Source organism: Manihot esculenta, chromosome 1 (genome assembly GCF_001659605.2).
Source record: "Manihot esculenta cultivar AM560-2 chromosome 1, M.esculenta_v8, whole genome shotgun sequence".
Classification (NCBI taxonomy): domain Eukaryota; kingdom Viridiplantae; phylum Streptophyta; class Magnoliopsida; order Malpighiales; family Euphorbiaceae; genus Manihot; species Manihot esculenta.
The window spans coordinates 38683588-38752497 of NC_035161.2; the positions used below are offsets into that span (position 1 = coordinate 38683588).

The 68910-nt window shown below is 34.7% G+C and overlaps 9 protein-coding genes across 25 annotated transcripts; 3 read left to right on the forward strand and 6 right to left on the reverse strand.

Annotated features, from left to right (window-relative positions):
• Positions 1 to 2550: 2550 nt before the first annotated feature.
• LOC110621274 (ABC transporter C family member 4) lies at positions 2551 to 10151 on the forward strand. Of its 4 annotated transcripts, none has more exons than XM_021765494.2 (12): positions 2551 to 2842; positions 3862 to 6017; positions 6147 to 6467; positions 6560 to 6646; positions 6721 to 7353; positions 7498 to 7662; positions 8068 to 8362; positions 8540 to 8754; positions 8882 to 9187; positions 9268 to 9331; positions 9441 to 9680; positions 9825 to 10151. In XM_021765494.2, the coding sequence occupies exons 2-12, from the start codon at positions 3924 to 3926 to the stop codon at positions 9923 to 9925; spliced, it is 4521 nt and encodes a 1506-aa protein (XP_021621186.1). In that variant the 5' UTR covers positions 2551 to 2842; positions 3862 to 3923; the 3' UTR covers positions 9926 to 10151. The 4 variants fall into 4 exon arrangements, with proteins under 4 accessions (XP_021621186.1, XP_021621203.1, XP_021621195.1 ...); XM_021765511.2 differs by lacking the exon at positions 2551 to 2842 and adding an exon at positions 2871 to 3013; XM_021765503.2 differs by lacking the exon at positions 2551 to 2842 and adding an exon at positions 3140 to 3522.
• A 785-nt stretch (positions 10152 to 10936) lies between these two features.
• LOC110618994 (probable E3 ubiquitin-protein ligase BAH1-like 1) lies at positions 10937 to 14084 on the reverse strand. Of its 4 annotated transcripts, none has more exons than XM_021762262.2 (6): positions 13587 to 14082; positions 12764 to 13008; positions 12410 to 12670; positions 11661 to 11798; positions 11349 to 11407; positions 10937 to 11247 (listed from the first exon to the last, which is right to left on the reverse strand). In XM_021762262.2, the coding sequence occupies exons 1-6, from the start codon at positions 13759 to 13761 to the stop codon at positions 11142 to 11144; spliced, it is 984 nt and encodes a 327-aa protein (XP_021617954.1). In that variant the 5' UTR covers positions 13762 to 14082; the 3' UTR covers positions 10937 to 11141. The 4 variants fall into 4 exon arrangements, 3 of the variants coding, with proteins under 3 accessions (XP_021617954.1, XP_021617958.1, XP_043817619.1); XR_002488590.2 differs by having other exon boundaries at positions 11166 to 11247; positions 11550 to 11798; positions 13587 to 14083; XM_021762266.2 differs by lacking the exon at positions 11661 to 11798 and having other exon boundaries at positions 13587 to 14084.
• Positions 14085 to 15544: 1460 nt separating this feature from the next.
• On the forward strand, positions 15545 to 17989 carry LOC110617696 (universal stress protein PHOS34). The gene is made up of 4 exons (XM_021760657.2): positions 15545 to 15821; positions 15913 to 16007; positions 17192 to 17313; positions 17615 to 17989. Exons 1-4 carry the CDS (start codon positions 15641 to 15643, stop codon positions 17700 to 17702), a joined length of 486 nt encoding a protein of 161 aa, XP_021616349.1. The 5' UTR covers positions 15545 to 15640; the 3' UTR covers positions 17703 to 17989.
• Positions 17990 to 19872: 1883 nt separating this feature from the next.
• On the reverse strand, positions 19873 to 23777 carry LOC110612554 (beta-glucosidase 11-like). Its single transcript, XM_043961691.1, has 13 exons — positions 23399 to 23777; positions 23183 to 23246; positions 23051 to 23088; positions 22891 to 22966; positions 22735 to 22806; positions 22566 to 22653; positions 22186 to 22444; positions 21981 to 22096; positions 21646 to 21866; positions 21357 to 21400; positions 20766 to 20853; positions 20529 to 20619; positions 19873 to 20327 (listed from the first exon to the last, which is right to left on the reverse strand). Exons 1-13 carry the CDS (start codon positions 23525 to 23527, stop codon positions 20075 to 20077), a joined length of 1539 nt encoding a protein of 512 aa, XP_043817626.1. The 5' UTR covers positions 23528 to 23777; the 3' UTR covers positions 19873 to 20074.
• Positions 23778 to 25903: 2126 nt separating this feature from the next.
• LOC110612582 (cyanidin 3-O-glucoside 5-O-glucosyltransferase (acyl-glucose)-like) lies at positions 25904 to 26714 on the reverse strand. The gene is made up of 3 exons (XM_021753363.2): positions 26531 to 26714; positions 26335 to 26425; positions 25904 to 26250 (listed from the first exon to the last, which is right to left on the reverse strand). Exons 1-3 carry the CDS (start codon positions 26561 to 26563, stop codon positions 26060 to 26062), a joined length of 315 nt encoding a protein of 104 aa, XP_021609055.1. The 5' UTR covers positions 26564 to 26714; the 3' UTR covers positions 25904 to 26059.
• A 1935-nt stretch (positions 26715 to 28649) lies between these two features.
• LOC110612559 (beta-glucosidase 11-like) lies at positions 28650 to 30864 on the reverse strand. Its single transcript, XM_043961700.1, is given in 9 exon segments — positions 28650 to 28797; positions 28889 to 29177; positions 29274 to 29389; positions 29494 to 29749; positions 29827 to 29914; positions 30006 to 30153; positions 30252 to 30307; positions 30419 to 30482; positions 30567 to 30864. Coding segments are annotated over 8 exon segments (1101 nt in total). The 5' UTR covers positions 30696 to 30864; the 3' UTR covers positions 28650 to 28797; positions 28889 to 28933.
• A 3168-nt stretch (positions 30865 to 34032) lies between these two features.
• LOC110612563 (serine/arginine-rich-splicing factor SR34) lies at positions 34033 to 40442 on the reverse strand. 11 transcript variants are annotated; one of them, XR_006352509.1, is made up of 15 exons: positions 39903 to 40028; positions 38839 to 38904; positions 38680 to 38754; positions 38480 to 38582; positions 38318 to 38364; positions 38067 to 38124; positions 37615 to 37664; positions 37474 to 37530; positions 37240 to 37361; positions 37053 to 37160; positions 35298 to 35632; positions 35128 to 35190; positions 34960 to 34993; positions 34485 to 34561; positions 34033 to 34321 (listed from the first exon to the last, which is right to left on the reverse strand). XR_006352509.1 is itself a non-coding variant. In XM_021753344.2 (15 exons), exons 3-15 carry the CDS (start codon positions 39987 to 39989, stop codon positions 34318 to 34320), a joined length of 888 nt encoding a protein of 295 aa, XP_021609036.1. In that variant the 5' UTR covers positions 39990 to 39994; positions 40138 to 40145; positions 40287 to 40403; the 3' UTR covers positions 34033 to 34317. The 11 variants fall into 11 exon arrangements, 5 of the variants coding, with proteins under 5 accessions (XP_021609036.1, XP_021609032.1, XP_021609040.1 ...); XM_021753344.2 differs by lacking the exons at positions 35128 to 35190; positions 35298 to 35632 and adding exons at positions 40138 to 40145; positions 40287 to 40403 and having other exon boundaries at positions 39903 to 39994; XR_002487494.2 differs by having other exon boundaries at positions 34960 to 35469; positions 35560 to 35632.
• A 7765-nt stretch (positions 40443 to 48207) lies between these two features.
• Positions 48208 to 51117, reverse strand: LOC110612588 (NADH dehydrogenase [ubiquinone] iron-sulfur protein 5-B). Its single transcript, XM_021753370.1, has 2 exons — positions 50846 to 51117; positions 48208 to 48507 (listed from the first exon to the last, which is right to left on the reverse strand). Exons 1-2 carry the CDS (start codon positions 50993 to 50995, stop codon positions 48403 to 48405), a joined length of 255 nt encoding a protein of 84 aa, XP_021609062.1. The 5' UTR covers positions 50996 to 51117; the 3' UTR covers positions 48208 to 48402.
• A 2104-nt stretch (positions 51118 to 53221) lies between these two features.
• On the forward strand, positions 53222 to 61469 carry LOC110612598 (DExH-box ATP-dependent RNA helicase DExH8). The gene is made up of 14 exons (XM_021753379.2): positions 53222 to 53581; positions 54447 to 54624; positions 54903 to 55076; positions 55319 to 55466; positions 55686 to 56000; positions 56357 to 56503; positions 56578 to 56758; positions 57698 to 57981; positions 58066 to 58188; positions 58278 to 58422; positions 58614 to 58882; positions 58966 to 59160; positions 60082 to 60606; positions 60796 to 61469. Exons 1-14 carry the CDS (start codon positions 53419 to 53421, stop codon positions 61042 to 61044), a joined length of 3096 nt encoding a protein of 1031 aa, XP_021609071.1. The 5' UTR covers positions 53222 to 53418; the 3' UTR covers positions 61045 to 61469.
• The last annotated feature ends 7441 nt before the right edge of the window (positions 61470 to 68910 follow it).

Here is a 68910-nt window from a genome sequence, read left to right on the forward strand (position 1 = left end):
CTGAAGGAAGTTGATATGGATATTGCATCACCCACGAAACTTTAGTGTGATAATCGGGCTGCTCTTCACAACGGACTAAGCATATTAAATTTGACTGTCATTTTATCCGTGAGAAGATTCAAGAAAATTTAATTTTCACCAGTATGTCATTGACTTGGGTCAGCTTAAGTATTTCTTAGGAGTCGAAGTCTTGAGAAATAAAAAGGGAATTTTTTTTGTCTCAAATGAAGTATGTCATTGACTTACAGAAATTGGGAAGATGGGAGCTAAACCATGTAGCACACCAATGATTCTTAATATATATCTTACAAAAGATGACAAAGACCTTTATGATGATTCATAGAGGTACAGGAGGTTGGTTGGAAAGCTAAACTACCTTATGGTGATGACTCAGGCAGATATTGCTTTTGCAGGAAGTGTTGTCAGCCGTTCATGTCTGCACCTACGGTGAAACATTGGGCCGTTCTAGAATAAATTCTATATTATCTAAAAGGGACTTCTGGACGCGGTATACTCTACAAAGATCATGAGTATGCTGCACTTAAATGTTTTTCTGATACTGACTGGGTGGGATCCAAAAGTGATAGAAGATAGACTATAGGCTACTATGTATTTGTAGGAGGAAACCTAGTGTCTTGGAAAAGTAAAAAGCAAAATGTGGTATCCAGATCCAGTGCCGAGTCAGAATATAGGGCCATGGTTCAATCGACTTATGAGATTCTGTGGATAAATTATCTACTGAAGGAAGTTGATATGGATATTGCATCACCCGCGAAACTTTAGTGTGATAATCGGGCTGCTCTTCACAACGGACTAAGTATATTAAATTTGACTGTCATTTTATCCGTGAGAAGATTTAAGAAAATTTAATTTTCACCAGTTATGTGAAAACATGAGAGTAATTGGATGATCTATTTATCAAATCTTTAAATGAGTCTTGAATAGAATATTTTTTTAACAAGTTGGGTATAATAAATATTTATGATTCAACTTGAGGGGAGTGTTATAGGATATAGAAAGTAAATATATTAATATAAGAAATAAATATCGATAGATAAGGTCTCTCATATATAAATAGGTTATAATCTCTATTGTGAAATATAACAAAATATTATTTTTCTATATTTTGATATTTAATTGTTGTTCCTCTGCAGTGGAAGAAGAAATCTTTTGAATCCTTCATGGTATTTTTACATAATTTACAGGTAGAGTTTCAACTTACTTTAGGGAATCTTTTTTTGTTTTTTTGGCGTTAGGTGGTTCAGTGGTTCATTAAACTTTGATTCAAGAAGTGTTTAGTCGCTAAAGATCGCACCATCACCGCCTTCATCAATCCTTTTTGAGTGGTTGGTTCTCTAGATTCGGTGAGTGATATTCTTGCAGGATGGACCTTTTAAATCTTTACGGTGGCGGCGTCTTCTCATCGATCCTTAGTTGCATGTGATTTGTCTCCTTCATATCGGGACTCTCCTTTGGCAGTGGTGGTTATTTCAATTTTTTTCAACTTTTTTCTTCATTCAATGTGCTTTTTTATATTTGTTCATGGCTGCTTCAGCTACAATAAGAAAGAGATCATTTTCATTGTCAACGTTGTTGATACTTTTTAGGCGGCTAAATCTTGTCGGAGGAGTTGCGACACTAAATATTAAAGCTATCAGATTAGATCCTTCTGTAATATGGATCTTGAAATTATGTCTTTAAATTTTTTTTGTGTTTTTTAAATTCTAAAAGTTATGTTTAATTTCTATATTGGCAGATTTAAACAGTCAATTTTTAATGAAAATATCTTTTAATAAAAAAAGAATTTATAGTGAACCAAGCATAAGTAAGAATTAGCTACAAAATACATATTTCATGAGCGACCTATTAATAGAGATTGCAAGACATAATAAGAATTATAGGATACCTCCAATAGGTTCCTTCAAATATTAAAAAAAGTAAATTATTATTTAATATTTATAATATAAAAAATATATTAATTAATTATTCAATATGAAAAAAATTGAAATTTTAAAATATTTTTCAATTTATAAATTAATCTTTCTATTGTTTTAACAATAGAATGTTATAAATATGAAAAATTGAAATTTTAAAATATTTATCAATTCATAAATTAATTTTTCTATTGTTTTAACAATAAAATATTATAAATATGAAAAGACTAACTGATAGTTATGAAATTGAACAATCAATTAATATTTTTATTATAATAAAAATATTTAAATGATTAAAATTATTGGATGATTAATTAATATAATTTTTAAAATTTTAAAAATATTTTAATATATTTTTAAAAATTAAAGATATAACTAACGGATTTTTTTATATTATAAGAATTAAATGATAAAATTTTATAAAAGGAACATCCGCATATAGAAGACGAAGAACAGTCGAGGGTGCACAGTGATGGAGAGTGGCTGCCACGCGACACGGCGGGGAAGTTGAATAACCATCAGCGATTACTGATCAATAATAAGCTGCCAAATGCGTCAGTACTGGAATCGAAGAAAATGGCGCAAGTCGTAGACAGGACAAATCAAAATTTTATTTCTTTTTATACCTATACTGTCTCTCCCTCTCTTGTCTATCAATATTTCTATCTGCAGCCTATGTATGTCTTTCTGGCGATTACCAATTTTCTTATCGCCATATCTGCACCAGCGACACCAGAGACTCTATCTTTCTTTCCGAAAGACTCATCTTAATATCTCTCTCTATGTACGTACAATATAAAACACCAGCGAGCATGTGAAACACCGCCAAACTCTTGCACTAAACGACGCTACAGGCCACCTCCGCCGGCTCCCCACCATCTTCATCTCCTTCACCAACCGACCCACGTGTATATTCTCTTCCTTTTTTTGTTTATTGGCCCAGAATAACAGAATTCATTTATTCAGTGTTACTGCTGCAGCTTTAGCATGGTTCTTATCTGACAGGCGTCTCCCTTTCTCGGAAAATATTCTTTTGGTGGAGATGCGTAATCGTTCTTGATTTTGCATGCCTTGATCTGGTTGCTTTCCTTTTTTTTTTTTCTTGTATTATCATTTGTGTATATATATTTATATTTTTACAAAGGGTTATCATCTTTCTGTTTTTTTTTTTTGTTTTTTTTCATGCATCATATCTTTCTGTTTGATTTTTATAGTATATGCTCTTTTTGTCGGGTGCTAATTAATGAACTTGATTTCCATTCCCCAGACAGTTGGCTTCCCTTTCAAGAAGAAAGCTACTTGTTTATTTTTCTCGGTACAAATTTAGAGATTTTTTACATGTTTTGATTTACTTCATGAAGTAAAACTATATAATTCATGCCGTTTTATTCATAAAAAAAAGAAGTAACTAGAGTATATTTTAAGCATTTTACTTGCAGACTGCTGCATATATTGTACGTTCTGCTCTTGAAACTTGAAAAGTGAGAACTACTTTGAGTTTTGTGAGGACTCCATAGCTTTGATATTTTTTTCCCTTTCTTCTTGCTTCATTTTGGGTTCTATAAAGAAATACTAGATGCTTGAAAAGGTAACGCTTCGCTGTTTTTGCTCCCACAGATGCATATGATTGCCTTTTTATTAATAGTTTTTATTTTATCGCATAAAGAATACTAGATGTTTGACGATATTCCCCCAACTATTTTTCTTTTTTTTTTTTTGGATGGTTTGATTCACCATGCAATCTCAAGTTTTTGGAATGTTGCTCTATACGAATGGTGATAATGGCGTCGCGTTTTTTTTTATTACAATCACGAAATTAAACAGTATTTTTTTTTGTGGGCCAATACATTTTATTCATAATCTGGAATTGTGAAGTCAGTGGTTACATTTTCCTTACAAATGTTACTTTTCTGTTAAATTTTCCCAGACAGCAAGAGGGAGGAGATTGATCAGAACCCCAAAGTGCTGCATCTCTCGTCAACCTAAAACATGTCTTCTTCACCATGGATTACCTCCCTCTCTTGCTCAAGCTCTGTCATTCAATCCTCTGGGGAAGCATCCCTTCCATTGATATTTCAATGGTTAAGGTTCATATTTCTCTCTCCTTGTCCTCAGAGAGCTCTGCTATCTTCTGTTGATATTTTGTTCCTTCTTGTTCTCCTTGTGTTCCTGTGTCAGAAGCTCTTTTCTAGATTCACCTTTAGTGGTCACTCCAGCTCTGACATCGACAAGCCCCTTATTGGAAACAACAGAGTTCATATTATGACTACTATCTGGTTTAAGCTCTCTTTGATTGCAACTGCTCTGTTGGCTTTTGGTTATACAGTTATCTGCATTCTAGCATTAAGTGGAAGCACGCAATTTCCATGGAAGCTAGTTGCTGGGTTGTTTTGGTTAGTCCAAGCGATAACTCATGCAGCGATTGCAATCTTGATCATCCATGAGAAGAGATTCCAAGCTGTTACCCACCCATTCTCTCTTCGAATTTATTGGGTCGCAAATTTCATCATCATTACTTTGTTTACGGCATCTGGGATCATTCGTTTGGTTGCTCAAGAGACCAACCTCTTAGTGGATGATATAGTTTCTGTAATTTCTTTTCCTTTATCGATTCTTCTTCTTTCTGTGGCCATCGAAGGATCAACCGGGATTACAGTAAAAAGAGAAACCGAACAAGTGATAGACGATGCAGAAACCAAATTATGTGAGACTCTTTCTGGTAAATCCAACGTGAGTGCCTTCGCTACAGCTTCTCATATATCTAAGGCCTTTTGGCTTTGGATGAATCCCCTGCTGAGCAAAGGCTACAAGTCTCCTCTCAAGTTAGCTGATGTTCCAACTCTTTCACCGGATCATAGAGCAGAAAAAATGTCTCTGCTTTTTGCTTCCAATTGGCCTAAACCTCATGAACAATCTAAGCACCCTGTTAGGACAACATTGTTGAGGTGCTTTCGGAAGGAAATTGCCTTCACTGCTTCCCTTGCAATTGTGCGGCTCTGTGTGATGTATGTTGGACCTATTCTCATCCAAAGTTTCGTGGATTTTACTGCTGGGAAAAGAACCTCTCCGTATGAAGGATACTACCTTGTCCTGACACTCCTTGCTGCCAAATTTGTTGAGGTCTTAAGTCTCCACCAATTTAACTTCAACTCTCAGAAACTCGGAATGCTTATCAGGTCTACGCTCATTACTTCTTTGTACAAGAAGGGCCTGAGATTATCCTGTTCTGCCCGTCAAGCTCATGGTGTTGGACAAATTGTGAATTACATGGCTGTTGATGCCCAACAACTATCTGATATGATGCTACAGCTACATTCTATATGGCTGATGCCACTGCAAGTTGCTGTTGCATTAGTGCTCTTGTACAATGCACTTGGGGTTTCTGTGATCGCTGCATTAATAGGAATTATTGGCGTTATTGTCTTCGTGGTGTTTGGAACTCGAAGAAACAATAGATTCCAATTCAATGTGATGATAAATCGTGACTCTAGAATGAAAGCAACAAACGAGATGCTTAATTATATGCGTGTGATAAAGTTCCAGGCATGGGAAGAACACTTTAACAAAAGGATCCTAAATTTTAGAGAATCAGAATTTGGATGGCTTTCCAAGTTTATGTACTCAGTCTCTGGAAACATTATTGTGATGTGGTGTACTCCATTACTGATATCATCAGTCACATTTGGTGTTGCTCTCCTGTTGGGTGTGCCACTTGATGCAGGGACAGTATTCACAACAACATCTATATTTAAAATCTTGCAAGAGCCCATCAGGAATTTTCCACAGTCTATGATTTCACTTTCACAGGCAATGGTATCTCTTGACAGGTTGGATCGTTACATGTTGAGTAAGGAATTGGAGGAGAAATCGGTGGAAAGAGTAGAGGGTTGTGATGGGAGAATTGCTGTGGAGATCAAAGATGCCTGTTTTAATTGGGATGACGAAAATGACGATCTAGTTTTGAAAAAGATAAATTTGGAAATCAAGAAAGGGGAACTTACTTCTATTGTTGGGACTGTGGGATCCGGGAAGTCCTCTCTTCTTGCCTCGATTCTCGGTGAGATGCACAAAATTTCAGGAAAGGTATGGATCCTGAAACATAATTTTTGAAATTCTTGGTTGATCATATTTAGAAAAGTCGAAAATCAAAACTTGAAAGTTGTTTGGTTTTCTCTTGCACTTTTATAAAGTTGCTTTCTCTTCCATGAGCAGGTCACGGTATGTGGAACAACGGCCTATGTTGCTCAAACCTCATGGATTCAAAATGGAACCATTCAAGAGAATATCTTATTTGGTTTGCCAATGGACAAGGAAAAATACAATGAAGTCATAAGGGTTTGTTGCTTGGAGAAAGACTTGGAAATGATGGATTATGGAGATCGAACTGAGATTGGAGAGCGTGGCATTAACCTCAGTGGTGGGCAGAAGCAGCGGATACAACTTGCCAGGGCTGTCTATCAGGACTGTGATATCTATCTTCTTGATGATGTTTTCAGCGCTGTTGATGCACATACAGGATCAGATATATTTAAGGTGAAAGCAGCATTCACTTGCTTTATCCATTCTATAAAGAACATGTTTGGGAAGTAAACAGGCAACTAAATTTGTATCCATTCCTTTTGCAGGAGTGTGTCCGAGGAGCATTGAAGGGCAAGACTATTTTACTTGTGACCCACCAAGTTGACTTCTTGCATAATGTCGATCTTATCATGGTAGGTTACACACAAGCACACATGCAGACAGATACTTGTGGATTTGTGATTTCTGAAAAGAGATTTTTTACCAGGTCATGCGTGATGGAATGATAGTACAGGCAGGAAAGTATAATGATCTAATGGAGTCTGGCATGGATTTTGGAGCTCTAGTGGCTGCCCATGAAACTGCTATGGAACTTGTAGAAGAAGCTGGAGCCACAATTCCTGGTGAAAGTTCTCCCAATCCACCGAAGTCTCCTCAGGCCCCCTCCAGTGTTGGAGAATCCAATAGTGAAAACAAACACTTAGATCAACCTAAGTCAGATAAGGGGACGTCGAAACTCATTGAAGAAGAAGAAAGAGAGACTGGTAAAGTGGGCCTGCATGTGTACAAGCAATACTGTACTGCAGCTTTTGGGTGGTGGGGTATTGTAGCAGTATTGTTCTTGTCCATAATATGGCAAGCATCTCTAATGGCTGGTGATTATTGGTTGGCATATGAAACTTCAGAAGAACGGTCTAGAGTTTTCGATCCTTCTCTGTTCATTTCTATCTATACAATTATTGCAGCTGTTTCGGTGGTGCTGTTAACAGTGAGATCATTTTTCGTTACAATCATGGGGCTTCAGACAGCTCAAATCTTCTTTACGGGTATTCTTAACAGCATCTTGCATGCACCCATGTCATTTTTCGATACCACGCCATCAGGAAGAATATTAAGCCGGGTAAGGATAAAAGGACTCAACTATGCTGCTAAATTTTCTGCGTTGTGTATGTTTGCATTTACAACAAGGTGGAATGCAAACAACAGAATGGTCTGAAACTGATGATAATTGTTCGTTTCTCTGTACTTGTTATGTACTTTTCAGGCATCAACAGATCAATCCAATGTTGATCTTTTCATTCCCTTGATTTTGGGCGTTACAGTTGCCATGTACATCACACTGCTCAGCATCATTATTATTACATGTCAATATGCCTGGCCAACAGTTATCTTATTAATTCCACTTTGCTGGCTGAACATCTGGTACAGGGTATGTTTCACTTTATCTTTCTAATCTGCAGTTTCACATTATGAAAGAAAGCTCAAGATGTGGCACAGAACATATGTTACTATTTTCGTCCACTTTTATCTATCGTCTAAGGTTTTTGCATGGTGAATAAGAAATTGTAGCAAAATAAGCTCTAACTTGACTACATTACCCTAATTAATACTCTTTAATAATCATAGATAATTTTGGACAAATAAAATTCTTAAAAGTAACAGATAAAAGTGTGGAGAAATACATCTATGGGTGCGAAAGCTTTCTGAGGTCCTTCCCATGACGTTGTAGACGTTATTGTGGTTGTCATTCATTTGACTTAAAAGTAAATCCTAACTTAAATGATTTCCCTTTCCCAGATTATTGATGTTTTTTTTCCACCCTCTTTGATTGCAGGGATATTTTCTTGCAACATCTCGAGAATTAACTCGCCTTGACTCAATCACCAAAGCTCCCATTATCCATCATTTCTCAGAAAGCATCTCAGGAGTTATGACAATTCGCTCTTACAATAAGCAGGAGAGTTTCTGTAAGGAAAATGTTAACAGAGTTAATGCCAACTTGCGTATGGATTTTCACAATAATGGATCGAATGAATGGTTGGGCTTTCGTTTGGAACTCATAGGAAGCTTCATCCTCTGCTTGTCTGCTTTGTTCTTGACTGTGTTGCCCAGCAGTATTATAAGGCCAGGTAATTGAGTAATTAGTCAGCACATCAAGTATTTAGACATTCTTTCGTTGCCATTGTTGTGCTTTGTGAAGAAATGATAGTTTCTTAATCCATTGACAGTTTTTTATATGTTTCAGTTGCAAAAAAAAAAAAAAAAAAAAAAAAAAAAAAAACTGACCTAATATTTTCTGCATATAGAAAATGTCGGTTTATCTCTCTCCTATGGATTATCCCTCAATGGTGTGCTGTTCTGGGCCATATACATGAGTTGCTTTGTGGAAAATAGAATGGTTTCTGTTGAGAGGATTAAGCAATTCACAAATATTCCATCCGAAGCAGCATGGAAAATACAAGACCAGATCCCTCCTCCAAGCTGGCCTGCCCATGGCAATGTTGATCTGAAAGACTTGCAGGTAAGGACTCCAGTCTAATTCTTGTTAAATCTTAAAAAATAAAACAAAGAACACTAGTGATCTTTGCCAATGCAATTGTCATCTTCATTTATATAGCCTCTGCATGCATTGAATTTTTGGCCGACAGGTTAAATATCGTCCAAACACTCCTCTGGTTCTGAAAGGGATTACTCTTAGCTTTTATGGAGGAGAGAAGATTGGTATTGTTGGACGTACAGGGAGTGGAAAATCAACTTTGATCCAAGTTTTCTTTAGGTTGGTGGAACCAACAGGAGGGAAAATAATCATCGATGGCATAGACATTTGTAGGCTAGGACTTCATGATCTTAGGTCTCGCTTTGGCATAATTCCCCAAGAACCTGTCCTTTTTGAAGGAACAGTGAGAAGCAACATTGATCCCATTGGACAGCATACAGATGAAGACATATGGAAGGTAATCATACCATTCCTCCTTCAATGATCACCTCTGTTTTGCTATTATGGTTATTAATTGAAAAAATAATAATTTTGTAGAGTCTCGAACGCTGTCAACTAAAGGATGTAGTGGCTGCAAAACCTGAGAAACTTGATGCTCCTGGTATGTGGCATTCATCTGCTGAATTCACAGTTTGCTTCTGTAAGCTTCAGCTTTTGCCTCGAGCATTTTTGCAAATGGAAGTTTCTAAAATTCTTTTTAAACTTGATAGTGGTTGACAATGGCGATAATTGGAGTGTGGGTCAAAGACAGCTTCTCTGTCTAGGGAGAGTTATGCTAAAGCGCAGTCGGCTGTTGTTTATGGACGAGGCAACTGCTTCAGTTGATTCAAAAACTGATGGTGTAATTCAGAAGATTATCCGGGAGGACTTTGCAGCCTGCACAATCATCAGCATTGCTCACAGAATACCCACAGTCATGGACTGTGACAGGGTTTTAGTCATAGATGCCGGTGTGTAAACCCTTCTCTTTTTTTTTTTTCCCTTTGTGATTATCATACCTGGTCCAGTGAGCTGCAGAAAATCCTCCTGTTATTGCTTTGTCTTGCCTTGTCACATGAAATTCTCGCTGACCCCTCTTAACTTTCTTTATTCAGGACGGGCAAAAGAATTTGATAAACCTTCTCGTTTACTTGAGAGGCCGTCACTCTTCGGAGCACTGGTTCAGGAATACGCCAATCGTTCAGCTGGATTATGACAAAGACCAGATTTTATTTTCCTACTGCTCATCTTTTGAAGACCACAACTTGATTTCTAGAAGATATCAGCTCCGCTAGTTTGGCAAAGAGCCTTCTCATTTTGCCTAACTGTCTAAGGAGAGGACCCCTTTTTTTTTAGTAATGAAATGTACCAGAAATTTGCATCTAAGTATTCATCAATTAGCAGAATTGATGGTTGTAATTGAAAATATATTAGCATTTCTCATCTTCCGGAAGAGGGTCAGTTATCTATTGCGTTTCCCATGATCACCATAACATTCTAGAACTAAAGAGTATTATTTGAGGAGTATAGTTCAAGTTTCGATCAAAGCCAATTTTATCAAATATATATATATATATAATATTCTAAGATAAAATCATCTAGTTTTCTTTCAGAGAAAATGTCCGGTAAAATCATCTAGTTTTCTTTTAGAGAACATGTCTGGCTTTTTCTTGTTTTGCCTACGGGCAGAAATATTAAGAAATTATCAAATTTTAATTTTAAACTTGCAGGTGTGAACCTGATAATGTGTTTTAGTACCTATCAAATTAAAAAGTTCTCAAGTTTATTGTATTGTTTTTAACTATTCTGCCAAAATAAAATTTTAGCACAAAATTTCACTAAAGATTATTTTATTTATTTCAAAAAAAAAATAAATATTTTTAATATATTTAACAACTAGCCACTTTCATTGTCATTTAATAGATATTTTATTTCTAAATCTTAGTATGGGTATTTTTTCTTTTAATTTTTACCTTTAAGAGGCAAAAAACCCAAGTTGGAGGCTTACCGTTCAGGTTGGAAGAACCTGCAGGTAGCTGGCTTTCTCCCTTCAAAGCTTTGCTCTGTTGCTGACTCCCATCACTCTAAATCCTAACTTTCTTGGCGTTCGATCCAGTTTCTCACACCATTCAAACCGAATCCCTCCAAAGTCCCGACGAATTGGAATCTGTCGATTCCGGCAACGGTCTACGGGAAGATGGTCTGTATTATGTCTCTTGCCAGGTTATTTACAGCAGAAAACGTTCATTCCATTTCTCCAAGCGAGAAAATTTTATACACCACTAGCTACAGACAAAAGCTTGGCTAAATCAAGCCACGCTCAAAAGAGCACATATCACAATTAATTCAAATCCTGACCGAGAAGAGAGAAGAGTCTGATTAAATTTATTTATGACAAGATCTGGAAGAAGTTATGAAATCTAAATTTTATTCTAGACACCCATGAATGCTCGACACTGGTATTCCCAGTGCTGCTTTGCCTGACGAATCCTCTCCAACCTCTCTGATTGCAGCCGCTGCTCCCAATACTCGGCACAACTGTTCAGACATGGGAGAGTCAAACTAGTAAGAGAAGCAAGCATCCTCTCCTATGCTCTCTAGATTTTTTTTCTCTAAAAAAAAAAGGAAAACGAATATACCTTTGACTTAATAAAATATTAAGCTCTTCCAAGTGTAGAGCACCTTCATAAACTCCAGTCTGTGATCACAAGAGAAATGAATTATTACAAGTGTAGAAACGGTTTTTAAAGCTTCAAGTGAAGCAGGTGTTGTAGATAAAAAAAGTTGAACTAATCGGTGGGTATCCAACATGATTCTACCACCAAGATTTCAATCCTTACCATGAACTCCAGTGAAATACACCAGGTAGAGAGTAAACCGTTAATCATCGTTTATTTACTACTTGCTAACATATTTTAAGTGCAAATTTCACAAAGAAAACGCCAGCTAACCTCCCGGCATAAAGGGCATTTTTCTTTAGGCTCTGCAGCTTTCAGGCCATCAACAATAGTCACCGAAGCAGCGGAGCAAGAACACATATAGCAGAATATATGGCCACATGTAAGAGAAACTGGGTCAAATACTGTATCCTGTCATCAAACATCGTGATAAGGAAGCCAAAGTGTAGGAAGCCAAAGTGTAAGCATTCTAATCCGGAAATTATTCTTCTATTCTACCAAAAGAAGAGAGCTGACGCTGGATCTGGCATCTGGCTGCAAATTGGCTATTGTTCTTATTCACCAAGGATCCAGGGGGATATTCAACATAACATATACTTTCCATTTGGAATAGAAAATTTTACAAAAATTCAATTCAATTGAATTCTTTTCTAATAATTCATTTGTTTGGAGTGAAAGTATTCAATTCCTTTTAACTACCAAAATTTTCATTTTAAAAAAAATTGAAATCTTACCTGATTTTATAGGAATTCAATTGAATACTTTTTTCTCATGTAAAATGAATTATGTCAAACAAAAGGATACTATATGTAGCCTATCCCATGATTTTCATAACGAAATTGACTTGACAAAGCCCAACAAATAAACTCAAGCAGTTTCCACCATGGACATATTACAAATGACCTTGATTCCAGTTCTACCAGTTCAATGGAATGAGAGAAGATAATAGTTTTATTATACAATTAATAAATGCGTGTATATAAAGTATACAAATCTTAGCAAAATGAAATCTAGGAGCTTACCAAGCATATTGAACAAGTCAAATCAATATCAAGCTTGACAGAATCAAAGAGCTCACAAGAGAGTGATGGTTTGTCATCATCATCAAATGTTAGTGAGCACCCCTCAAACAAGGCAGGGGCCTTCTTCTTTGACTTGACCTTTGTGTTCCTTAAATTGATATGGAAAGCCATAAGCTCACAGAGCCAGGGAGACTGGAGAATCTCAATGTGCATACTTTGAGCTTGTGACCTGAAGGCCTGTCCTTGGTTGGAGTAATGAATCTGCAACCAATGAGAAACAAAAAATATTGAACTCCACAATCCAATTATCCAAGTTCATTATTTAAAATCATTTTACGATATAGATGAGCATACCTTATCATATTTCTTTAGAATTTTTCTGACTGCAATTGCATTTATAAGTGCATAGGTAACCAGATCCTTGCCTTCTTGCATCAAGGCAACATGATTTCCTTGCAACTTGCCTTTGCACCAAATGAAGTATTTTCTAAAGCCGGAAGCCAGATGCAGCTCAAGCAATTTCTGTGCTCGCTCATTAAAGCAACCAACTACTGCAGACATTTCGTTGAGAAGGGAAGGGAAGAAGGTTCCATCGCACACTACACATGAAACCCAATCAGAAAAGAGAACAATAAAAATTGTACCATTAAATCATTATGTTTCAAAATAAGATGCTGTTTGATCATATCAGAAAATTTATCATGTAGGAAGGTTTTCTATCACTAAATTTTTTGGTGAAGCACTGTGACATCCAAAATCTATGTTGTTTGATCACAGTCGAGAGTTTATTGCTGTATCATAAGATCTACTTTACAAGATTTGTTTCGTAATAACAAATAGAATTATCATCATTGAGAGGAGAGCATCTGTACAAGTTCTTGAAATTCACCACAGAATCATCCAAACAAGGAATTAGTTATATATCAATTGGATTTCACCTATAAACCCAATCTCTAAATTTCCAGCATTAAATCCTTGAATCAAGGAAAACAATCTGATTGGAACAGGAATCAAACACTGGAATGAATAAAATCAGATGTTTCAAGAATGCTAATATAAAATCTAAGAAAAAGAAAATACGCAATAACCAATAATAGAAAAGAAAAAGGAATCCTAATGTAGAAAAACCAAGATTTCGAAAGCCAAAGAAATGACAAAAATGTATCGAGTGCAATACCTGGACAATGATGAGGACAGTGTTGAGCAGCAGAAGGAGACCCTTCAAGTTCTTGATGGGATTCAAAATCTCTCCTGCATTTCTTCAAAATCTTTTTAAGCTTCTTTAAACCAACCCCAGGAAGTTCTTTCTCTTGGGCTTGCATGTACTCCTGATATTTCTTGCAGAACTTCATGTTTTATGATGAAACCCAGCGGACACTTTGGCTTGAATTCTCTAAAAATCTCACAGAGAAACCAATGGCTCAGTCCCCAGGAATATCCAATACATTAATCAATAAAGGAAGCATAAAGAATGTGATTCCTTTGTTTTTAGGTGAAGGAGACGACTCTCCCTCAGTCTCTATGTGTGATTGGATTTGGAGGTGGGGTGGGGATTGGCAAGCCAATTAGGGGACGTATATATAGGGATAGTATTTATTCACAGGGTGGCTACAGAAATAGTCAAATTATCGGAATTTTCTCCGACGTTAAATCCGATAGCCATCTTTTTCTTTCTTTCCCAACATTTACACTGAACGCTCCATCTTTTTTGATAAAATTCCAATTTACCCTTTATTTGGAGGATTTTTTGTTAAGTAATAGATTTTTTTAAAACAAATCGCTAAATATTTTAATTTTTATATTTCAGAAAATTTTATTTTATTTTGTACTCTCTTTACATATAGTATTAGAGTATTCTTTAATGGTGATATGATGAAATTAATTAATTAATTTTTATATTTTTTAAAAAATATATTAAATAGTTTATATATTTTTCAAAATTTAATTAAAAGCTCTTTCTATTAATTTTAAGCTATTACCATGGTAAATTCCGTAAAAGAGAAGATAACAATATAAGTATAAAACTAAAAATAGGGTTAAAACATAAAAAGGATAGACTTTTTATATCAATTATTTAAAAAATGTGTAAAATTAATATATTTTTAAAAATATAAATACTACCTAATTAGTTACCATATCGTAAAAAATGAACAACAGTTTTTCATTTGCTTTTGATTTATGAATCAGCAAATTCCTCGGCCTTTTTTTTTTATTATTGTTATTAATTAAAGTGAATTTTGTAGTGAATAGAAATCACGCCGGCCATGGATTCGGAGTCGTTCGATATTCAAATTCAACTACTATTATTTATTTATACCTGTATTTGTTTTGAAATTTTTATAGTAATATGAAATTTGCTAAAATTTCAATTTCATCCCCGTATTTTTAGAAATCCAATTTAATAAATTTTCTTTTTTTTAATACATTTACATTTAATACAGTTAAAATATTTTATTTTTTTATCCATCTACTTATTTAAATATTAATAATTAATTTACATTCTACAATTTGTTGGATGATGATGCATGCCATGAGTTCAGCATTGCTAAATGCCATTATCGGGATGAAGGTAATAAAATAATTTAATCAGAACTATGGATGGTTGAGAATTCACTTGAAAAAGCATGTGGTGCTTTTTTCTTTTTTTATAGAAATTCCATTATATTGAAAATGGAAGCCTATAGAAAATAAATTAAGCGAGTGGAGGAGCCATTATGAATTGATGCATCTTTCAAGACCCTCCAAATTGGAATTCATACTCTCAATTGTTTAATTATATCACATTCAAATTTCCATTTTTTGTGGCCTCACTGAACATGCTGTTGAAAAAAATTTTGATTTAATTAAAGTTTATGTTTGATTTATTATTATTATTATTATTATTTTTATACAAATGAGAAAATAACCCCAAACTTGCACAAACAGCAAAGCGGGGACAAAAGCCAGGAGCCACGCGGGCTAACAAGCCACGTGCTGTGCGGGAAATATATGTATATCCTGTAAACGACTGCGTTTTCTCTGCCCAAATGGCTTGGCTCCTTCGTAGGATGGGCGACAACTCCCAGAAGAGCATTCTGTTTTCTGGCCCTACGTCTAGTCAGCTTGTTCCTTTCCCTTCTCACATGTCGTTTAAATTATGCGCGTCAAGCCCCTTAGAACTTACAATTAGTTCTGGACTTTCCAGAAACGACGCTGCTAAAAACGCAAGCTGCAAGCATACAGAAAACTTCAATGGCCACGCCACAAAAGCAAGTGATGGTGGTCGGCGTCGACGATAGCGAGCATAGCTTGTACGCTTTGGGCTGGACGCTCGATCATTTTTTCGTTCCCTTTGTTTCTAATTCTCCTTTCAACCTCGTCGTCGTCCACGCCAAACCTACTGCTTCCTCTGCCGTGGGTCTTGCTGGACCCGGTACTTCCTTACATATATCTCTCTTCCTATTGGCGTTTTCTTGGTTTGATTAAACTTACAGAGTTGAAATATACTATCTTTTGTTTTTTAGGGGCTGCTGAGGTTTTGCCGTATGTGGATTCGGATTTGAAGAGGATAGCTGCTAGGGTTATTGAGAAGGCTAAGGAAATCTGCACCAGTAAATTGGTGGTTATTTTTTGCTTGCTTTAATAATCTGCTATCTTATGATGATGGTGTGCTACACTTTTTTCTCTTCAATATGTCCGTAGTGTTTCTCTTATGAATGCGTATTAAGAATTTTGACTTACAAATATCTTTATTTGAACTTTTCAATTATCATATATGATTGGGTGTATGGATCTTATAAATAAGCTTTTTAATGATCTGAGTATTTCGGGTATCGCACAGTGGCCTAAACATGTAGCTATGAACTTTTAGGTGCTTAGTATTTTTAGTTCCAAAAATTAGGGATTTCTACTTCTTGGTATTCTTGGAGATCTTGAGAAAATAAACAGCTATATACAGAGGAACCTGACTGTCCTATAAGCGTTTGCCATCACTGTGTCACTAGACTTACTACTCAAAGTATACCTCATCAAACTCCATTTTCATTTGATAAGGGGAAAAAGGTCTCAAAGTTTGGCAATAAGGACTGAAAATTTCACCATGTTAATAGAATAAGTGCAGTATAGTGTTACATAGAATTGGAGTATCGCTTTCCTTTCCAGTATAAATGAAAGTGATGAACTTTGGAGCTGTGACAGACAGAAGTGCTTCTACAGGACTATGATCTATATTAAAGGAACTGGATGAAGAGGAAGAAGCATGGATTTTTGTGTGAACCATGCATGGGGGCTAATTTTATGTGCTCAATGTACTTTGAAATTTGAAATGTTGCTTCTCAAACTATTTTAGCTTGAGCCTTGAAGTGATATTGTGTGCTTGTGATCTTCTAAGTTGAACTAGGTTAAATGTAGCATTCATGGGTAAGTTTGACTTGTAGGCAGGTGTATATTCAGTTATTACTGATTACAAATTAAAAAATTTATATTCATATTTGATAATTGTGTGACTCACCTCCCTCATGTCCAATAAACTAAATATGGCAACAATAGCTTGGGCCTCTTTTTTTAAATTGTAGATACTTTTGAGTCCCTACAAAGCCCATTGTATGCTTTTGGAAAAATAAGTTTACAATTATATTTGGTCATCAACTCACTCAATATAGGGTAGAAGCATGTGTCTAATCATGCCTACATTTCCCTTTATTTTTCATCCAGAATATGTAGTAAGAAATTTGAATTCTTAGATTTCCCATCTGAATCATTACAATTTGGTAACAGTTTCTTGATTATTTTGTTTCTAAGCAGGTGAATGATGTGATATATGAAGTGGGGGAGGGTGATGCCAGGAATGTTCTCTGTGAGGCTGTAGAGAGACACAATGCATCAATACTGGTTGTGGGTAGCCATGGTTATGGGGCTATTAAAAGGTATTGCCATCCTAACCGTTCTATGCCTTAATAAAGGTTGCAGTTGTGGTAAATACCTTAATTTGCTTAGTCTCTTGCAGCTATTATAGTATAATTTGCGTAGTCTCAAGTGGCTTCCCTTTTCAAAATGTGTCTGTGGGATATGGGCTGTTTTCCGTCTTATTAACTAACTATCCAGCAAATATTGCACAAAGGCTCCTCGGAAACAATCTTACCGTGCTACCATACGCCAAACTCTGTCTTTGATGACTGTCTTAGTCTCACGTAGACGTCATTTTAACCTGATGCCTTTCTATTGCAGGGCGGTTCTCGGTAGTGTGAGTGATTACTGCTCTCATCATGCTCACTGCAGCGTGATGATTGTGAAGAGGCCGAAGATCAAACACTGAGACGATTTACCTGCTTCTGGATTTGACACCAATTGCAATAAATATTTTAAATGTAATGAGAACAATGGTACACCCTGTCAATGCCAGATTCATGTATTTCTGAATTGCTTCAAGAGGGTAAGTATTACCTCCCATAGTGTAAAAGGGGGGGGGGGGGGGGGGAATGCGTTGGGGATTTTTTTTTTTTTTTTACCTAAAAAGAAAGAACATAATTAGTCGTGTAATCATATAAATTTGTTTATAATTATATTTGTCATTACATGAATTAAACGCATCAACTGATTAAATTATATTCTGTATCCTTGTTCTAAAATATTTAAAGATAAGTTACTATTTAGTATTTCATTCTTTTATTTGGAAAAATAAATCAAGCTCTGTTCGTTTTACTTTCATGGTCATGCTTTTGTCCATTTTTCTTAGCATGTTACATTGTATTATGCTAATAAAACAAGTAAAATGAGATATTTTTTTTGGCTTCTATAATATTCCTGCCCTTTACCCCTCCCTCTCGGGCTTTTTGCTTTTTTAGGTTTAAAAATAAAAAATCAGAGTGAAAAAGGACCATATAATGCATGCGTGCGGCAACAGTCGCACTCAATTAGTTTTAATTATAAATTTAATTTTTATTTAATTAATTATTATATTTTATTAATTTAATTTATATAATTATATAATATAATTATAAAAATTATATTAATATTAATATTAATATTAATTAATTTAAATTATTTGTAATATAATATTATATTTATTAATTTATTTTATTAATTTATAATTTAATTAATTATATATTAAATTTATATAAATATAATTATAAAAATTTCATTAATATTAATTAATTTAAATTATTTATAATATAATATTATATTTATCATATTCACCACTTTATTTTATTAATTTATATAATTTAACTAATGCTAAAGATATATATAAATGTATTAATATAATTTATTTTACAAATATATTAATTAACGTTAAGGATATATACAATTTATTTTATTAATTATATTTATTAATGCAGAAATTATAAAAAATTAAATAAAAAACACATTTAAATATTTAAAACCAGTGGGATATAATAAAAATAAGTTAATATATATATAAATGATAAAATAAAAAATTTTATCAAAAGGTAATATTAAGGATGATCAATTTTTTTTTCCTCCTATATAGACGTTTTCTTTTATTTTTAAATATTGAGTTCTATATGACCGGTGTTTATTATTTATATGGTCACTCTTTAATATTAATATTTGTAAAGTTATAAAAATATTAAAAATTAATATTTATTGAGTATTTTGGGAGGAATATAAGAGAATAAAGAAAAATTATGAGAAAAAATATGAAATAAAATAAATTTTAATTTTTTATAATTTTTATAATTTATAAATATTTATATTAAATATTTATAAATTAATTGTAATAAAAATAATAAAAGTAGAATGATAAATATGAAAAATATAATATTTTATTGTAAATAAATTAAAATGATTAATGTTTATAATAATATTAATATAATTTTTATAATTATATTTATATAAATTTAATATATAATTAATTAAATTATATAAATTAATAAAATAAATTAATAAATATTATATTATATTATATTATAAATAATTTAAATTAATTAATATTTATATTAATATAGTTTTTATAATTATATTTTATAAATTTAATATATAATTGTATAAATTAAATTAATAAAATATAATAATTAATTAAATAAAAATTAAATTTATAATTAAAACTAATTGAGCATTGCAATGCATTTAATATTATTTTTTCAAAATTTATTCTTTCTTAAAGCGCGGTAGATTCTACCACACTTTTTAAGTGCGGAAAGTGGTTGTTTTTACCTTGATTTTTGAAAGATAATTTTTTTAAACAGGGATTGAGAAATATTTTTATTTTTAATCCGGAAAAAGCAAAAAGCCCCTCCCTCTCCCTCTCTCTCTCACACGCACACCAGGTTTCTCTTTTTCCCATTCTTGTTTCATAATCTTCTTCCCCCCATATCCTGAATCACAAAATCAATGATGTAACAAGTCTAAATAATTATCTTTCCTCCATATTTATGGTTTTCATTTGTATTCGTTTTGATTTGTATGTTAATCTTTTTTTTCATGACATGATTAGCTTTAGTCTTGGCTTAGTTTTGGCCGATTATGTTAAATTTTTCCAGGCATTCTGTCATATATATACTCTATATAAAAAACAACAGTTACACATACAAACACGTATAGAGATCTCTTAGCAATTAACTAGAGAAGTTGTGAAGCAACTTATTATTGTCCATACCATTACATTTAGATATTGTTGTACTCAACGCGTCAGACCTTCCAACTGAAAATTACACTAAAAGAAACTTTTTAACCTATTGAAACAAGTGTTCCTGAAGAAGAGTCGTCAAACGTTTTCTCAAGTTCAATAGTTCCGTCAGGGCTGACCCTGCCTCCTTTCAAGAAGTGGGAGTACCAATGTGCAGATTTCTTTGGTAGTCTTTTCAAGGTTGGATCCTTCAAATCCACGAAATACAGGCCATAGCTTGATCCGCTGCCATCCAACAACTCGAAAACATCTAGAAAGGACCATACGAAATACCCTCTTGTATTTGATCCATTCCTTTGCAAAGAAAGAAATTAGATGAGATATTGTAAATTGTCAAAAAATCGGATTAATTCAAAAAAAAAAAAAAGAAGACGGCGACCAATCAATCTTGATTATATATGAAGGCTATTTTAAATTGGTGTAAAATCAAGAGAGTAATGACCAAATTTGAATGGAACAGCTCTATTAATGAAGGTTGATGCCAAATTCAGAAACCTGATTGAGTCGAGCAAACTCCCAATGTATGCATGCAGATATTCCACCCTTGAAGTGTCTTCCAATGAAGAATTTCGCCGACTCACTTGCCCTGCGACACGGTGCAACACACCCTCATTTTCCTTTACAATTTAAATACAGCCACTAATTTCGGACAACAATTGCATCAAAAAATCTTTTAAATCGAGCAAATACATTGCATTGTGCATGCGTATGCAGGTAAAGAGGGGAAGATACCATTTTCGTGGATGTATACGGGAGGATTGCCATAAGCTTCCTTGAAATACTCCAATAATCCTTGCAGACCCCAAGGCCTCGCAGGGTACTGAAGCAAGCATGACAGGTCAGTAAAAGAGTAAATAAACGCAATGGCTATTTTTTTTTAAAAAAAATTCTGTCTAAAATTACGTGTGAATTTATTTAATAGTATTGAAACAAACACAAAAACACATATTTCCAATCACAATATGAACAAAAAAAAAGATATAAAAAAATTTTAAAATTTAAATAAAAAAATATAAGGGGCAAGAAAAAAATTCAATTATTTATATCTCTCTCCATGCATAAAAATTTTCATTTTTTATCTGATTCAAATCATAGTGTAAATATTTTTAGATTCGGTCACAATTTAACTCGTAAAAAAATATATCTAAAATTCAAGGTAGAATATATTGCTTCTTAATATACTCTTAATAATATTATTAAAAGATTGATTGTTGTAGGTTTTATGTATTAGATAATATATTTTGTTAATCCCCTTTAATATAAAGTTTTTTTCCTCCATTGTAGAAGAACACATAAATAAATAGAAGGGTAAAATAACCTCACCTCTACTGGGAATATTCCAAAAGGATCATCTTCATCCTGCGTGACTGACAGAACAATAAAACCTATGAGTTATTTCAGCTTATTGGAGAGTTGCAGTCTTGCAGCGCATATATAACAAATCTTAGTCTAGTCTAGTCTAGCAAGAATTGTACCATACAACCATAGTATATACAACGATTTCATTATAACTATTGATCATGTGAGCCCATATAAGTCCCACTATCATCAACCGTCAAAATCAACGTGGTATGTAATAATTTTTCGTAGTAATGGGTTGGCTACAACATACACCAGATAGTTAGTGCCATATCTGCTTGGACATCTCTGTTCTCCAGTTTCAGAGTTTTGGAGTTATCCTTGATGTAAACTGTAGTGTAATGTATCATTCCTATGAAGTCAAATGCACCCTTTACCAATTTTGAGTCTTGATTGGTAAGGACTGGAAGCCTTGAACCTGCATTTTTTTTCATTATTTCAGGATAGTCTCCAAACACCAACGGATTTAAAAACCTGCAAGACAAATAGTAAGGAAAAACTATAGTCAATTGGTTCAGAAAAAAGAAAAAAAAAATTGTTAAACCCTGCTCAAACTTCACTGCTACATATTTTTCCTTGTTATCTTACCAACCCAAAAAGAAGTCTCTGGCTCTTTGTGCAGCAGTTTCATCCTCTGTTGAGTTAGTTAAAGGGAGAAGCCAGAAGGCATAGAGGGTGATTCCTATGACTCCATTTTGCTTGCTCTGTACAAAAATGCATTATTTGAACATAGGAAGTATATATATATTTGCTTGTGAAAATAAATGCACAACATGATTAGATGAGACTGTACCTGATATCTGTTCTTGTACAATCTTACAGCTGACGCATGTGCCAAAAGCATATTATGAGCTGCCAAGTATGGCTCAGTGGAGGAATTGCCAATGGAGCAGTTCCCAAACCCAAATGGATAAGAACATCTTCCCGGCGGCACTACTCCCTGGTCATAACCTCCCACTGCAAAGATGTTTGGCTCATTTATAGTAGACCAAGATGAAACCCTATCACCGAATTCTCTGAAGCACACATCTGCATAAGCTGTGAAGTCTCTCCTGCATATCCACATACACATTGTGGTCATAATTTTCAACATCTTCTTGTCTTTGACTCAGAGCAAGTGCCTTCAAGCTCATAAAAAGCAAAGTAATAAGGAACAAGAGTCTAAGACCATACACAATGTTTCTGCTAAGCCATCCTCCATATTCATCTTCAAGTGATTGTGGATGATCATAATTGTATAACAAAACATGTGCTTGGATGCCTGCAGATCCATCATCAAGAAGAGGGTTAAAACAAAAATAATGAATTTTAAAGTACCCAGAAAACTTCTTCTGGATCTCACCATGGCTTATAAGTTCATCTATGAGGTTGTTATAATACTGTAAGCCCTTTGGATTGACAGGCCCTCTTCCATCTGTAAAAAGGTTTGAAGTATATGAATGATAATAAAAAAAAAGAAATAGATTCCTTTTGTTTATTGGTTCAAAAGAAATCATACTCGGAATAAGTCTAGACCATGAGATGGAAAATCTATAAGCCTCTAATCCAGTTTCAGCCATAAGATGGACATCTTCCTGCAAAAGATAAATAAACATACTCAATACTCAAATTACATATACATGCTTAGTGTTAATTGGCAATTTTATATCATACTTAACCTTGTATTTATGGTACTCATCAACTGCCACCTCTCCACCTGGAAATTGATAATACTGTTAATTATGGCAAAAATCACTCATAAACACTACAGCAACAACTAATTCTAACTCAAATAAGACACAGACGCTGACCTCCGTGAGAAAAGGTATCCCAAATGCTGGAACTCCTACCGTCCTCATGTGCTGCTCCTTCCACCTTTCAAGAATCACAAGTCTATATTTACCATAAACCCATGATTTCTTTTCTCTTTTTTTTTTTTTTTTTTTTTCTCAAAAGGATGATCATTTCCCATCTTATTGCTCAATTTCAAAAGTAGTACAGGCAAAATAACTTGATTTACTACAGACCTGATAAGCAGAGGTAGCAGCACCAAAAATAAAGTCAGGAGGGAAGTCTTTCCTGCTATACGTATCAACAGACAAGACTGCTAATGCTTGATTTAGCAGAAGAAAGAGCAAGCAATAAAGCCTCAGCATCCTTAGTTGCAAGCTAATAATAATGGGTTTAATTCCAAATAAACAGAAGTATTTGTATGATTATATACATAAGTATATGTTCAGTAAAGTCTTCGTTTTCTTTTGACTCTTTCTACTGATTTGATACAATCACTTTTCTTTCTACCATTACTAGCGTAAACAGTGACGCTAGCTTTCTAGAAATGCACTACTCTCCAATTGTAGCTCGTTCCATTTTTCCTCTTTCTTTTCCTTTCTTTTGTTTTTTTTTTTTTTTTGGTGAAAATAACGATCTGATATGAGCTTTTCATTAAGATTTTCTTTTTTTTTTAAAAAAAAAAGAAGAAATAAAAAAAAGTTACAGCTTTGAATTGAAAGAGCGTTTCAGTCGCTCCATACTCATAAATTAAGAGTAAATACTCGCCGTAAATATTTTATCCCCATCCAATAGGAAGAGGACATTTTCTGTTACTCTACAAAAAAATTGTTTCAGATTTTTTGGAGACCTCATGATTTTAATTAATGAGAATAAATAGTATGAAGACAAAGAGAGTCGTTCTTTGTCTTGTGGAGTTTTCCTTTTGTCGTAGAGCAAGTGAATGGTAGAGGAAGGTTGCTTTCACGATTACGTTGATCTAAGACCAGAGGCACATGCAGACAATTAGCCTTGCCAACCCGACCCCATAAATACTATATATAAAAAAAAATGTTAAATAAGCGACTAAGCAAAAACATAAAAGTTAAATCTGTCTGCTTAATTGACCTGCTGGATCGATGATGGATAATGTGTGAATTATAATTAAAAAATTTGATTAAAATAATTATAATTTTAAATTATGCTTCAATTTTATTACTAACCTGTCGTTTGCGCTTATGTATTTAGATTGTAAAAAGTAAATATGTTTTATTAATACATAAACCTTGGCCGTTGGTATCAGAATTTCTGGTGGGTCAAAGACAAAAACTGTATGTATGGTTCGAGTGAAATGAAATGTGTAACGACAGAAAGTATGAGTGGGCAATTGTTGGCCTTTTCTGCTCTTTTTGTCAATAGTGAATTGGTGATTTTCTTCCTTGCTCCAAAGTTTAAAGATCCTTTACGCAAGCTCTCATCTACTCAGAACTTTCTCTTCCCTATTTCCTTTATTTTACTTCTTCTTACGAGCGGAGAAGGAGGAGGTTATATTGAATGAAAGAAAATCTACTTATTCCATTACATTATTAACTCTTTTTTTGAAAAAAAAAATTAAAGATGATGAAATCAAAGGCCATTTAATTTTAGTTAAATAATATTAGAGTTGTCTTTAAATTATTAGTCTTAAGTTTGAGTCTCAATATAAATCAATTATATAAAGAATTTATAACTTAAAAATAAATTAAATAAATATATAACAATAGACTTGAGAAAAATCATAGAGTTATAATTGGAGAGAATCATATGATTTACAGGGATGCTTGAAACTGGGGACATTTAACTAATGTAAAGTTGTGGTTTTTTTTTTTTTAAAAAAAAGACTGACTTTGAATATTTTATGAAAATCTCTTTATAAAAATGTATTAATCTTTTATTTTTAAATTAAAATTAAATAATAAAAATAAATTATTCGATGTTTTTCATGAACATATTTTTAATTGTAAATATATATTCACGACCAAAACTTTTTCTAACACAAATTATTTTTTACAAACACAAGGCAAGAGAAAATTCTGATAGCTTCATATGCTTTTGTCTCTATGCTGGATGGTCGAAACCTTAGTCGCATAGGTGTTTGATTACAGTAAAGTTGACGAATCTATAGTGGTGGGAGCGGCGAAGATGATAATTTTTGTGGAGATAGCTCTAAATATCTCTCTCCACGCGTCAATTAGCACCGCCGTCGCAATTCTCGCTTTTGCCACCGTTGGTCTTCAGCTAATGGATCAGGACAGTTAACATTAAGTTATTGATGTTCTATTGTTCAGAAAGAGAAGAAGGAGGCCTACGACCACCGTCACCGTAATTCTTCCGTTGGGGAGTGACGTGTGAGTGATTTGTTTCAACGTAATTCTCCTGAGTTAAAGTGTGTGTTTTTCAAAAAATTTATAAAAATTTATCTGAATAATTATTTTATGTAAATATTTAAATATTAATTATTTTTTAAAATAGTGAAAATTACTCCACTAATAATAATATATTTAAAAATAAATAAAAAAATTAAATTGATTTTTTATCACAGCTAAAGCAAGGTGGCTTTTTTTATCAAGGTGGCTTTTTTATTGGTCGTAAATATACACATGTTAAAGTTTATTTACTGATTTTATTAATATCAATATAATTTTCAACTATATATATATATAATTTTTTGAAGATATATACATCATATTAATATTAAAAAAAATTATAATTTCACATTCCAATGACAAATATTAAATAAACATTAATAAATCTAAATGGTGCAGGGAATAATCCTTAGCAAGTACATATTTAGCGTCTGTTATAAAATTGAAATGAAATTAGTATAGGATTAATAAAATTTTAAATTTAAATCGTAATCAAAATTAAACAAAAATTATCTAGGAAGATTGACTAGTGGCAGATAAGAAAGGTGAGAAATGTTGTCCAGCAGAGCCAACGGGTGATCCTTTCAAAAAGTGAGAGTACCAATGTGCAGAGAGCTTCTCATGTCTTTTCAATTGTGGGTCGTCGATGTCTACGTGGTAGAGTCCAAAGCATGGCTCACATCCACCCATCAGCTCAAGCATATCTATGAATGACCACGTAAAATATCCTCTCGTAATCTCTTTGAACGTTCATCAAATATATAGAATAAAAAGAAAAATCAGCATACCTGATAGCGTCAAGAACACTCCCAATATAACCATGCAGATATCTGACCCTTGAACTATCTTCCAAGGATGAAGTTCGTCGAGTCCGTTGCCCTGCCATTGAGACCAAATGGGTGGAGTACGCTTATATACAATATCTAAAAAAAAATTACAAGTATGCATTGTATTGTTGAATTAATTATTGAGAGGGAGAGAGACCATTTTCGTGAATGTAGATAGGAGGATTGCCATAAGCTTGCTTGAAGTATTCCAGCGCGGCTTGCATTCCCCATGTGTAATACCCGGTTAGACACCGGCATCGGAATTCCTGCTTTCCGACGGAATCTCGGATGTCGGAACCCTCTAAAAGGGTAAAATCATGTTTTTATAAAATGTTTTTACATGTTTTATGCTTTGAATAAAGAAAGAAATTAAGATTTGAAAGAAAAGACCAAGGTTGAAAAAGCCAGGTTCGGCCACCGAACATTGGTGACTTGCGGAAGCTCTTTTGGCCTCCGAAGGTGGTCTGGCCAGCCACCTATAAAAGATCCCTTATCCGAAAATGGACGAGTTTTCTCTCTCTATTTTCGGGTAAAGGTGAGATTTCACCCTCCTTTGATTGATTTTGAGTTTTTCCTTTAATCTCTTCAAATTTTAACAAGTCTTAACTTGGTTTTGAAGATTTTTGAGCTAAGATTAAGATTTTGAAGCTTGGAGACCCGGAGCTCGATTTCTCCCCATCTCCGAGTTTGGATCACCTCTCCTCTCGATTTTCAAGAGGTAAGAGTAGATCCTACCATTTTTTCATGTTTTTAGTAAGTTTTGAGGGGTATGAAGGGTGTTGGATGCATGTTTAGAGTAGTTGTAAAATGTTAGGGTTTATGTGAGTTAAATGATGAAATGTACGTTTAATGTATGTTAAATGTTGATGTTTGTTAAGGTATAGGCTAGTTTTAAGCCCCTAAATGCTTGAGGATGTGTTTATGCATGATTTTGAGTGGATTGGTTTGAGTTTAGAGGTTTTGGGTGGCTGGATGAGTGTTTGTGGCTTGGGTTCTGCCATTTTGGAGGACCCAGATTCGGCAGCCGAAGCCATGTTCGGCCGCCGAACCTGCCTGTAGAGGCAATTTGGCCGCCTAAACTCGCCCCCTAAAGTTTGGACTTTCGGCTCTGGATGGGAGTTTCGGCCGTCGAACCTGCCCCTGAAAGTGGGTGACTTTCGGCTCTGGAAGGACTTTCAGCTGCCGAACCCTGCCCCCGAAAGTGCCTGACTTTTGGTTCTGGAGGGACTTTCGGCCGCCGAACCTGCCGCCAAAAGTGCCCTGTCCAGCCTTCCTTTGCATGTTTTCTAAGAGTGTTTTATGATGTTTTAGGGGGTTTTTGGGGAGATGTTTAGAGTCATGTTAACGTTTGTTTGGTCCCTCATTTGAGTCCACTTGTGTAAGTTCGGACCCGAGGAACCAAGGACTCCAGCAGTGAGATAGCTGCTTCAAAGTCTTTTCAGAGTCAACCTGAGGTGAGTAGAATGGATCTTTATTTTTCAAAGTAATTAAATTTTGAGCATATTCATGCATCACGAATGCCATGAGATATATTAGGTTGCTTGTATTAGAATTCACGAATATGTTGCATTGCATAATATGATGTTGTTGTGGATGAATATTGGATGACCCATTAGTCCTTGATATGGCATGATGATGACGATACGGTATGGAAGTCCAGATGCCCATTCTACGCCCTGGCACGATATAAGAGAAAGACCAGAGACCATTCTACGTCCTGGCAGATTGGAATGTTATGATATGTTATGTTAAAGGGAAAGACCAGAGACCCATTCTACGTCCTAGTGCTGTTGGATTATGTAGAGGGCTATTGGTGACAAGTCTATCCTTGATGTGAATTGTTTGTGATGTGATGCATTCCATAAAAGCATATGTTTTAATATATTGTTTTACTATTCTGCTCACTGGGCTCTAGTAGCTCACCCCTTTCCCTTAACTCCCAGACTTGCAGGTTCAGAATAGATCGGGAGGTCAGCAAGAATAAAGGCATAGTGTATGTAATAGTTAGTTGTGGATATGAAAGATAATGTGATGTGAAGTATTGTATAATAATGTTATGAGGTTTAGTATTGTGCTTGGCCCTAATGTAATGTTAATCCCCTTTTGTACATGATCGTTATGAAATGTTTTAATGTTAAGAAATGTTAAACCAAGCTTGATGTTTGATATGTTGCCCCACTAGAGCATTTAATGAGGGCTCTAGTATGGGGTTTTATATTTATAGTTATGGTGCATGCACAGGTCAAGTTTGGTAGACAGAAAGTTTAAAATTTTTATGTAAATGTATGATCATGTATGGGATTTATCAGGTATGACAGGTTGTATGTTAGGCTTGCTACGGGTTCCGGCGACCTTAAGTCGATCTGGATCCTAGCGCCGGTAGCGGTCCGATTTCGGGTTGTTACACCATGGATGCATGGGATACTGGATTTGAGACACAGAGAATTAGTTATATATGCTACTACAGAATATGGAAAAAATAAAGCTTAATTAATTATGATTAAATAAATCTGACCTCAAATGCTAAGTCATCTATATCAGCTGCCCAACTAATTTGATATTAAAAAGCATTGGTTTTACTACCAATCATCTCCACAGCCATATCTGCTTGATAATCTCTGTGCTCTGAGTTGAGGCTGGCAGAGTTGTCTTTAACCATTACTGATATGTAATGGTTTATTCCCAAGAAGTCAAATGAACCCTTAACCTGCTTGGATTCTTCATTAGTGAAGACTGGTAGTCTTGAGCCTGCATTTCTCTTTACTGACTCAGGATAGTCTCCAAACACCACAGGATTCGCTATCCTGGAACAAAATTGTAACACAGTTTATAGCCAGAAGCCTGATTAAGCTTTGTTGAATTGATCATTTCAGGCAAACAGGAGTTTTCTAATAACTTACAAGCCCACAAAAAATTCATTAGCTCTTTGAGTCGCAAGCACATCCTGTGTTGAATTCGTCAGAGGAAAAGCCCCAAAAACAAAAAGATGAATCCCAATAAGTCCCAGTTGCTTGCCCTGCGTCATCATCACCATAATTATCAGGACAACATTTTAATCTTCATCTTATTATTAATTTTTTCCCAATAATGATAATCAAATGGATGAAAAGAAGGCAAAACCTGATACTTTTTCCTGTACAATTTGATAGCTGAAGCATGTGCCAACAAGAGATGATGAGCAACCATGTAAGGTTCAGATGAAGAGTTGCCTTGGGAGCAGTTGACCACAAATGGAGGAGAGCATCGAAATGGTGGCAACATTCCCACATCATAACTGTAAAGTGGAAAGACGTTGGGCTCATTCAAAGTTGTCCAATGCGAAACTCTGTCACCAAACTCTCTGAAACACACGTCTGCATAAGCTGTGAAGTCCTTCCTGCATCCACATACATGTATGTTCATGATCATTACCCACTGAGACAACAAATAAACAAAAAGTCTCCAGTGCTATACACAATCTTTCTGCTAAGCCATCCTCCATACTCGTCTTCAATTGCTTGTGGATGATCATAATGGTATAATGTAACATGTGGTTCAATGCCTACGTACAGAAAAATAAACAATTGAATCCAATCAAATCGATAGAACATGAAAGAGATTAATTAGTTTATTCTGAAAGCTTTAGTAGTGACCATGACTGATAAGTTCATTGATGAGGTTGTTGTAATAAAGCACGGCCTTTGAATTGACAGGTACTCTTCCATCTGAGACAAATTAAAATGTTTACATTGATAATCTATAAGCATCTAACCCAGTTTCCACCATGAGTTTCACATCCTTCTGCAGTAGACACATCATCATAACAACAGAGAATATTTGCTTCTTGTGACTGAAGTAACATCTCGTCAGGATTAATTATTAAGTTCATTTTATTTCACCTTGTATTTGTGATACTCTTCAACTGATACATCTCCTGTCGCGCCGCCCATTTCCCCTGGAAAGAGCAAATTAGGCACTGAATTACAGAGAACTAACCCCGGAAACTGAACAAGTGCCACAAGTAAAAAAAACCTTAAACAAGAAAAAGATGTAAGAAGAAACTGACCCTTGTGAGAAAATGTATCCAAAATGCTAGGACTTCTCCCATCTTCACTTGCTGCCCCTTCCACCTTTCAAAATTTACAGACTATGTCGTCTTGCTTTCAGCTTTCACGTATGAAAAGCAGTATCCAAAAAGCTTGACATAAGCCTACCTGATAAGCAGAGGTGCCAGAACCAAAAACAAATCCAGCAGGAAAATCCTCTCTGCTGTAATTGTCAGCACAAGAAATTGTCACTGCTAAATTAAGCAAAACAATTAGCAGGGAATAAGCCCTTAACATTGTATATCACAAGATTAATTACTATGTTCTAGCTTCACAGAAACACAGCAGCTCCGTGCTGATTCCTTCTAGTTTAAGTTTTCCAATTTGTGCAGTGTATTTAATAGCCTCCGATGTTCAAATTATGATTGTCCTTCCATGAAGGCACAGACAAAAGCAGGAGATAGTAACTATTCCTGTTAACTGTGAATGATTTGTTGAGCGACAAGGACGTTATTATCAAAACCAGTTATTTGCCCGCACAACACGATATTAAAATTTTTTATATTATTATTGTATGGTATGATTTTATAAAATAATATTTATTTTTATATAAATTTACTTCGATTATAGGAAGAAATAAAACATTTCTTTTAAAATTTTAAATTTAAAATAATAATCAAACACAAATACATGCACCATCATAAACTATATTTTTAAAAAAATAAAGTCTATTAAATTTCAACTGCGGCTATGATCCGTTTTATTATAATATCTTTCGAGTATATTTTTGAATATTAAAATCTAATATATCAATCATCTTATACGAATATTATTTTATAATAATATAAAAATAACTATCATTCAACTTTAATTTAGTGAAGAGTGTTGAGTTACGGGTTGAGTTACATGTCAAGAATAAGGCAACTCATGCGTTATTAAGAAAATAATAATAAAGAAAAATTTAAAAATATAAATTATTTAAAAAATAGAGGACACATATATAAAGAAATACATAAATAGAGATTGTGTTAATAGATTTCATATAGAAGGGCTAACGAAGGTTATATTTTTATGGAAAATAAATAAATTAAAATTATTACCATTATTAATCTAATGAATTATAATAATTTAAATTTAATAACTTACTTGTTTAATATTTTCAACAATTTATTTTGATTATTAAAATCATAATTTTACTTTTTATTATATTTTAATTATTTATATTTATTAACTTTTTATAATTATTTAAATTAATAAAATTTTAATTTAATAATATTTTATACTATTAATTCTTTAATTATTTTATATTTTTTATCACAATTAATATTTTTTATAATAATTTTAATTGATTATATATATTTATTTTATATTATTATTCACCTCATATAAAATATTTATAATTAAATTATATTAGTTATGATTTTATAAAATTGTCAAATAAATAAATAATAGTGTGAGATAATAAAAATTTTTATATGGCCTTTTGTTATAAAATTATTGCTATATAATAAAAGTAATTTTTTAATTGTCCAGTACTTACTCAATTTTCATAAATATATTTTTAATATTTTATTTATTATTAAAATAAAATATATTTTGTACTATTAAAAATACAATAAAAATTTTATTATTATAATAAATAAAATATATTTTTTACTATTAGAAATACAAATAAAAATTTTATTATAAAATTAATAATATAATATATTAAAAAGTAATAGAATTATATAATAGTGACAATAAATATATATTTATTATTTTAAAAAATAGTAGAAAATTAAAATGTCATATATTAATAGTAATTAAAAAAATAAATTATATTTATTATATTAGAATATGGTAGAAAATTAAAAAGTTATATATTACTAATGATTAAAAAATAATAAATTTAATTTATTACATATAAATTAATTATTATTTTATATAAAAATAAAATTATAAATATATAAAAATTATAAATATATTTGCTTCTTATATCATAAATATTTAAAATTAATCGTGTCACTTATCAATTTTTCATCAATTTATTTTAAAGTCTAGTTATATATATATATATATATATATATATATATAATAAAATTAAAAAGAGGTAGTAGAAGACATTTTATAATTAGAGAGACAAATATATATTTTATAGTTAAGTAGACATTTCATAACTCAATTTAAAAAGTTATTATCGTTGAAGATGAGCTAATACGAAGTGTCCGAATCCATAGTCATTCGAGAATCAATAAAAAAATTTATCGGAATCTCTCTTTACAAAAAAAAAGTGAAACACGTATATTCAAGAGAGCATCAAATGTCAATAATCGGGGTAAATGCAAGCATGATCAGAAATCGAGTTTCAATCGCGGCTAGTTGAGAACCAAAGAGAATTTTTTGCCGCTTCGCTCCTCTCTCGGTCTTTGGAAGAACAGAAAGCTCCTTATCTAGTTTTCGGTCGAAACACAAAGATGGCAAAGGGCAGAGAACATGCACGCTTTAACGGCATCGTTTAGAATGAAGGATAGGAGCAAGCAAGAGATTTCACGGTAAAGATGCTCATGTGAATGAAATGAAAAAAATAACTGAAGCAGTGAAGTGAAAAAAGAAAAGTGAAGAGTAAATTTGTAAATCAATATGTCCAAATTGATTTTGAATCACTGTAGCTTGTACTGTTCTGAAGCTGCTCAGCTTTAGACTAGGCAAAAGTATAGACGTGTCAATTGTTGAGGAACAAAGAGAAAGAAGATAAATCAGCCTGTTTGATCTTCTTGTCATTGTCAATAACTAATAAGCATTGGTCTTTTCTGATTTGGCGTAGATAATTTGCCATTGGATTTGATATTTAACATTGTTTTTCCTTTAAACTTCTCCTTGTAGATTTCCCATGTCTTATCTGGGCTCAGTGACACTAACATTGTTGAAGATTTTTGTGGAAAACAAAAATAATAATAAAGATCCGTGTTTGACTGACTCAAAGAGATCCAAGCCCTAAACAAGTAAATTATTTCCAAAATCCATCTCATCCACGGACCACAGTCAATGAAGAAATTTTAAGCTTGTCTTTCCTTGATTTATTAATGACAATGATATTATTTAACCGTTATTATTAGACCGTCTTCATTTCATAGTTTCGGATTTTAAGTTGCTTAGCTTTAATCTTTTGAGCCTATGATCACGAATAGAGCCGTTGTACCATTGTTATTATTATTATTATCCCGACACACATTTAATTTTTGCCGTCTTCATATTGCAGCGGACAAACTATGGCCACCGAACACAACCACTTGCCCCCTTTTAACTCTATGCCCGACACAGAATCACTTTTCAAGTGTCTGTCAAACCCTCTCCATTCTATTAGTAAAAAAGTAGAATAACTAACTATTAATTTAAAAACATATAATAAATATTTTCGACTAATAGAATGGAAAGTGTTGATCAGTCATTTGAGACTTCAGCATTTCTCAAACATCCAGAGTGCACGTTTCTTGCCATATGGCTGAAGCGAATACTGGTGAGGATACAGTGTACGAACTTTCAAAAGAAACAGGGCTCTACTGTGTAAAACTAAAGCTTCCACCGCGCCACCGTTTCTCACTTTTTACCAAGGTATCCAGCCATCAGCCTGGACAAGATTAAAGCACAACCAAACTTGCCAGACATAAAAGGATCTACCAACATACCATGTAAACCCAATGAATGTAAACAGGCCTCTTCAGAGTAACAGAGAATCAATACAGACGCTCAAGTCCACCAAATAAGCTTATCAATTTGAACAATCCATATCAAAGCTACGATTGTGCAAGTCACAAGAATCCCAAAGTCTCGCAAAAGGAGGGGATAAAAATGTTTTCCAGAACTTTATAACCCATATCATGCAAGGTTAAGCACCATATGCTCATTCAAGCTTCCTGACTTGTGGATTTTTTGTCACATCTCACCTGGTAGACAAATTTAAAATAAGTCAAAACTAGTAAATTAAAAAATTTAAAAAAAAAAAAAAAAAACAATGTCATCCCACCTATAAATTCTAGTCTCTAAGACTAACAATGGAAACAAAAGCATAAGCATATATAGAGAAATCATTATGCATAAGGGTGATACCGGGATAAGCTCTTGCTCCTGCTTGGGCTTCTGCTGACACTCTTTGTTTTTGGACTCTTACTTGTGTTTTTCTGACGCTGCAGAATGTAATGTCAACAAATGTCACATATAACATGCAGAGGAGGCATAAGTTATCTCCAGTGTATAAAATCATAGAAACCATCAACTAGCAAAGGAGAACGAGTCTATCCACAGCAGCATATGCTTGAAAGTACTAGAATAAGTATTGTAGTTATACATTATCAAGAAAAATAAAGAAAATTTTCCCCCTATTCTTAGTTGCATTCAAAGGCTTAAACTACAATAGATCATCAAAAGGAATTGACTCCCAAATTCAGTTTCCAATTTCCAAGCCTTCTTTTTCTGTCCTTTAAACTAAATCCATAGTCAAGCCAGTTCTGCTGTAACAAGAATTTGCCTGGTTTCAACATTGCATTTAAAAACTTTACATAAACCTACAAGAGAAATGACTTACAGAAGGAAGTGGAGATCTTGATCTTGAACGCGATCTGCAAAAGTTCCAAGAAACAACCCAAATTTAAATTCCACAGGTTCCTTTTAAGAACTGTCATCCAAAAGCCTTGATGCCACTCCCATGTCAGAGTTACCAAATTCAGAAGGCATAAAAGGAAGGGCCACAAACCTTTAGCAATTCAAGAAGGGGAGGAGCCTAATTCATAAAATTTCCACCCTACAAAATACCTAACTAAATGGACAAGGAAGAAGAAGGAAAAAAACAAACACTTAACTAATGAATTATAATAGGTTCCAAGACATCATTGGACAGAAAAGAAGCATGCTTCCCTACTGTACCACAAAATCCAGAGAGAGTCCAGCTAGCAGGTCCTATTAGCTTGGCAAATTGAAGTAGAAAATGATAATGACAGTTTCTACCGCTCATTGCTGGTGACTTCCAGATCCCCTAGCAGTTAGTTACTGCAGTCCAGCTTTCCTAATGCAATCCATAATCTCCTTTGTCCCCAATCTAGCACCCATGGACATTTAACATGCTAAATACATTAGATAAGAAACACCATGAAGGTTTCCAGAGCTGCCCATCTGAAAAACAGCATACCTCCACAAACCCAAAAAAGATGCAGGAACTGAACCATATCCCATCAAGATCCTATTTTCCAATCCCCAGTTCACTGCACGTGTCAACCAAGGTAATTTTCATACAACACAAAGAAAGAACGATCTTTTGACAGTCCGATTACCCCATCCATTGAATGAATGAATAAAAAAAAAAAAGAAGACAATAACAAAATAGTCTCAGGAAAAAAAAAATTGAAGCCAGAAATAATAGCAAGTAATAATTATTAAAAACAAAAACATCCAAGTTTACCAAACTTCAACAACTTAAATACATAGTACAACTCTGTAATAAGGTCAAGGACTTGATGGCATTTCTAGCAACCATTATCCCAGTTATATTGGGGTTGAATAAAACTACAAATCAATAATCAATTGACAACAGAACGAGGATCATCAAACCAAGACTACAGAAAAACAGAAAGTGCATGTTTTGCAACCAAACCAATTAGTAAACTAACTTAAAGCAATTTATAGCATGACTTCACAGATCAGTAGTTTGCTTGGTCCTAACAAAAAAGGGTACTATTCAGCATTTGTAGGTAGTGTGCTTCAATCTTTCCTAGCATGCATAAAAGATGTATTTTTATATACTATATATAAAAGTGGGAAGGGTGCTGGGAGGGAATAACGGGATTGCTTAAAATACTCATAGTTGAAAATGATAATCACAAATTGACTTCAGATTTGATTGGCTATAAAAATTATTGTTTTTTCTTTAAATTTAAATTTAATTGGTTAGATTGATACTCTATAACTTTTTAAGGTAGTAATGATGAAAATAATCTGGGTTTTGAGCATAGTTTTTAAATCGAGAATTGAAACCCATATTGGATATCTGGAGTTCTTTTTTTTTTTTTTGTATATTTAATTTGTTTGTCCTAAAATTTTTTAGTTCATCATCTTTAATTTCATTGTTTATATAGTTTAGGATTTCCTTAGTCATTTACTTGATGATTGAAAATTAATATATTATGATACAAGTACTACAAGATATACCAATAACATGCATTGCACCTTTTTTTTTTTCAAAAAAAACTAATTGAAGATAAGTGCAGGTACAAGATAATTTATTTAATTCATAATTGACTCTCTTTAGGTCTCTCAGCCCCCAAGTTATGTTTTCCATCTAAGCCTTCACCAATAGCCAGTAAAACACATTAGTAATTATCTTATTAGCTTCGTTTCAAACCAATTAAAAGGGTATCGGATATCAATTACAAGAAAATTTTTAACTGCCATTTCCAGGAATAGATCAAGAGTAATTCATTAACCAACAAAATTCCAAAAAGTGCAGGGTCAGAATTCAATACCAATTGAAAATTCTTTTTGTTCACAGATGTCCAACCATTCTAGAGAAATAAGCAATATATATAAACACAAAACAAATGGGCAAGCACAACATTCACGTCAACAATACAAATAGAATAATGCCTAATAAAAAAATCCAGAAATTAAGCAAACAACAAAGAATACCTTGACAAAGAACGGCGTTTTGACCCAGAGTGAGACCGAGAAGCAGATCTAGATCTTGATCTTGACCTAACAGGCGAGCGGCGAGACGATTTGGTTTTAGGAGATTTGCTGCAAAAAAAAAAATGATACAGTTAATAAACAATCACTACTACAACTGTTACTAAAGAAAGTCCAGAACAACACAAACGTAGGGCTCCTGCTCCGGCTAGAACTTCTGCCACGGCTGCGGCTGTCACCACGGCCTCTTGAATGAGATCGGCTACGACTGGGACTTTTAGAGAGGTCCCGCTTGGAATCGTATTCCTTCACCTACAAGCCAAAAAGATTGTCAAACAATGCAACAAATATATACACACATAATCACATGTACAAGTGCATGTGTTTTGTGTGAGAAAGGGGGGGGGAGATATTCTGATCATACTCGGACATATGCTCGGGAAAACGCATTCCGAAACTCAGAGTCATCAAGTTTCTTGATCTGAAGAGAAGATATACAAAATTATCAGGCCATGAAAGGGCAGTTAATTAGATAATTAAAAAAGGAAAATGGGAAAAAACTTACTGCTGACTTCATGTCGTCGTAGTTTGTGTAATCCACAATCCCTGTGGTACCTAAAGCCGACAATAATATGACAATATGCAAAATGTTAGTCCAGATACTAAACCACTTTAATTCATCTATTAAATGAAATCAACATCATTGCATCAATAAGTTATAAAGCACAAGGCCAATGGGACAGCACAATGATAAGTGCCATTATTCCAAAGGTATTAATTCTCAACTTCTCATGTCTATGATATTAGAAAATGCAAATAAAAAATAAGGTACACAAAATATGAGTTAAAATAAGCGTAACAGTGGTAACATTAGGCAATAGGCATAGGCTACTAGGCTCATTCTCTAAGAACGTCCTAGCAATTAAGAATAAGAATATCACATGTGCACATACACCCCAAAAAGAATCCTGGCAACAGATAAAAAGTCCAAAAGACATAAAAGACTGAGCATCTCACCACTACCATCACGAAACACTTGAGAGAAACAGACATCACCTGCACGTCGCATGTGATCCTGAAGAGCAAAAGGATAAAGTATTTATCAACTTCAAATACAACTTTAAGAATGAGGGTAAGATGCATGCACCAGCAAGTACATGAACCTGAACATAGAATGATAGAATACAATTACAAGGAAGAGATCCCAATAAAAAAGGGGGGCAATGGAAACTTTTTAATAGGGAAGTAAAAGGAGGATCTCAAGCCACCTTAAGGTCTTGCCATGAAGCAGATGAGGGCAACCCAGTGATCAAAACTGCATCATAGATAATTGCAGTTAAAGGACATATGATAAATGCACTAATTTATGCCTCCTTGTTAATAAAATGCTGAATGGTACAAAATGCATCACATTTAGTGCATATACCTACCACGATACTCAGAGCGCCTGGACACTCCTCTTCCACGCCCACCACTGTAACTACTGTGGCGATCTGAAGATGAATGTCCACGCCCACCATGTGCAAGCTCTACCTATTTTATAAGAATGAAACATAAGACCCAAAAGAAGAGCCACAGCTAAAGCCAATGAACAAATCTGAACTATAACACCATAAAAAAATTAAATAACCCGCAAACGATGCCCATCAAAATCATAGCCATCACGACCGCGAATTGCATCTTCTGCATCTCGAGCGTCTTCAAACTGCAAAAGCAATTAGTATTAGTAGAAGTCAAAGAAGTTATAATAAAAGGAAGGAGGAGGGGAAATGAGTATTTCCTAGCTCACCTCAACAAATGCATAACCAGGGGGCCTTGGTGGGATCTTGAGATCGATGTGTGCTACAGGTCCATACTGCAATGGAAAGAGAGATTCAGAGATTCCAGAGAGATGGCTATTTTAAATTAAGTGGAGTGGGACAAAAGTGATCCACAAGTCATATAAAAAAGTCTTTGACACTTTTTTGTAGACGTCGAATCCAGTGAGAAAACCAACAGGTCGCCACTGGCAAGCACTCTTTACATAGACAAACTTTTTAATGTCTCAGAAATAAACTCATAATAAATATGGAAATGCTCCATCTTTCTCACACTTAAAACACAGAAGACGATGATAACCACAAAAATGACAACAATTCAATACAAGCACCTTCTATATGCATAAGCCAGAATGAATCTTTTAACCCTGCTAGCCCACTTGTATGATCAAGTTCTCTATAACTTTACAGTTACAAGTGTATGTATTTAAGTCTGCTTCCTAATGGAAACTTCAACTGCTGTTCCAGTGTTTCCATATTTAATAATCCGAATTCTCATGTCATGTGCAGACATTGAGATCTTCTAGAATAGTAAACATACTGACTCGAACTTATAGAAAAGAAACTTGTTAAGCTTGATTCATTGATAACTTATCCAAGCAAAATGCAAGGCCATGACACCAAAAAAAATGTTGTCGTTCCCTAGGAACAACATCCTCTAATGGAATAGAAGCGATTATAAATATCAAAATGCAGGTTTTTGAAGGGAATGGCATGAGTCAAGCGACGTGACGTTATGTTATTTGAACAACCTTTTTAGCATCCTGCAAATAGCTCAGATAATTCACTTCATCAGATATTTCTAACGGCACTCAGACCATAGTAGCACTATAAAATTTACCAACGGAAGGACCACCAAAAAAAACAAAGAAGAAGAAAAACTACAAAAACTCTCTCTTACCCATATGCATGAACTCAAAAGAGAATGTACAAGGCTATAAAGCAAACCATAATAAGAAAAAACAAAAGGCATAATTTGAAAATAGATGCCATGTCACATACAATTGAATCCAAACAACAACAGAAGCTGTATTACCTTGTAGAATAAATCCTCCACTTCTCTCTCACGAATATCGCCAGGCAGATTCCCAACATAGAGTGTCCTGCTAGCGCGGCTACTCATTTTCACTGAAACCATCGATATATTTCCCGAAAAAATAGCCTCAATAATAAAAAAAAATAGAATAAAGCGTTCAATATCTTCTAAAATTTTATGGAAGAAAAACAACTAAACAATAAAAATTTACATCATATATTTCTTTATTAATCACCTCTGTGTCTTGAATAAGTTTAGCCGATTCGATGTGAAAGCCGATATATTATGATATGAAAACAAAGTAAACATTAAAAAGAAAAATCAACGCTTCACTTTTCCTGCAATTTTCCGCCAACCAAACAGGGGATACAGATGAGAGAGTACCTTTGGATGAAATAGACACTCGGCACTGGGCAGAAAAATAAAACTTCGAAAGTTAGGGTTTTGAGATTGGGCGAAAATATAATACTCGGTTCATTGTTAGGATCTGTTTAGCGTCATTGAAACTGCGGTTAAAAAAAAATGAATATATTAAATAAAGAGTATTAAAATGATATTTTAAAATTAAATTAATAGATTTAAATTGTAAAAAAATAAAATAATTTGTTTTAAATATTTTTTTATTGAGTCTAAATTTCTTTAACTGAGAAATAATGTTGGTTATTAAAACTCAATACCAAGTAAATCTATACTATATATAATTGTGAGGGAAGGAGAATAATGAAATTTCCATATTTGCTCTTATGTACGCAATACATTTATAATTTTATTTTATTTTATTTTATTTTATTTTATTTTATTTTAAATAAAAGGTTGTTTAATTATATTAACATTCTACATAAATTTAAATTGTTTGAAGGATTACTTTAACATTTAATTTTTTTTTACATAATTAAAATTTACTATTAATATTAAAATTTATTCTTATAACTTTAATAATTTTATACAATATTTAAAAAATTAAATTTGACTCATTTAAACTTAATTAAATAAAAAAATAAAAATATTTTTAATAACACTATTATTTTTAATAAAAAAACTGAAAAGTGTCTTAAAATAATGTTGAAGAGGATAGCTAGTGAATTATTTATGGAAAAGACAAAGTAATAAAAGATAATTTTTATTATTTAAATTAATAAAAAAATATTATTATAATTTAATAATTCAATTAGATGAGTAAAAAAATAATGTTAATTTTGAAATTGTGTTAAAATTTTTGGATTAAAGAATGAAATATATTATATATATATATATATATATTAGGGAAATAATAAATTGATAAATAGAGTAATTCACTATTATGACAATGAAAAATTAAGTTTAATAGGCTATTAAAATTAAAAGAAATGGTTTAAATTAAAGATAATAATATTTTTTTTTAATTAATAAGATAAGTAAAACATAATTATACTTTCGACGCAAATTTTCCTCTCTGGTCACTTTGTGACTCTATACTCTCGTATTTTCATCTCTTAAACCTAATTTATTATTTCCTTTCTCATGAAAGACGATCTAATCAATTAACTATCAATGAAGAAGAATATATTATTGTTCCTATTAAGAGCTCCAGAAATATTATGATCGTCACTTATGATTTCTGTATGGTGTGAATATTTCTTACATACAATCCAATCAATTTTCAAAATATACAGACCTCTTTGACAGATTTATAGCGGCAATTCTCGGACATTTATTACATTGAAGGATTTGGTTCCTAATTACAAGCCGGACATTTTATTTTTTATGGAAACAAAAACTCTTAGTTCTCGTATGAAATTTTTTCGTAATTTTTTACATTTTGATGGTTTCTTCTCAATCAATAGTCAATAGACAAGGATCGGAATGAGGCTTTTCGTTAATTTAGAAGAGTCATGAGTATGTTTCTATGGTTGGCTTTTCTTCAAATTTTATTGATACGGTTATTTCGGAAGGTAATGTTCAATAGAGGTATACTAGTTATTATACGTTTCCGGAATCGCAACGACGACGTTAGTCTTGGAACCTTATTCGAACCTTATCTCGTAGAAACTCTCTTCTGTGGCTTTGTTCGGAAGACTTTAATGATTTATGCTCAGGAGATGAAAAAGAAAGAGAAGTATATTTGCTAAATTATTTTATGCAGGGGTTTAATTTTGAATGATTGTAAATTTTTGTTAGACTCTATAACTGATATTTCTGTTAGATAGGTTCGTTGTAATATTACTCTAACTGCTCATACTTTGGTTAGAGAATCTATCAGGCATAATCGTCTCTCTATTTGGGATGATATCCCTCTTTATTTGATAAAATTTTATTAATACAATCGATTATTTTGCTTAAAAAAAAAGTAAAACATAATTATAATAATAAATATTTAAATTTAATTAGTTGCTAAAAATTGATATACCATTGCAATATTAACTATATATAAAAGAATTAATCACACTTATGATAACGAATATAAATAACTTACCTGCACGATATAAAAAATTAGTACACCATAAAAGAAAATTTTTTAACTTCTCTCTATATATATATATACTTTTTCAGGTAAATAGTTCTCTAATGTACCGGTGTTTATTTAATTCTAATTAAGTTTAAAATTTATAATTCATTAAACTGATAAATATTTATTTTTTTTTTAAAGCAAAACTATTGGTTGTATTAATAAAATTATATCAAACAAAGAGGGATATCATCCAAAACAGAGAGACAATCATGTGTAATAGATTTTCTAGCCAAAGTATGAGCAGCTAGAGTAGCATGACAACGAACTCATCTAACAAAAATATCAGTTTTAGAGTCTAACAAAGATTTACAATCATTCAAAATCAAACCCAGTTCAGAAATGACTAAATGTGTAGACTGAAGAGCTCGAACTACCTGCAAACAGTCTATAAGAATGCAGCCATTAAAGGGTAAAAATTCCGTCGCAAATAGCAAACAGTGACGGAGAGTTAAAGTTTCAACAATTACCGGCGTACCATTACCTTTCGAGAAACCAGAAACACCACGTTGAAATATACCCTCAGAGTTTTCCACAATAAAACCGTAGCTAATAAAATCTTGAACTTGAAACAAAACCCCATCAACTTGACAAAGCCAACTGAAATTGTCCAAGCTTGAAGATGACGCATGAATTTGGAGAGGAATGGCTTCAGGATCACGAGCAGGGTTGGAGGAATAAAACAAGTTTCTGCCCTGATATAAAGTAGCAATGGCATTTCCATGCAAAGCACGAGCACGTTGAGCAGCTTCCCAATCAAAGATATGATGCATGACGTATTCCACAAGGTGAACTGTTGAATTTTGCACATGGTTCCATAATAATTAGTTCTTTGCTGACCATAATCTCCATGCACAAACTATTACAAAGGTTTTTCGAACCTTGTCTTGGGACTTTAAAATCTGCAGTAAAAATTAAAAAAATTATCATTAGGCTGCAAATCTCCCACTCCCCCTAACCTCCAAACTTCTTTTGACACAAGACAATGCAACAAAATATGATTGACACTTTCATCTTCATGGCACCAAGGACATCTAGCATCCACATCCATACCCTTTTGCCTTAAGTTATCCTTTGTAGGCAATATATTTCTACAAGCTCTCCAACAGAAATCATTCACCTTTGGAGGGATCAAAACATTCTACAAACTAGTCCATAACTCACCCCCCACATTAAAAGATGATCTTCCTAGCAAGTCCATACACACAAAGTATGCGGACTTCACCGTATACACACCTCCTTTATCAAAGTGCTACAAGAAAGAATCTTCCTTATTGGTAATACTAATAGGAATATTAATAATAGCCCTGATATCTCTTGAAGAAAAAAGTTTCATTAAAAGAGCAATGTTCCAAACCCTCCCATTACCTTCAAAAAGATCACAAACACGTAAATGTGGTTTAATAAAATCGGAGCCATCATCCGCAAAAAATGTATCCTCCTTAGGAATCCAAGGAGCTGAAGCTACTAACATTTTCTTTCCATTACCCACCCTCCACCTTGTACCCCTTTGAATCAACTCCCTTGATGCCATCACACTTTTTCAAACAAAACTAGCACCATTACTTATATTGGCGGAAAATAAATCATCATTTGGGAAATACTTTACTTTAAACACTTTATAACAAAGAGTATTAGGATTTGTTAAGAACCTCCACAGTTGTTTGTCAAGTAAAGACAAATTAAAACTCCTAAAGTCCTGAAATTCTATACCCCCTCCTTCTTTCTACTACACATCTTCTCCCACGCTAGCCAATTAATACCCCTCCGCCATTCTCTTTTACCCCCCCACCAAAAGCCATTGACCATTCTATGCAATTCATTCAAAATAGCAATGGGAATCAAAAAAATATTCATGCAATATGCAGGTATAGCCTGCAACACAAATTTTATGAGAATCTCCCTGCCTGCTCTAAATAGGAATCTGTTGCTCCATGAATTAATCCTTTTCCACATTTTTCTTTCAGAAAACCAAAAATTGCTTTTTTGTTCCTTCGAATAAGAGAAGGTATTCCCAGATAGGCACTATGACTCAATGGTGAATAAACATCCAAGATATTACTGATATTAGACCTTATAGAGGAGACCACATTGGGACTGAAGAAAATGCCAAATTTGTTGAAGTTTACCACTTGACCAGAAGCAGCCGCATAGGTATTGAGAATAGATTTAATACTATCTGCTTTCTCCAGTCTAGCATTAAAAAATAGCAAATAATCATCTGCAAAAAATAAATGTGAGATCTTTGGGCATCTAGCACCTGCCCTACAGCCCTGCAACCAGCCCTTAGATTCAGCATCTTTAAGTAGTAACGATAAGCCTTCCGCACACACCAAATAGAGATACAGAGAAATAGGATCTCCCTGTCGAAGACCTCTACCAGGCACAATAGGACCAATCCAATCACCATTAAAATTGATATTGTAAGAAACTTTCGAAAAGCACATAGTCAACCACCTAATCTATTGAGTAGAAAAACCAAATCGTTCCAGCATGCCTTTTAGAAACCCCCACTCTACCATATATTTTCAAGTGCATAATTACCATCATTTATGCCCTTATTAATTTTCATATTGTGTATAATTTCAAACACAATCATAACATTATCGGTAATCAACCGATGAGAGATAAAGGCAGATTAATTCTCAGAGATAATCATAGGAATGACCCTTTTAAATCTGTTCACCAAATCTTTAGCCACAATCTTATATAACACATTACATAACGCAATTGGACGAAAGTTTTTAACAGTTTCAGGTCTATCCACTTTAGGGATCAAAATAATCAATGTTTCAGTAAGAGAAGAAGGAAAAGTACCTTGTTGAAGCCATAGGCGACAACCATTGGAAACATCATTGCCAATCAAGTGCTAAAATCTCTGGTAAAATGCAGGATTTAACCCATCCGGCCCAGGTGCCTTGTCTGGATGCATCTGAAAAATAGCAGCTCTAAATTCCTCATTTGAAAAGGGAGCACAAAGATTAACATTATAGGCATCACTAATCAAGGGCGGCACCAACTCAAAAACTCGTTCACAATCCACAGAACCGCCATAAAAAATAGACTGAAAATAATGCAAAACATGATTTTTAATTTCTTGCTCATCCTCAATCCAGGTACCCAACGACTCCTTTAATTTAGTAATATGATTCATTATTCGTCTACCATTAATTTGTGCATGAAAAAATTTTGTATTTCGGTCCCCATTTTTAAGCCAAAAGCACTTTGTCTGCTGTTTAAGTCTAGCTTCTTCCTGCTTAAGGAGATGATTTCAATCTTCCTTTAAAGAGGCGTGAGAAACAGTACTGGGCGCATTATCCAATAATCTCTGTATAGTATTCTTCTTTTGCCAAAACTCTCTATTTTTACTCCTACCCCACAACAAAAGAGCATAAACTAAATCATCATGTTTCATTAAAAGGTTGCGTGGTATAGAATTAACCCAAGGTCCTTTAACAACCTCAGCCAGACCCTCATCACATAACCATGCATTATCAAATCGAAATCTCCTTCTATCTCCCCCTTTTATCCTTAGGAGTTGTATTAATCACCAACGGTTTGTGATCCGATCTAGGAACATGAACAACCGAGCAGACAGCATTAGTGAATTTACGACCCTGATCCTCAGTAGCAAGGGCTCTATCAAGCTTCTCTCTAACCAGATTATTCGACTTCCTGCCCTTCTCCCATGTGAAAAAAGAGCCAACAGTGGATATTTGAACATGATTACTGTCCTCAAGTGCCTGTCTAAACCTCTGCATAAGATAATTTGGCAAAGTTGCTCCTCATTGTTTCTCATCTATTGAGCATAAATCATTAAAATCTCCCAAACAAAGTCACGGAAGAGAACTTCTACGAGATAAAGCTTGAATAAGGTTCAAAGACTGACGTCGTCGTTGCGATTTCGTAAACCCATAATAACCAGTAAACCTCCATTGGACATTACCTAGCGAAACAACCAAATCAATAAAATTTGAAGAAAAGTCAATCACAGAAACAGACATATGACTCTTCCACATTAACGAAAGGTCTCCTCCCAATCATTGTCTATTGACTGAGAAGCAACCATCAAAATGTAAAAAACTACGAAAAAATTACATACGATAACTAAGAGCTTTTGTTTCCATAAAAAATAAAATGTCCGGCTTGTAACTAGTAACCAAATCATTCAATGCATTAATTGTCTGAGAATTGCTGAGTCCTCTGCAGTTCCAACACAGGATGATCATTGCTTTCGGCTATCCTGACCTTTGATGGGATGAGCCGCTTCGATAGTCAATTGATGCAGATCGTCTTCCATGGGGGAAAGGAAAAGAAGAAGTTAGGCTTAAGAAGAGGAAAAAACGAGAGTATTGAGTCATAGAGAGACCATAGAGAGAAACTGATAAACATTTATTATAATATTTTAATTTAAAACTATTTTAATTTATTTCTATATTTTATATAGTTTAAGGTAACACGTATGCTAATAATATTTGAATGTTCATAAATAATATAGATACGTGAGAAAAATAGTAATTCCTAACATGATATAATATAAATATATAATATGCATATTTATATGTTAATTTTGAAATAGAGCCGTATAGTTTTTTTTTTTTTTTTAAATGGAGATTGAGAGAGTAGAATTTGAGATCTCTCGAATTTACTCGGATGCACTTATCATCAGATTAAATTTGTGAGTGCTAACCCATATTATTTAAAAATAAAAGTAGTTGGCAATTTCTAATATTTTCATTTTATGTGGGAAGCCGCGCGTGGCGTCCAAGTATTTTTTTTGTTTTTTTTTTGAATTGCAAGATGTATTGCATTACCTGGTCCTTTAACTACACAATCAGCCACATGATTGACACTTCTTCGAAGGGAAAGATAAATTTATCGGTTTTTTATTTTGAAATTTGTGGACTGTCAGCAAAAAAAACAGCAATAATTTTATATTCATGCTAAGATAAAACTTATAACATAAAATATTATTTTAACATATTAAATTATAAATTTTAAAATAAATCACAAATTTCAAAATGAAACTTTTTCTTATTTGTATCACACAAATCTCTCTACTCTAGTTGTCAAGGACTTAATAGCTGCCACAGCGAGGAAGGATGTGCTTCTTTTGATATTGAATTTCTATGAAATCGAAAAGGAAACGGACGAGGTTTATATTTGGAAAAACCAAATTAGCTTCCCGTCTAATCATATTTTCACCCACTTAACCACAGCATCCATACTCTCAAGTGTGTGCTATACCAATGTAGATGATGAATCGGTATAACTGATTCCAACCAAGAAACCATTTTCCTACAGAAATGCAGAGAATTTGACAGAGCTTTTGGAGCCACATGCATATTTATTGCATTTGAAAGTGTTTCAGACGGACATGGCACCCTTAGTCGAGTAAGCATTTTGAGCTATTTTATGCACCTTGGACACAAAAACAGAAGCTTTCCGTAAAATGTAAGAGCACAAGCACAAGTCAGACTGCTGAAACCTAGAATTCGAGCATCGTAATATGCGAAAAAGCATTTGATTTGCGGCTGAAAATAGAAGCCTTGAGGGCAGGAACTAATGATGCAGACCACCACTATTTACCGATAACAAAATAACGAGATCTTCCAACTTAGTCATCCAATCTTGCTGCTTTTTGACACCTGAATAAAACAGTGTCCAGTCTCCAAGGAGCTAAATACAAGTAATACAGAGTTCATTTATATAGGAAAAAATGAAATAAGACTATCTACGATTCAATAGCAGAAAATTGCAATTGTGTGTGTGTGTGTGTTTTGTGCAGTGAAACTCCATTTATTCGGCATACCAGGCGCATTTATCCGGCAAATCAATCTTATGAAGTGCAGAACTTCATGTCATTGCACAAATTAAAAAGACTCACATTTGCATTTCCATTCTGAAATAAACAAAAACAGAATAACTTGAACACAGTTCGATTATCATATGGATGGAAAATACACCTTCACATGTTCTTTATTACTAGAATTTCAAAAGATGACGAATTATTGGTTATGCATGGTGACTATCAATGCCATGTTCACCGTCCTTGGTCTTCCGAGCAGCTGCTCGTATCTTACGCTGCTCCTCCTTGTAAATGCGGTTTCTTCTTTGAAACTGCGATAAACATTGGCATTGACCATAAAAAGGAATGAATATACATAATGAAAAGCAAAAGCCAGGTGACTTCCATGTGAGATGGATCAATTTTATACAACCCTGATAATTTACATGCCAGATCCACCAGGGTTCAAGGGTAAATAAATTATGATAACAGTAAAGCATGGAGAATAAACCAGAAAATGCATTTTTATTCTAAATACTGATAACAACTCCAATAGCAAAATTTTGTAAAATACAATTAGAGTAGAATTGCACAGTTTATTAATATCCAATTTAGTGGAGTTGAAAAGCACATATAAGATCACAGTATACAGAAAATAGATGTTGAATTGACTCACTGAATCATTTGCAAAATTACAATCATAAAGCAAGATTCTTAATTGAAAAGCCTTCGTTATATGGATTTGTAGGATCACTTTGCAGTTCATAAAAGGAAAAGGTATAGAGCAGAGGCATTAGCCTCAACAAGAGTGGGTGTCTACTTCAGCCTATAGTTAATCTGCTGCATGGTCTGTCCAGCCCAAGTTCTACTCTAAGGTATGATATATCTAGGAATATACTTTCTGGGATTTGCTTGTCAATTAAAATTTATTCTGTGAATAAATCAAGGAATAAGTAAATTGGGGTTTATTTGCAACACATATAAAACAATTGCTGCAGTTGGAGCAACTTTGAAGTAAAAGTCAACACATTATCGACCCAACCCTCCTGCACATTATTTCATTGCAATGCGCAAAAGGGCATCAACCAACAAAATGTGCAAGGTATGGATACCAAGGGAATCAGAAACATTGTCAACGAGATAAAATTGCAGGGAAAAGGTTGACCTGGATACATAAAGTTGTAAAAGAGTTACGAGAGTTCAGGACTCTCAAATCTCAAGTGAGAAAAAGCACCATCGGAATTATTCCATCTCTGTTGCTCAAACTCTTAAATTTTAACCCAAAATGCACCAACATCAGATAAGTATCATATAAGAATTGGACCTCACATATAAGCCCTTAGTAGAATTCTGAAAAAATGTTATGAGGAAAAAAGCATCTGTTTGCACATGGATTTGTAACCAACACCTGTACTGAGTCTAGGCAGGATTTCAGCAATAAGACATAAGAAGCTTTGGATGGTTGATAGGATCGCAGTGATGAATATATATATTTAGAGAGAGAAAGAGAGAGAGAGAGAGACTGTAACCAAAATTAAAACTAAACAAGGGTATAATAACAGTTGTGAAACCTGCATTTTCGGCAATAAACTTTATCAAGACAGAATTATGCAACCACATGAAGACTGTTTAATTAAATATATGTAGTGAAATGCATTTAATAACATCAATAATATTGTAACTCTTGATAGTTTTCAGGGTATAAGATCTCATTGAGTTCAATTATAAGATATTAATATCATTTTTTCATTTTTAACTAATATTTTATTATTTATTTTTATATGGTGGTCCAGAAAAAAAGATCTAGAACCGCCACTGAGATTGCATTCCCGGGGCTATAAAGCAACAAGAATGACTATTACTTTTCAATTTCCCCCTATGAATAATATATATTACCTAAAATTAACAACTAAGACATGAACAGTATGTTTGGATGGGGTGAAGGGAGGTTTTTTAAAGTAAGGTAAGGAGAGGTAAAGGGAGGTAAGGTTTTAAAACCTTGGTGGATTAAAAAATTGAGGGTTTTGGAAAACCATACAAATACTTTAGAAAACCATACCTTACCTCCAAACACTTCTTCCCAAACATCGTGGACGTGTTCTGCAAATTTGAGCTACCACCGATAGCTCATTAACAGTTCAATAGCTAGAATAATTTTGCCCCAGTAATATGATTGATTCGCATGGAAAGTAAACTAAACAGTACAATAGCACACCCAAGATTTCCAAGCATATGCACAGGCAACGATGATTCTGATACCATTTTCTCATCCCATTTATGATTTCATAAATAACATGCATTCCAGCTATCAAGCCTCAATGTACCAAACTAACAAAATGCGAGTACCAAAACTAACCATCTCGTAATTTCGGAGCTTATTAGGGGGAAAAACTCAAAAGAAATGAAGCTTTTGTCTCCACAGGAGTAGGGTTTTATCAAATCGTCAGAACTAAACAAGATCCAATAAGAATCTAAACTAATAAGAAAGTAGTCAAATATAATATGGGCTAGAGAAGCGCATACATAAATAATATCATAGCTGAAGCTAACAAGGAGTAAAACCACATAATCAATGAAATTTTTACAATATCCAAAATATAGAGTCTCAATTTAGCTTCGATTTAAATGCTGAGTGAACCGATTGAACATTGACTAAAACTTAGGAGATACCTCTTTGGAGTGGTGGAGGCACTCAAGGTAATCTTCGCGGAGGAGAGCGCAGTCCTTGGGCTCTCTGCAACGAGACATGCATTCACTGAAGTCAATCCAGAAATCGTAGCATCTCCCCTTGTTTCCGGTGATCCCCCAACCTGAAGCCATTTCTCACTCAAGCTTCGCCGATGGCACCTATCGATACGGGTGGTTTAGTTTTGTTCGCTAGAGGCCGATCCTGAGGTGAAAAAAATACACGTTTGCAACTGTAGCTGCCCGCTGCTGAGCCAAAATGCCGAATCCGTAAGTGGAGCTATCCATGGACTTGCGGTTACGGGTAATATTTGCGGGTTGGTCACCCGTAATGCTCCGTATTGACCTTTATGGGTGGATTTCAGTTTTGGGCTCAAGGCCCAAAATCCGATGCTGGTTCACCATCTTTTCTGTTTTCACTTTATTAATAAAAACAATTTCCTGTTAATTCATTCTTACAATGTAACAGTTTATGTCATTGTATTTTATTTATTGTAATGATTTTTGTAAATTTTTTTTAAAATGAACAATTTAATTTTAAAATTTCCATAATAAAATTATTTTATTATTAAAAAAAAACTAAAATCTAATAATGCATACAAACATTTTTATTCACATTAATAAACAAGTTAACTGTTTAAAATTAAAAGGTATTATTTATTCAATAATGACTGATTTGGATTTATGTAAAAATGTTATTAATTGAGATCAGAAGTAAAAATTCGATTTCAATTGAATGTATATAAAAAAAAAAAGGGACTAAATTCAAAGACATCTGTCTCAATTAACATGATTACGGCCAGTATTTAATATATTAAACATAATTAAAAAAATAAATAAACAAATAAGGTATAATATAATTAACGTATGGAAAAAAAAGTAGTAAAATCAATATAACTAATTTACGTATAAGAATTATTATTAGCATGCTTAGAAAATTAATAACAATTTACGTTCAAATAAAAAGAAAGGTAATAATAATAATAATAATAATAATAATAATAATAATAATTTAATATTAATTTTATTGACATAAATAAAAACTTAACATATGTAATACGAATATTAACATAACTCAATCTAAAATGGTAACTAAATTTAAAATGGTAATTTGATAACTATTATTATTTTTTTCCCTTTTTATGGATTTCCGCGAGATTTCAAATTTGTTATATACGAAATATGAATATTAAATTTATCTTTTTATACGTGTCTAGAAAAGAAAGAAAAAAAAAAAAAACTCATGTCTAGTATTTTTTTTATCTGTAATATTATATTATTACAAAAATATATATATAATTATAATTTTTATCAATAAATAATTAATAATTTTATTATTGATATTTTAAATAGTTATAATTTATTTTATAATTATTTTATAATAATTTAATTATATATATTTTCTTTTTTTTTGTTTTTTCAATGTATTGATATTTAAATAATCGAATGTCCTTTAATTTGGTGCCTAAATTACTATTTTTTTATATTTATAAAAGAAAATAAATACTTTAATTTGATAGATAATTGTTTAATATTTATTTTTTATTTAAAATAAAAATTAAAAATTTAATAAGTAGAATTTAAGATTTTTCAAATTAATAAATTGTATTTATTATAGAATTAACTCAGTGAATGCTGATTAATATTTATTTAAAAGTTTAAAATTTTAAAAAATTAATTTTTTACACGTTTTTCCGGTGATTATTATAAAAAGCCTTTTTTTCATACATATTACCAGGTTTTTCATGATAAAATTATTTTGTATCTAATATATTATTAAAAATATTTGATAAATAATTTAAATAAGAAGTATGATTTATTTAGAAAAGTAAAATTCGTATTTTTATATGCCACAAAGTTTTAAAATTTAATTAAAATTCTGCCTTATTTTAAAGTTGACTGCAAAATATAGTAATAATTTTAAATGAGATTGCTAATATATTTTTTACTTTAATTATAGATTATTAATAATTAAGGGATTTTATTGAGTTTTGAATATAGATATTTTATTTTTGGTAAAAATAAATTTCCTTTTATTATTATATTATTTTTAAAAACATGAATTCTGAACAAAGAACGTAAACAACGCAGTACTATGCTTGAGAAAGATGGGTGTGCGGAAATAAAGATCTAGGCCGTCCGTTAGAGCCATCAACAGCTCTCCAAGATTCAACTGTAAAATGGTCCCACAAAAATATTCTCAAATTTTGACGTGGACCCACGAGACCCGATAACGTGTTCAAGAAGGAGATGACGTCGGTTTATCACATACACTGTGTCTAGCTTACGCTGTCCTAAGCCCAGAAAATGACTGGATGGCGCCGAAAAATGGCAATCAAAGAGAGCAAAGACATTGGCTTAAAGTGAAACACTTTCGCCCTCCTCTATTCAAGCTCACGTAGCACCGACCTTCTCCGATTACTAAGGTCGGTGGCGCGAGAAACTCGCGTCGCGGTGTCCCTTCCCTTGCAAATTAAGTCTTTCCAATTTCTCCGTATATCCTTACTTTCTTCAGCGAAGAAAAACGACACAGCAGAAGAGAGCAGAGAATTTTGAAAATGGCGGCTTCATCTTCTCCAACGTCCTCGTGTAGCTCCTCGTATGCTTCTCCATTTTTACAACCGGAGTTCTCGTCTCTCCCGGTGATGTCGCTCAGAAAGAAAATCGTCGAGAAAATCAGGGAAAATCGTGTCACCCTCATAGTCGGCGAGACTGGCTGTGGTATTCTTTTAACTTCTTTTTTCCAAGTTTTAGTTTTTTTCTTTGGGACACGGTTTTTCCCGTTGCATTTCGTTGTTTAAGACTATGAGACGATGTTTGATTGCGGAAAAAGCACGAGGGAACTGAAAAGAAAAGAAATCCGGGCTGTGAATTGTCATTTAGATGATCGAATAAAACAAAATCAAATCGAACAAGTTTGGAACTGGTTTCGTTCCCAAAACAAAATGACAATCTTTTTGGTGGATAAAATATTTGCTGTTTGTCTCTACCTTAAAATACTTTATAAAAGAATCAGTTAGTATACATTTGCTATTTTGCGCGTAATCTCTCTCTCTTTTTTTTTTTTTTTGTGGTTCTGGGGAATCTTAAGAGTAAGGAGAGAGCTGGAATCGAATGAATTTCCCTTAGTCCAGTTTTTTTGGGACTTGAAATTTATAGTCTATGGAAAATGAAGGTTTCTTGTTGCCTCTACTTCATTATTCTATCTTCTTAGTATGGATTAGTTTCAGGTTGATTTTATTAATTGTATTACCTCTGAGTTAGAGTTTCAAAAGATAAATAATAATAATAATAAAAAGGTTTCTCTGACCTTACGTGCTCTCCTTTGGCAGCTCCCCAAAATGTAGGCAAATAATATTACAAATTTTTGTTTGAGAATTGAAGTGTTCATTCAGCTGAATCAAATTTTACTTTTTGGTTTAGTTTATTTAGCATAATCAGCTTTGGGAATTTCTGAAAAATATGAAAACTTATGTGTAAATGCAAGGTTTCTTATTCACTTAATTGCATTAATTATTCTAAACTCCTACATATCATTAGCCTCTGACTGATAATCGGCCATTCTTTTTCCAATTATATTTTCAAGGAAAGAGCTCCCAAATCCCACAGTTTCTTCTGGAAGAAAACATGGAACCCATCATATGCACACAACCCAGGAGATTTGCTGTTGTTGCTGTTGCTAAAATGGTTGCAAAAGCTCGTAACTGTGAGCTGGGAGGAGAGGTTGGGTATCATATAGGCCACTCAAAGCTATTCTCAGAAAGGTACTTTTTTTATGTGTAAATTTATTAGCGTATCTTTTTGTTTGTCAACTTTTTTTTAGCTTTGCATTTGATGCGTGTTTCATGTCAAGATAACTTGATTGGATACAAGTAATCAATGGGTGCCTGAGCTTGTAAATAATTGACTTTATGCTTTACTATCTGTACGGTTCAATTTTCTCCGGCATACATCAGTCACTTTTTGGCATACATTTTTTCTATAATTTCCTTTATAAATTGCTAGTGTATGTTATACAAATGTCCTTTATTTCATTTTGCAGATCAAAGATTATCTTCAAAACAGCTGGTGTTTTGTTAGAAGAAATGAAAGAAAAGGGGCTGAATGCACTCAAATACAAAGTTATCATTCTTGATGAAGTGCATGAAAGATCCATTGAATCTGATCTTGTTCTCGTCTGTGTAAAGCAGTTTCTGTTAAAGAACAATGACTTGAGGTATTATTGCTATTTATCTGGATTTTGAAGCATGCCATTGAATTTCGTTAAGCTCACCGCAGTTGACATCAAAGTGATTGCTAGTTGGCTTTTTGGCATATTTTTACTTGTGCTTCTCCCCTTACTTTTAGCTTGCTTGCTTATTTAATTACTATAAGAGTAGCGCATTATCTCTTGCACTTCATGGTTAGTTCTATTTGGTCATATTACTTGAGTGTCTAATGCCCTTCTGATTTTTTTAGGGTGGTATTGATGTCTGCAACTGCTGATTTTGGAAGATACCGTGATTATTTTAAAGATCTTGGCAGGGATGAAAGAGTTGAAGTGCTTGCGATCCCTAGCTCCAACCAGCAAGCCCTTTTTCAGAAAAAAGTTTCATATCTTGAGCAGGCAACCACTTATCACTATTTTTTGTTGCCAGTGGACTTTGCTCCAACCTTAGTTTTAAATTGAGATATATATGGATATTTTTTGTTGCTAGTGGACCCTGCTCCAACCTTAGCTGGTTGGGGGAATTACGATGCATGTGGTGTCTTTTACAGCATGTTACCTGATTTCCACAGTACTTATGATAATGAAATTGATTATTACTTTTGGTTTTCTGAACAGATAACTGAATTTCTTGGAATAAGTTCAGAGTTATTGGCTACTAGATACTGTTCAGGACCAGACCCTTCCATGGCAGCTGCTGATATTAAACCAGAAGTACATAAGCTCATACATGATTTAATAGTGCATATCCATGATAATGAAGTGGATATTGAAAAGGGCATTTTGGTTTTCCTTCCTACATACCGTGACTTGGAACAGCAGTGGTGCCTTCTGAAGCCACTTAGTTCATGTTTTAAAGTTCACATTTTACATCGAAGTGTTGACACTGAACAAGCTCTCATGGCTATGAAAATCTGGAAATCACGTCGTAAGGTATGCCTTCTATTGATTATCTCCTGTGGAGAGTTGCAATTTTGTTGGATGCATTTAGGGTAGAGGAGAAGCAACTTTGCTGTTGATATTCAAATAACATGGAAAAGTCAATAAATGTGTGGCCTTTAGCTTTACCCTAGTTGTAGAGGAGTAATTTCTGATGCAACTTTTTAATTAGTTGTGTCCACATGCATGATACAGGCAATTGAGTTAATTTTGGATTTATAGAGTTTGCACTGGACCTTTCATTTTCCTTTGTGAAAAGTTTACACATAAAATTTCTACTCTTAAGTGTGCCAATTGAATATCATGTACTGGCTGTAGCTGCTTACTTGAATTTGTATAATTTTGCGTAGGTGATATTGGCCACAAATATTGCAGAATCTTCTGTGACAATACCCAAAGTAGCATATGTCATTGATTCCTGCCGATCTTTGCAAGTTTTTTGGGATTCTACAAAGAAAATGGACGCTGCAGAGCTTGTTTGGGTTTCTAAATCTCAGGTGTCAAGGAGATTTTACCATTTGATTTTGGTCTTTTATTTTATTTTTTAACTAATTTTAAATTCATGCTTTAGGCTAACCAACGTAAAGGCAGAACTGGTAGAACCTGTGATGGTCAGATTTATCGGTTGGTCACAGGATCATTTTTCAACAAGCTTCAGGAACATGAGTCTCCAGCTATACTCAGGTTATCATTACGGCAACAAGTCCTTATGATGTGCTGTGCTGTATCTAAAGCCATTAATGATCCCAGGGGTATGATTCTATGATTTGAAGTTTGTTGAAAGTCAAAATGCTTTGTGCTGCTGCATAATGAAATGTCTAGAATATTCTTCTAGACTAAATGTTCACTTTCACCCTTCTGTTTATAAATTCGTCCATTTTTAGTTGTTTGTCCAAATTAGCACAGAATTTTCAGTTTAATCTCAATTGAGCCCAAAATAAAATTTCTAGACTAAATTTCTTTATTTTTTGATTTGGACCAAAAATCAAGCAGCTCAATTTCTTGATTTTTGGTCTAAATTGAGCTTAAATTGGAACTTCTGGCTAATTTTAGACAAAAAGTTGAAAATAGGCTAAATTGAATATCCCCAATAAGTATAGGGTGGCATTAGGCCATTTTCCCCCTATCATGAACTTTAATTACCTTGCCTAGACCCCAAATTTGGGAAATGGTATATTGCATTTCCTTCTCACTTCTGGAAAAGCATGAGGTGGATGATTATTTGCATGTTTGAATGACTGTTGCAGAAAATCCCAATTACCAAAGTTTTTATCTTGCTTGAATGTGTCAAATATGAATAAAGGAATGACAAATTCATGTTACTTGAATCATGCTGCCAATTATTTCCAATGAGGCTACTTAACCCAATTTGCTGGGACTGCACTTTCAGTTGATTTTTCGCTCTTTCAACCAATATTTGGTGTTGTTAACTGCTGCACAGGCATTTTCAACCTAGGAGGTTGATTTTAGATGGACTTTTTCTGTAGTTGTGGACCTGGCTTAATAATTATAAACTCATTTAGGTTCTTACCCTTTCTCTCCTCGGGAGGAGATTGGTATAAGTAGAATGGATGCTTTATTCTATGACTTTGATTGTGTTATATCTGTAGTTTTCAGAACAGCTTGGTTAGTATTGTTGGTCACTTGTATGAAAATTGAGTGAAATTCTAATTCATGAAACTTTTATATAGGCTTGTTGCAAAAAGTTCTGGATCCTCCTCATCCTCAAGTAGTTGAAGATGCACTAGACATACTTGTTCATATAAGTGCACTGGCTAGGACCTCTACAAGAGGCCGGTATTATGAGCCTACATTTTATGGGCGGTTGCTTGCTAGCTTCTCATTATCCTTCGATGCCTCAGTTCTTCTACTCAAATTTGGAGATATTGGATTGTTGCGTGAAGGCATTCTGATTGCTATATTGATGGATGCACAACCACTACCAATTCTTCACCCTTTTGGAGAAGAACATTTGGTATTGCCTAATAAGTGAACTTTTTGTGTTTACTTGCTGGTTTGAACAGTTCTGTGTTTCTCATAAATCAATGTTATCCTTCAGTTTACAGAGTACACTTTCCGCTACTTCGGTGGTGATTGTAACAACATTGTGAAAATTGGTCGAAAAGAGATGGTATTAATTGGAAACTTGTGCGCATATCAGTTTTGGCAACGTGTTTTTAAGGTAATTTTTTCATCTTGCATGTTTTGAGGAAGGTTTGTTTGAATAGTTTTTTAATGTACGACTTAAGCAATATATGGCTTTCTACACAGGATAAGCACCGTCTTGAACACCTGAAACGGCTTTCTAAATTTGACGAAATGAAAGCTGTGACACCACTGCTACTGAAGATTGAAGAAGAATGGTGCTCATTCCATAACCTTGTGCAGTCATCACTACATCAAGTGTCAGAGACATGTATGGATTGAAATGTTATAATGCTTGTCATCTCTTACATGTTATCTTCTACCCTTGTCATGTTTGGAAACCTATGCGAATCTTCAACTTGGTTATATGAGGATTTTCCTTTTCACTTTGCTTTTTCTTTTTTAAAGAAATAAAAATTAAATTCCAAGTTTGTTTTCATAGTTTGTTCTCCTTCCTTTCAGATGAAGATGTACTAGATTCACTGCACCGTTTTCGGCCCAGATTTCTGGCTAAATGTGATGGCCTACCAACGTACTATGATCCTTATGAATTTGGCCATGTGTGTCTTCTAGAATCTCAGAGACATGAAGATGAGGTTGTTATTGCTGCTGATGATGAACACAATGAACCATCTAACGAAACGAAAAAATGTTGTGCTATACCATTTGTTGCTTCTGGTCACTTTCAGACTATTAATGTGGCTGAAAAGTTGTCACTCATTGTCAAAGAGGTAAATAGACTGTTTTCTTGTGCTTGGATTTGTATTATTTCTGGCATGCTAATTGAATTTCATATGCTTCCTGTGGTCACCAGATAAGAGTTCAATTGACAGAAAATGCATCTGGTAAGCATTCTAGCTACACCGAAGCTGATGCATCTCGAGTAAATGGGGAGGCGCCTTTATGTGTATATTTTATAAATGGATCCTGCAACAAGGGCAGTCAATGCTTATTTTCTCATTCACTTCAAGCAAAAGTACCTACTTGCAAATACTTTTTCTCTTTGCAGGTATTTTGCTTTTGTGGCTTTAGTTTATTCTATGTTACTTTTACATTATTTATGCAGCTTTATGGTTTTATATAAGGACAAATAAAAAGACACCCTGGTTTGTTGAATAACTTCTCAACTTGGAATTCTTGTCATTTTACTAGTGTTGCCTACCCTCCAAAGGTTTGCAGGTGAAAACTGTAGTATTTTGCTTGGCAATTGGAAAACATTGATCGAGAAAGCTGGGTCATCAGTAGCTGAAAAGTATATAATAATAACAATAATAATAAATGATGATTCATGGAGCCAATCCTGACTTGGTTTAAGAATGACTTGTAGTCGAGTCTAGTTGATAGTGAAATTAACTATGGTATGTGGGGAGCTTGCATTCAACATAATTATTCTGCAATTGCAATTGCAGATGGGCGATGCTGCTGCATTTTATTCCATGAGATTTCACAACAAAATTTATTCCATTTCTTGCTATTTTTATTGAAATCTTTGATAATATTTACTTTTGTATTCTCATCCTTGTTATTGAACTTCTATCTAAACGAGCACTTATTTTTAATAAGAATATTGGCTTAAATATCCCTTTTCCCTTATTTCCCTGGAAAATAACGTGGCAACTTGTTTGTAGTTGCTGGATAACACCTACACTTGATTTAGTTGTAATTCTTTTGTGGGCTTAGATTTTTTGGCTGGTTAATTATTAAGCTTGAGATTCGCCTAGTGCATATGATAGGTCAATTAAAATATCCCAAGTAGAAGTATTTACATCTTCATGTATGCCTCAACTATGTTAGGGCCAGTCTCAAAACATTGTGTTACTGGTATGAAATCTCTTTTTGGAAGTTCAGCATAAATTTCAAAATGCTTCTTAGACTGATGGTAGTTTAGAAGTTTGAATAATTTCTGACAGTTGTGAGAGTTGATATGCAGGGTTGTCGAAATGGAGAGTCATGCTTCTTTTCCCATGATTTGGGTTCATCAACATCATTTAGCCTGACTTCAACCCTGCCAGAGGAGGATGACTACAGTGCTGCCTCCCTTCTTCATTTGTTTCCAACATCTTCAGATGGATGCATTCTTCTTTTAGATGATATTGATTTGCATTTCACCTCAAACATAGCGCATCACTATGATGCCTCCAAAATAATATCCACAACATGCATGTCTGAAACTGCTATAAGTTATCCATCATTGGAAGGTGCCCGAATTTTATGGGGTCTCCATCACCCGCAGCAGACAATTGTTTGTAGTGCTGGGAGGAATCCCATTCCATGGAATGAAATTAAGTGCATACTATGGTTCCCCAATTTAGATGGCAATGTTGAAAATTTGGAGAGGGATAGAATTCTTGTGCAGAATTTCTTTGAACATTTAGCCATCAGAATTATAGCTGATTCCTTGTATGAACTGCAAATTATCATCACTATGAACAATATTAGATTTTCGCTGTTACAGGTAATTATTTTCGGCAAAGCATTCATTTCTTCCTCTATCTTTCGCTTAAATTGCTAACCAGATTGATAATATTTTATAATATCTTTGAATTGTTAAGTTAAAAAGGTATCGTGTCATTTATACTTGTGGGTACACCTGCATTTTTGTGATGTGTGGTCTCAATTCATGCTGTGGCTGTTGCTGTTGTAGGTGGAAAAGTTGGGCAGAGACAGCTTCTTTTTCCTCAGAGAGTCCTTTCCATTTGATGAAGCAAGCTTTGGGGAGCTATCAGATGTACTCACAACTAGGACGCCAATGTTGGCGTCAAAGCCTATATCATACGTCTTTGACTTGCAGCCACCTACTGATATTCAGTTTGATGACTATGCAGCCACTCTTCGCAAATGTCTGCATGATATTAACGGATTGACTGAGAGGATTGAGCTGCTTTGTTTATGATCCCATATCTTATATTGTGAAGTTAGATTGTAAATATCAGAGACGGGATTCACTAGAAGACGACCGCATGGATCTGCAGTAGCACTGTGACATGACTCGAGTATGTGATGAATTGAAGATAATATTAGATTCAGGTCAAGGGTAGTTACATTATTGTTAGAATTGCTAATTTTATCATAACTTTTGGTTCGGAGGAAGATAGGGGAACCCTTTGTTAAAAAACCTCCCCCCTTCCTCCCTGTTTTATTTTTCCTGGCAAAAACTGAAATGTTCTCACGAGGAGAAGACCACAAATCCTTTTTGCTGAGTTGGTGAGTTGGTTTCTGCTACGTAAAAAGGCAGGCATGCAAAATTTACCCGAGTCGTGAAAGTGTTTGAACCTTCAGATGATATAAAATTTTGAAAGCCATGCTATGTTCAAATTACCAGATGGCATCATTGATGTGATTAATCGAAGGATATAATCACTTGCTCATCCCGAAAGCAGGAAAAAAAAAATGTAGTCATCCTGTAGGTATTCTTCACAAGTTGTTCAACGTGACCGATTTCTCCAGCAGGGTAATCCTAGTGCTGGGCAAAATCGGGCGAGTTGGGGTAGCGTCCCTAGCTAATTTTAGGTCCTGAATCACTTGAAAATTCGAGATTGAATCATTATGTGAAGGGGGCAGCATTGCAGTTGAGAAATTCCTTGGCGGGTTCAGCCTATTTGTTCTGATAGAAGTCTATCACGTTGATTTAGAATTCATAGTATATAGTAACCATGATTTTTTCCTTTTTTCAAAATAGAGATTTAAGGAATAAAATTTAAAATTTTTAAGATTTGTTAAAATGTATTTGCCAGCAGATTAAACGTATGAGAGCTAATCATGATTAATTATGCATTTTGTTGAAGTGGCATAACTCGCTGTCTAGTCTATGATCGAGGAGAGGAATGCTCCAACATCATTTGCTTGAACATGGAGCACCAATAAAAATTGTGCTTGATTGTTTTGGAAAAAAAATCCACATTGTAAAGGTCATTGGTCATAATTGGGAATCTTTCCGATACACTGCCAATAAAATAACATTCATTCTGTCCAATAAAGAAGTATTCTCTTATGGATTAAGAAAATAGATCTAATACAGTTAAAAAAATAAATCTTATATTGTTTTTCTCATATACTATCCCTTCATGTTACTTTATTATTATATATTCTTAAAACTAATGAATTTTAAATAAGTTATATTCTAAAAAGGAAAGTAATATATAATATATGATGAATGAAAAAATAAATAAATTTGTTTTTATGGAACATAGGATCAATAAGTAATGATAAACAATCCATCATCCATCCAAATAAATGGTTAGAACTATCCCATTGCAAATGGCAGTCACATTTGTTTTCTCTTTGTGAGACATTGCTCTTATAGGAGTGATTTATCTGAAGAGCTAATGGAGATTTTAGCAATACCTAAATCAAATTTTAGTTTAATAAACACTTTAATTTATAAAAATTATAATAATTATATTCGTTTACACTTACTTTTTTTTTATATATTTTATATTTCTATTTATTTTATGAAAAATAATTTGTATTTGGAAAATATTTTTTATAAAAAATATTTTTTAATAAAATAATTTATTTTCATTATTTAATTTTAATTTAAAGAATAAAATATATTAACAAATTTATATATAAATATTTTAATAACATCTTCAAATTGAATTTCTATTTTGAAAAGAATTTTTTTAAAAAATAATTAAAATTTTTTTTATCAATAAAATATTTTTCATTGAATGTTTTAAACTCTAAAAAATTTACAAAATATTTTTTTAAAACAAACAAAAATTGTAATACCCGGCTAGACTCCGGTATCGGAATTCCTACCGTCCAGTGGAATTTCGGGTGTCGGAGACCTCTAGAAGGGTAAAACTATATTTTTATAAAATGTTTTAATGTGTTTTATGTTTTAAGCATGAAAAAAAAATGAGTTTTTGCATGAAAACAACCTTGGAGGAAAACTCAGGTTCGGCCGCCGAACCTCAAGTTCGGCCGCCGAACATGCATGCGTTTTGGGTGTGCCTTAGGCCCCCGAAAGCATAAGTGAGGGAAACCAGGTTCGGCCGCCGAACATGGCATGCATGCGGAGGCACTTTCGGCTCCCGAACGTGGCCTGGCCAGCCACCTATAAAGGGGTCCCTTAGCCGAAAACGGGCGAGTTTTTCTCCCCATTTTCGGCCAAGGTGAGCTCTCCGCCATCCCTCGCCGGTTTTGAGTTCCTTCCTTCAAATCTTTCTCGATTTTCATTAGTTTTACCCTTGTTTTGAAGATTTTGAGCATTTGAGCAAGTTTTGGAGCTTGGAGGTTCAAGGAACTCTCTGTAATACCCGGCTAGACTCCGGTATCGGAATTCCTACCGTCCGGTGGAATTTGGGTGTCGGAAACCTCTAGAAGGGTAAAAGCATGTTTTTATAAAATGTTTTCATGTATTTTAGTGTTTTAAGTATGATTTTAAATAAATTTTTGCATGAAAATTCTTTAAGGAAAAACTCAGGTTCGGCCGCCGAAACTCACTTTCGGCCGCCGAACATGCATGGACTTTGGGAGGCACGTTAGGCCCCCGAAAGTCTAAGTGAGGGAAGTGCAGGTTCGGCCGCCGAACCTTATGTTCGGCCGCCGAACATTGCATGGATACGGAGGCACATTCGGCCCCCGAACGTGGCCTGGCCAGCCACTATAAAAGGGTCCCCTTGGTCCGCACGGGCGAGCTTTTTCTCTCCCATTGTCGGCCAAGGTGAGTCTCCACCGTTCCTCCCTCGATCTTGAGTGTTTCCTCTAGATCTTTCATGGTTTTAACAAGTTTATAACTTTGTTTTGAAGATTTGTGAGCTTAAAGCAAGTTTTGAGTGCTTGGAGGTTCAAAGAGCTTAATCTCTCCATCTCCAAGCTAGGATCGCTTTCCTCTCGTTTCTTCAAGAGGTAAGGGTCGATCTTGAACCCTTTTTATGTTTTAAACAAGTTTTAAGTAAGATCTATGGGTAGAAATGCATGTTAGGACATATGTTGAGTTTATGGGTTTTGATGATGTTTGAGCAATGTAGCTTGATTGTGTGTGAATGAAGTGTTGTAGATGGGGTATATGCATGTTTGAGACCCCTAGGAACTTGTATGTGTGTGTTGGTTGAGAAATATGCATGATCTATGGTTTTGGGAGGCAGGAGGTTCATTTGAACCAAGTTTCTGCCGTTTGGCAGAAACCAGGTTCGGCAGCCGAAGGGAGTTTCGGCCGCCGAACCCCTCTTGTGGAGGCAGCTTTCGGCTGCCGAAGGTGCCCCCGAAAAGAGACTTTCGTCTCTGTCTGACACTTTCGGCCGCCGAAGGTGCCGCCGAACCTAGCTGAGTTTCGTCTCTGTCCAGGACTTTCGGCCGCCGAAGGTGCCGCCGAAGGTGCCCTGTTCAGCCATTTCATGCATATTTTCTATGATGTTTTCATGATGTTTTAGGGGGTTTTTGGGGGATATATTAGAGTTATGTTTATATATGTTTGGTCCCTCATTGGAGTCCACCTGTGTAGGTTCGGACCCGAGGAACCGAGGACCCCAGCAGTGAGTGAGCTGCTTCAGTGTCTGGTCAGAGCTAGCCAGAGGTGAGTGGAAATAAGCTTAATGTTTTAAATCAAGCAATTAAATGTTTTGAGCATGTTTCATGCATCATGATGACATGTAATAGGCTGATTGCATTAGTTCACGAATATGTCGCATTGCATTTTATTTTGTGGTTGTGGGTGAATGCTGTATGATCCAATTAGTCCACGAGACTTTATACATGTATGACAGGAAGACCAGGACCCCATGCTACGGCCTGGCACGAGACTTTATATATGTTATGACAGGAAGACCAGGACCCCATGCTACGGCCTGGCACGAGGCTTATTATATGATATGACAGGAAGACCAGGACCCCATGCTACGGCCTGGCACGAGACTTTATGTATGTTATGACAGGAAGACCAGGACCCCATGCTACGGCCTGGCACGAGACTATGTTGGGACTAATTGGTGACAGGTTCACCCTTGATGTGAATTGTCTGTGATATGATGCATTTCATGAAAGCATGAATTTTAATATAATGTTTTTAGTTTCTGCTCACTGGGCTTTTAGCTCACCCCTCTCCCCTAATCCCCCAGGTTTGCAGGTACGGGTTTGATAGAGAAGAAAAGAAGAGAAAAGTCATATGTATGTAATAGTTAGAGTATGTGGACATGACAGTGATAAGAATGTAATGTAAAGTTTGAACAGTTATGTTTATGTAACTATGTTATTGAGGATAGAGTTGTGCTTGACCATAGTATATGTTAATCCCTTGGTATGTACATGATCTTATTTTATGATGTATATGTGAACCAACTCAACACAGGATATATATTGCCCATTGAGGCTTTGATGAAATCCCACAGAGGGATTAATGTTTATGTATATGATGAATATAGTGCATGCACAGGTTGAGTTTGGTGAATGAAGAAAAAGAAAAGTTTTTAATTCTTATGTATGTTTGTTGATCATGTATGGGATTAAACAGGTAAACAGGATGTATGTAGGCTTGCTACGGGTTCCGGCGGCCTTAAGCCGACCTGAATCCTAGCGCCGGTAGCGGTCCGGATTTCCGGGGCGTTACAGAGTGGTATCAGAGCCCTAGGTTCATATGGTCGGACCTAGAGTGTCGGGCTCATAGATGTTATAGAAGGTCAAGCACAATAGGCAAAAATCATGTCCACTAGGATAGGATGTAGAGTCCTGTCTTGCTATGATTGTATGATATGCCATGATGATATGCTATGTGTGTAATGTAGCTGTGAGGTTCATGCTTGCCGACATGAACCATTTAATGCTGATGTTTATGTGATGTTTACTGTTTCTCAGAAAACAGGATGAGAGGAACCCGTCGATCTGCACGATTGACTGGAATACCACCTCAGGACGAGGGCATTGATGCCCGTCCTTCAACATTGCCTAGGGCAATGTCAAGTAGGTCCAACAGGGACCGAGCAGTGAGAGACCCTAGAAGGTCTTTAGATCTGGGAAGAAGCAGATCAGTCAGAGGAACAGTGCAGGGAGGTATGTCAGAAGATATGGGGGATCAGATGGATGTTGATCAAAGGAGGGATGGCAGTTTAGGCGTCAGTATGTCAGAAGAGGGTATGGGGGAATCCCAAGGAGGCACTCAGGCCTCGGGGTTTGTTCAGCCACCTCACTATCCGCCCTACACCCAAAATCCCGGGTATTCGATGGGAGGTACATCGGATTACCCTAGTTTTAACCCCTACTCCACACAGATGCCATACCCACCATACTACCCTCCATATCCACAGTACCCAATGTACCCACCTCCACCATACCATCCAAATCCAGCAAACCCTACCTCAGGGGATGCTGTACCTCCACCACCACCAGCACCTACATGCCCAGATACCCAGATACCTCAGCCTAGCTCATCTGGGGGAAGCAAGGCTAAAATGACAGATTACATGAAGTTGGGTGCTCCCCAGTTTGAGTCAGGTGATGACCCGTTTGTGTATTTGGAGAAGGTCAAGATGATCACAGAGGAGATCGGAGCTGATGATAGTAGAGCCATTCAGATGGCTGGTTTCACTTTGAAATGCAAAAAGGCCCGTGAGTGGTTCAAAAACTATGTGAAGCCGAGGGTGGATAGCCTATCGTGGGAGGAGTTCGCTAATGAATTTGCAGGATGGGCTTTCCCTGATAGTTCAAGGGAATTGAAGATGATAGAATTCGAGCAGTTGAGGCAAACTGATGACATGAGTGTAGACGAATATACTGACAGGTTTATGGAGTTGCTGCCATTTGCTGGGCAAGACCTTAGCACAGACCAGAAGAAGTCGAGGAGGTATATCATGAAGCTCCATCCCAGGTATTCCTCCTTGGTACAGTCAGCAGATAGAGAGAGTTTTCACGCCATAGTAGACATGGCTAGGAGAATGGAGGCTAGTGCCATCGTTCAGGGGACAGTCAAACAGACAGTGGCACAAGCTTCTGGTTCTAAAACTCCGGGTGGGGGAAGGTTAGATCCCTCTACCTTGAGTGCAGCAGCTTCAGGCAGTAAGAGATGGGGTAAGCCCAAGGGTAAGAAGAATAAGTTCTGGAACAAGGTCAAGTCTAGTCTGGGGTTTGGCAGTGGTTCTAGTTCTGGGGCAGATAATGCAGCTTGTGCGAAGTGTGGTAGGCCACACAGGGGTTTATGCCGGTATGGGACGACGACCTGCTACAGATGTGGGCAAGAGGGGCATATGTCATGGCAATGTCCTAAAGCAGTTCCTATGGCACAGACAGCTTCAGGAAGTGTGGCACAGCCAGTAGCTCCAGCTGCTACACAGGCCAGTGGCAGAGGCAGAGGGAGAGGGTCAGCTTCTTCCTCAGCAGGGTTCAGAGGTGAGGGTCCGTCAGCTCCAGCCAGGATCTTCACCATGACGCAGCAGGAGGCTAACACATCCAACACCGTGGTGTCAGGTAATCTCATCATTGGGTGTTCTGATGTGTATGCATTAATGGACTCGGGTGCATCTCACTCTTTTATTGCACCGAGAGCCGTTCAGAGGTTAGGATTGATGGTCTCTGAGTTAGAGTGTCCCCTATGGGTCAGTGGACCCAAGTGTGACCCGTCAGTTGCAGAGTCAGTCTGCCAGTGTAGTCCAGTTTTTATAGAGGGAAGATGCTTGTCCGCCGACCTTGTGGTTCTAGATTTGACAGACTTTGACGTCATTCTAGGGATGGATTGGCTATCTACCCATGGTGCTACCTTGGACTGTAGAGACAAGGTAGTCAGATTCAGAGATCAGGATGGGTCAGAGGTCGTCTTCAGAGGAGACAAGAGGGGTACACCTAGAGGTCTGATATCAGCTCTTCAGGCTCGTAGGTTGCTTAGGAGGGGATGTCAGGGGTTTCTAGCTCATGTGAGGGAGTTGGATAGTCATGTTAGAGAGCCCGCCTCAGTGCCTGTGGTGAGTGAGTTCTTAGATGTTTTCCCAGACGAGCTGCCAGGGTTACCACCTGCTAGGGAGATAGAGTTCGAAATTGAGTTAATGCCTGGTACCAGACCGATCTCTATCCCTCCCTACAGGATGGCACCAGCCGAGATGAAAGAGTTAAAAGAACAGTTGCAGGAACTGGTGGACAAGGGTTTCATCCGACCGAGTACCTCACCTTGGGGTGCTCCAGTACTCTTTGTGAAGAAAAAGGATGGATCCCTCAGGCTTTGTATCGACTACAGGCAGTTGAACAAAGTCACCATCAAGAATAAGTACCCATTGCCAAGGATCGACGATCTATTCGACCAGCTAGCAGGAGCGGGTTGTTTCTCCAAAATAGATCTGAGATCCGGGTACCATCAGTTGAGAATCAGAGAGGAGGACGTGCCAAAGACGGCCTTCAGGACCAGATATGGGCACTATGAGTTCCTTGTAATGCCGTTTGGGTTAACCAACGCCCCTGCAGCATTCATGGACCTCATGAACAGAATATTCAGACCATACCTGGATCACTTCGTTATTGTCTTCATAGATGATATCCTAGTGTATTCCAGGAATGCAGAGGAGCATGCCCATCATCTGAGGATTGTATTGCAGACCTTGAGGGAACATGGCTTGTATGCTAAGTTCTCCAAGTGTGAGTTCTGGTTGAGGAGCATCTCGTTCTTGGGGCACATTGTGTCGGAAAATGGAATAGAGGTAGACCCCAAGAAAGTAGAGGCTGTGACTAACTGGCCCAGACCCACCTCAGTGACAGAGATCAGAAGTTTCTTGGGTTTGGCTGGTTATTACAGGAGGTTCGTACAGGACTTCTCCAAAATTGCAGCTCCTTTAACCAGATT

Coding starts and splice junctions, on each gene's coding strand:
- LOC110612563 (XM_021753339.2), bottom strand. CDS start 40,004: ATGGTTTCAGTGAAAATGAGTAGCCGCGCTAGCAGGACACTCTATGTT. Junction 38,755..38,838: donor CTGGTTATGCATTTGTTGAG/GTGAGCTAGGAA, acceptor TTGCTTTTGCAG/TTTGAAGACGCTCGAGATGC. Junction 34,562..34,959: donor CAAGATCTCCACTTCCTTCT/GTAAGTCATTTC, acceptor TACATTCTGCAG/CGTCAGAAAAACACAAGTAA.
- LOC110612598 (XM_021753379.2), top strand. CDS start 53,419: ATGGCGGCTTCATCTTCTCCAACGTCCTCGTGTAGCTCCTCGTATGCT. Junction 55,467..55,685: donor AAGTTTCATATCTTGAGCAG/GCAACCACTTAT, acceptor TTTTCTGAACAG/ATAACTGAATTTCTTGGAAT. Junction 58,883..58,965: donor TGTCACTCATTGTCAAAGAG/GTAAATAGACTG, acceptor TGTGGTCACCAG/ATAAGAGTTCAATTGACAGA.
- LOC110612554 (XM_043961691.1), bottom strand. CDS start 23,527: ATGCTGAGGCTTTATTGCTTGCTCTTTCTTCTGCTAAATCAAGCATTA. Junction 22,654..22,734: donor AGATGAACTTATAAGCCATG/GTGAGATCCAGA, acceptor ATGGATCTGCAG/GCATCCAAGCACATGTTTTG. Junction 20,620..20,765: donor CGTATACATCCACGAAAATG/GTATCTTCCCCT, acceptor ACCGTGTCGCAG/GGCAAGTGAGTCGGCGAAAT.
- LOC110612588 (XM_021753370.1), bottom strand. CDS start 50,995: ATGGCTTCAGGTTGGGGGATCACCGGAAACAAGGGGAGATGCTACGAT. Junction 48,508..50,845: donor GCCTCCACCACTCCAAAGAG/GTATCTCCTAAG, acceptor TGTTTATCGCAG/TTTCAAAGAAGAAACCGCAT.
- LOC110618994 (XM_021762262.2), bottom strand. CDS start 13,761: ATGAAGTTCTGCAAGAAATATCAGGAGTACATGCAAGCCCAAGAGAAA. Junction 11,799..12,409: donor TGACTTGTTCAATATGCTTG/GTAAGCTCCTAG, acceptor GTTTGATGACAG/GATACAGTATTTGACCCAGT. Junction 11,248..11,348: donor AATATTTTATTAAGTCAAAG/GTATATTCGTTT, acceptor ATGTCTGAACAG/TTGTGCCGAGTATTGGGAGC.
- LOC110617696 (XM_021760657.2), top strand. CDS start 15,641: ATGGCCACGCCACAAAAGCAAGTGATGGTGGTCGGCGTCGACGATAGC. Junction 15,822..15,912: donor CGTGGGTCTTGCTGGACCCG/GTACTTCCTTAC, acceptor TTTGTTTTTTAG/GGGCTGCTGAGGTTTTGCCG. Junction 17,314..17,614: donor GGTTATGGGGCTATTAAAAG/GTATTGCCATCC, acceptor TTTCTATTGCAG/GGCGGTTCTCGGTAGTGTGA.
- LOC110621274 (XM_021765494.2), top strand. CDS start 3,924: ATGTCTTCTTCACCATGGATTACCTCCCTCTCTTGCTCAAGCTCTGTC. Junction 6,468..6,559: donor CAGGATCAGATATATTTAAG/GTGAAAGCAGCA, acceptor TTCCTTTTGCAG/GAGTGTGTCCGAGGAGCATT. Junction 6,647..6,720: donor ATAATGTCGATCTTATCATG/GTAGGTTACACA, acceptor ATTTTTTACCAG/GTCATGCGTGATGGAATGAT.
- LOC110612582 (XM_021753363.2), bottom strand. CDS start 26,563: ATGGCAATCCTCCTATCTACATTCACGAAAATG. Junction 26,426..26,530: donor TATCTACATTCACGAAAATG/GTCTCTCTCCCT, acceptor TCTCAATGGCAG/GGCAACGGACTCGACGAACT. Junction 26,251..26,334: donor AGTGTTCTTGACGCTATCAG/GTATGCTGATTT, acceptor GGTCATTCATAG/ATATGCTTGAGCTGATGGGT.